This window comes from Macrotis lagotis, chromosome 2 (genome assembly GCF_037893015.1).
Source record: "Macrotis lagotis isolate mMagLag1 chromosome 2, bilby.v1.9.chrom.fasta, whole genome shotgun sequence".
Lineage (NCBI taxonomy): Eukaryota > Metazoa > Chordata > Mammalia > Peramelemorphia > Peramelidae > Macrotis > Macrotis lagotis.
The window spans coordinates 316,057,712-316,129,800 of record NC_133659.1 but is presented as its reverse complement, the minus strand read 5'-3'; the positions used below and the strand labels follow the sequence as shown (position 1 = coordinate 316,129,800).

The 72,089-nt window shown below is 37.0% G+C and overlaps 1 long non-coding RNA gene across 1 annotated transcript; it reads right to left on the bottom strand.

Moving 5' to 3' along the window:
* Positions 1-35,763: 35,763 nt before the first annotated feature.
* LOC141511776 (uncharacterized) lies at positions 35,764-57,539 on the bottom strand. The gene is made up of 3 exons (XR_012475400.1): positions 57,203-57,539; positions 41,019-41,225; positions 35,764-36,459 (listed from the first exon to the last, which is right to left on the bottom strand). It is a non-coding gene; the product is annotated as an uncharacterized LOC141511776 (long non-coding RNA).
* Between the last annotated feature and the right edge of the window lie 14,550 nt (positions 57,540-72,089).

The window sequence follows — 72,089 nt, the reverse complement described above, 5'->3', positions numbered from 1 at the left end:
TGTTAGGAACAATATTTTCTTTTCTTTTCTGGAGTAGGTGAAGAGCAAATCAAAAAACTTTGCACAAACAAATGAGTCAGTGGTGATAGGATTCCAGACCATAGTTGGGGAGATACCATTCTACTGGGATTCTACTAAATTCCCTCAAATTTATCATGGAGGAACCTCTCCTTATGGCCATCTAGAGTGTGTATTCATTATCCTAATGGAATTACTCCCTCCAAGGTGATTTCCATTGTTCACCTTCCCCTTTCAATTCTAAAACTCCTTAGCCTGCTACCCTTAATAATTGGTGACTTTGTGTTTTTAGGATATTTCCATCCCTAAATCCTTCCAGGTTTGGTACTGGGTTAGAGACTAGAACAGTAATTTCTTTGGTATAGGCATCTCTCTGGTATAGAAATCCCCACTCACAAGGAAGGGGTGCACCTCCTCTGCACTTTAGAGTCTTGGAGGGTTTCTGGGACACTGAGAGATGAGTGACATGCCCAGGGTGACATAGTCTGGATGTGTCTGAGGTGATATTTGAACCCAGATCTTCCTGGTGTCCAGGCTGGCTCTCATCACCACATCATATTGCCTCTCTCTAGTTTGGAACATACACTACAAATTAGAGGAAAAAACCATAATCTAATGAATTCTCATTTGGCCTTGGGGCTATGTTGATTGGAGGCTGTTTATCAGCTTCAAATGCTTCCTCTGATGTGATTAGCTTTATGGTTCAGGAGTAGGCTACAATTTTAATTAGTCGACTTTTTAAAAAAGTCAGAAGAGCTCTTTTTTTGTATTGAAATATTTGGAATCTTGTGATGGTTTTTTCCTCTTTCCTTTCTCTCAATTCCAACCAGCTATTCCATTTTCTCAACTCTACTGCTAAAGAGACCACCTTAATAGAGGTGCCCATTACAACTCACCTGGCCTCTTGGGGGATGTCTATTAAGATTTTGTTTCCTCTTTCTCTGTCTTCCAATTCAACCTTGATATTGCACATATCTAGCATGCTTTTGCATAGAATCTCAGCAGGGGATAGTGACAGAGGAGCTCTACTGTGACTTCAGCGATCATATTTCAAGTCCTGACTGCTACCAACCAGGTTTAATTATTTGCATAAGTAATTAAACATCTTTGGGTCTCAGTTTCCTTATCTGTAATATGAGTACCAGATGACCATTAAGGTTCATTCGAGTTTTAATAGTCTATGAATTGACAGATGTGTGACTCCATATGGTCTCATTACTCCACTGATTGAACATTTTTAGTGGCTCCCCATGGTCTAATGAGTTCAATTCAATTCAGTGTACCTGCTAGGTTACAAACACTGACAGATTCTTAGAACAGAAAGACAAAAACCAAGTTGTCTCCCCTGAGAAATGCTTCTTGATAAAACAGAGATTTTGTTGGCCTCCGAGTTGGGAAGACGAGTTTAAAATCAATCTCAGAAACTTACTCCTTAAGTGACTCTAATAAGTCATTTAGCCGCTCTCTACCTCAGTTTCTCCAAGTGTAAAATATAAACCATTATAGCATCTCAGGAATTTTGTGAGGATAAAATTGCATTTGTGAAGCACTTACCTATACCCAGTCCCTAGGGACTCTCTCCCTCTCTCTCTCTCTCTCTCTCTGTCCTTCATTGTCCTTCACCTACCCTCACACTGTAAGGCTGAGGTTTCTCCAAAGTTCCAGCAGTTGCTACCACTGACTACTCTCAATTTCCTAGGGTACCCATCTTGGTGACTTCTAACACTGTGACTCAAGAGCCCCTTCTTGTTTCTCACTCTTAAATCAGCTAAATCACCTTAACCAAGAAGAGCTATGAACACTATTTGTCTACCTTTCTTATTTTTTAAAAGTATTTATTTTTTTTCCATCCATTTGTACATGTATATTTCCAAGTTACAAAGTTTCCTTCCACCCTCCCTTCCCGCCCACATCCCCTCAGTTGGGAGCAGTCAGGTTAGCATTATACATACATATTTTGTTAAACAGATTTACAAATTAGTAATTTTTGGCATAAGGAATTAGGATTAAGGGAAAGAGATACATAAGAGATAATTTTTACAAAGTTTTCATCAGATCTGGTAGGGGTGATCTTTTTTTTTCTGTGTTTTGTTTTGTTTTGTTTTTCTTTCTCTGGTTGAGGATAATATAGTCCATAATCTGTCAAAAATGGTTGTCCAAGCTCTCTGGACTGCCAAGTGGAGTTGCTTCCATCAAGATTGCTCAGCTCATAATGTTGATGTATAAATTATTCTCTTGGCTCTCTACTCCCTTAACTCAGCATCAGATCCTGTAAGCCATTCCATGCTCCTCTAGAGTCCAACCATTTATTGTTTCTTATGGAACAATAATATTTCACAGTATTAATGTACCATAACTTGTTTAACCATTCCCTAATTGATGGGCACCCCCTCAATTTCCAATTCTTTGCCACTACAAAAAGGGCTGCTATGAATATTTTGGAACATGTAGGACTTTTTCCATTTTTTACAATTTCTTTTGGATAGAGTCCTAGAATTGGAATTGCTGGGTCAAAGGGTATAACAGTTTTATTGCTTTTTGGGTATAGTTCCCTCTTCCTCTTCAGAAAGGTTGGATCCATTCAGAACTCCACCAGCAATGCATCAATGTCCCACAACCTCTCCAACATTGGTCATCTCCTCTTTTTCTCATCTGGGCTAATCTAATAGGTGTGAGATGATACCTGATTGTTGTTTTAATTTACATTTCTCCAATCAATAGTGATTTAGAGTATTTTTTCTTATGCTTATATATAGCTTTAATTTCTTCATTTGAAAACTCTGTTCATATCCTTTGACTATTTATCAATTGGGGAATGACTTGTGACCTTTTAGATTTGATGCAATTCTCTATATATTTTAGAAATGAGACCTTTATCAGAACTCCTGGCTGTGAAGATTGTTTCCCAGCTTTCTGCTTTTCTTCTAATTTTGACAACATTGATTTTATTAATGCAAAAACTTTTAAATTTAATATAGTAAAATCATTTATTTTGCAGTTTATAATGTACTATACTTCTTGTTTGGTCATAAATTTATTCCTTTTCCATAGATCAGATAGTTAGAATACTTTTTTGTCTATTAATCTATATCTCAGTTTTGCTCTTTGTGTCTAAATCCTGTACCGATTTTGACCTTATTTTGGTATAGGGTGTGAGATGTGGATCTATGTCTAGTTTTTGCCATTTTCCAGTTTTCCCAACAATTTTTGTCAAATAGTGAGTTCTTATCCCAGAGGCTGATGTCTTTGGGTTTGTCAAATAGTGGATTGCTTTAGTCATTTACTGAGTTTTCTTTTGAACCTGTCCTAATCCACTAATCCATTACTGTATTTCTTAACCAGTACCAGGCAGTTTTGATGACTGCTGCTTTATAGTGTATAGTTTTAGACCTGGCAGAGCTAGGCCACCTTCCTTTATATTGTTTTTCATCATTTCCCTTGCTATTCTTGCCCTTTTGTTGCTCCAGATGAATTTTGTTACTATTTTTTCCTAGCTTGGTAAAGTATTTATTTGATAGTTTGATTGGTATGACACTGAATAAGTAATTTAATTTGAGTAGAATTGCGCTTTTTATTATATTAACTTGACCTAACCATGAGCATTTGATGTTTTTCCAATTATTTAAACTGACTTTATTTGGGTGAGGAGAATGTTATCTACTTAATGTTATCATTTATGTTAACTTAATGTTATCTATTTAAATGGGATTTCTCATTCTATCTTTTGTTCTTGTGCTTTGTTGTTCATATATAGACATGCTGATGATTTATGTGGGTTTATTTTATATCCTGCTACTTTGCTGAATTTGTTAATCCTTTCAAGGAGTGTTTTTTAGATGATTTTCTTGGGTTCTCTAGGTATACCATCATATCATCTGCAAAGAGTGAAAGTTTTGCTTCCTCATTGCTAATTCTGATTCCTTCCATTTCTTTTTCCTTCTCTTATTGCTACTGTTAGCATTTCTAATACAATATTGAATAGTAATGGTGATAGTGGGCATCCTTGTTTCACCCCTGAATTTATTGGAAATGTTCTGAGTTTATTCCCATTAAATATGATATTTGTTGATAGTTTTAGATAGATACTATTTATTATTCTAAGTAAAACTCCATTTATTCCTATACTTGCTAGTACTTTTAATAAGAATGGATGTTGTATTTTATCAAAGGCTTTTTCAGCATCTATTGAGATAATCGTATGATTTCTGTTGGCTTTATTGTTGACATGTTTAATTATTTTGAGTGTTTTCCTAATGTTGAACCATCCCTGCCTGCCTGGTATAAATCCTACTTGATCATGGTATATTATATTAGTAATAACTCACTGAAGTCTCATTGCTAAAATTTTATTTAAGATTTTTGCATCAATTTTTATTAAGGAGATCAGTCTATAATTTTCTTTGCTTTGGTTCTTTCTAGCACCATATTGGTGTTGTCTACCTATCTTATTAATAGGAAAAATGATTATTAATAACTAGTGATTTGGGGAGAGCTAGTTCCCTTCTTTCTCTAAAATCTAAAAAGTTCAGTGCCTTGAGATACATTACTGATAATGAGATTGGATTATTTTTTTTTCTTTTTTTAGTTTTTTTTGCAAGGCAAATGGGGTTAAGTGGCTTGCCCCAGGTCACACAGCTAGGTCATTATTAAGTGTCTGAGACCAGATTTGATCCCAGGTACTCCTGACTCCAGGTCGGTGTTCTATCCACTGTGCCACCTAGCCGCCCCGGATTAACTTTCTTCACAATCTTGTTCAGACCCCATCCAGGAGTAGAGCATTGTGTTCTACTCCAGTTTGGCTGAGAATAAATTCTTTGAAAAGATTGCCCAAGACAGGGTGTGTGTCGGGGAGTGAGGGGTGATCTTGGTATAAAGATAGTTTCTTTTTAACTCAATGTTACTTGCAGTCCCTAATTATAATGACCATTCTCTCATTATTTGTTAACTAATCAGAGTTGTTTGCCACCCTTGGGAAGTCTTCTTCCAAAGGGCATAAAAACTATCAGTCTACTGCCATGATTGCCTTTGGCATTGGAGAGTGTCCTTTCATTGAAGATATTGGCTAAAATGAATTATCTAGAAATGATGTCTCTTGAACTTTTATAATTTTACTTTTCCATCAAGGAGCTTCTACTCTACTTGTCTTCTACTTTTATTTAAGTTAAACTTTGTCTGATGTTCAAAGCCCTCTACAATCTATTGCTACCATGCCTTTATAGCCTATTTCTCATTACTAAGAAAAAAGAACACTGAATTAGAGTCACACCACCTGGGGAAAATCCTACCTCTGTCATTTATGACTTGTGTGAGCTTAGAAAAATGATTTGACCTTTCTGGGTCTGAGTATCTTCCTTTATAAAATGAAGTGTTTGGAGCTGAGGGGATCTGAGATCTCATCTAGATTGAAATCTATGACTCTTTGACTTATCCTACAATCCTACTGCTTACTGTAAGTAGCATCTGCCTTACTAATACCCAATCCCTAGGGGCTCTCTCTCTCCTCCCCTCTCCCCTCTCCTCTCCTCTCCTCCTCCTCTTCTTCTTCCTTCTTCTTCTTCTTCTTCCTTCTTTTTCTTCTTCTTCTTCTTCTTCTTCTTCTTCTTCTTCTTCTTCTTCTTCTTCTTCTTCTTCTTCTTCTCTCTCTCTCTCTCTCTCTTTCATTGTCCTTTCATCTACCCTTATACTGCAGGGTTGAGGTTTCTCCAATGTTCCAGCAGTTGCTACCATTGATTGCTCTCAATTTTCTCAGGGAACTCTTCTTGGTGACTTCCTACTAACACTGTTGTCAAGAGCCCCTTCCTGTGTATTTGCCAATACTGAATTAGCTAAATCACCTTAACCAAAACATTTATTAAAAATGAAAAGTAAACATTTATTATGTGCAGTAATGTTCCCCCCAATAAACCTGGCTTACATTCTCATACCAATGCACATAGAACTTAAGGGAAAATAGGAACTCATTTAAAGTCCCAGGGTGGTAATAATAGAAATAAGAAACAGAAAACATATACATACATATATATACATCCACAAACACGCACACATGTCTATATAATAACTAACATTTCTAAATAAAATGAAAGTGACTGAAACAAACGCTAAGCCATAAAATTTATTAATAAGCATGTCTAATAATTGGGTCAGTGGGTTCCTCAGCAGGCCCGAAGACTCTAATTATAGGAAGAGACAATTTTTATGTATTAAAAACAATTAATTGAAAGAAACCAATTAATTACAAGAAAACAATTAACAGGATACAAAGCAGTGTATATAAAATTAAGTAATCCAATTTCTCATTGACAGATAGGGATTTCCAAATTAGGAAGGAGCTGAGTGAGTTTTAGAAGGCTGGAGAGGGAAGAGAGAAGTTTGGTGATTTTTTCCTAGAAATCCGGTGTTTTAAAGGAAGAAAACATAAAGGAGGATGATACATGATGGCCGCATAAGGTGGAGTCAGTGTCCACAAAACAAAATCTTATCACTTCTTTCAATAGCTCTCACTGCATTTCAGACACTATTCTAAGTGTTTCCTAATTATAATTTTATTTGATGACTAAGGGAGAGAAATGCTATTATTCACTTCATTTTATAGCTGAGGAATTCCTGGTTCACAGAGGTTAGTTGACTTTCCCAGGATCTCAGAGTGGTGATTTGAGGCTGGATTTGAACTCAGGTCTTCTTGATTCTAGGTTCAGGGAATATATGTGACTAGACCACTCACAAATCTGGATGTAGACCCTGGCATCTTTCTTTCTCAGGAGCAGCCATAAAAAAGTTTTTTTCTGATATGTATATTTTTTTTATAGATTAGATGGTTTAACTCAACTGGTCTGTTTCTCTGATCCTCTATATTTGAATGTTTCCTTCCTTGCTGAGATGGATATGTATGTGTATATGTAACTTCCACCTTCAGGCTCTGATACTGCTTTGAACTGAAGTAATTTTATGTTTTGTTTTTAGGAAATAAGGCAGTGACCCTTATCCTAGGTTTAGCAAAAGTATTTCCAAGTCTGATCCTTTATAGGATTCCTCTTGGAGTATATTGCATCTGAGTGTGAGTGTGGGATGGGTTGGAGGCTGGACACATTCAGACCAGTACTTTAGGAAGATCCCTTTGGCATCTGAGTGGAAGATGGTCTGAAGTAGGAAGAGACATAAGGCAGGGAGATCAACCACAAGACTTTTCCAGTAATCCCAGTTAGAGATGATGAAAGCCTAAACCAGAGTAGTGATTGTATGAGTAGAGAGGACATATTTGAGAAATATTATGGAAGTAGAAATGACAAGATTTGGCAACAGAATGACTCTGAGTGGATTTGGGGGAGGGTTGCAATAGTCCAGATGAAAATTAATTAGAGCCCGAACTGGAAAGGTGGTGACAGTTTAAGTAGACAGAAGGGGAAGGATATGACATGTTGGAGAGGTAGCGTAAATAGGACTTGGCAAGGAACTGGATATGGGGAGTGAAGAATTGAGGGGGACTCCAAGATTGCAAATTTGAATAACTGGATGGATGACAGATCCATCATTGTTCACTCATGTCTGACTCTTCGACTCCATTTGGGGTTTTCTTGGCAGAGATACTGGAGTGGTTTCTCATTGCCTTTTCCAGTTCATTTTTATAGATGAGGAAACTGAAGCAGACAGGGTTAAGTGACTTGCCCAGGGTCACCCAGCTGGTAAGTGTCTGAGGCCCGCTATGAATTCAAGAAGACGGAAGATGAGTCTTCTGATTCTAGTTCCAGTTTGCTCTGCCTTATGGTGCCACCTCGGTGCCTATGTGCTTATATGCAAAGTTGTAACAAGTCATTTCAATGCTTCTAGTGGGATGCAACTAGTCTGTTTTGTGCCTAGTATGGTGCCTGGCTCATCCTAAGTTCTCAATAAATGTTTATTGATTACTTGATTGAATCATAAAAATAAGTACAAAGTAAGTAGCATAAAATGGACTAGGAAATCAGTGTTGGGGAGACTCTTTGGACACTAAGAAGTCTCTGCTAAGGCTGTGAAGTTGGGAGGGAATTTACTGTCAATGATGCTGCCTAGGGAGGAAGCATGCTATGTCTTAGTTTGCTATTTGAATTATTTGTTCTTATTATTTATGTGTTAACCCTACCCTTATTATTTCTCTTTGGAAGAATATAAATGACCCCTGAATTTGAATACCTTGAAACAAAGCTTTGATTATTATTAGGAAAATAGTTCCTAAATCAACCCCCCCCCAATGGATGATCTGTCCTGATAGTGAGTTCCCCAATGAACAGAATTATCCTAGCAGAATTAATGTTTTTTATGCATTCTGTAGACACAATTCATGCATCAAAGGTTAGATATAATGACCTTTAAGTTTCTTTCCCATTGAAACATTACAAAAATTCTCTCATGAGGTAAAGTGAGACAAGGGTCAGATTGTTTTTGTCTCTTTGAGTAGGTTGATCACATTCCCAGATCACCGCAGACCATTGGGAAAAACAGGGAACAGTTTGGACAGCCAAAGAGAGATCATCATGGGTCAAGTCTCAATTTTTCCATTTACTTCCTATGTGAACTTGAACAAGTCTTTGCCTTTTCTCAGAACCCTGGATTCTTTATCTAGAAAAGGAAAGGTTATAGTAAGAAAACCTCTGATATCACTTTTATGTCTAAATTGATGGTCCTTATCATTCTAGACTTTCAAACTCAGACAGGTCACTTCTCTGCCCAAAATTCAGTCCCCTTATCTATAAAATGAGGGGGCGGGGTAGATTTGAAGATCTCTGAAGTCCATCCCCTTAGGAAGGGGATATCTATGATATCATGTATCCCATTCATTGCTTGAAGTGGTGGTGGTAAATAACAGCTCACATTTATATAACTTTAAGGTGTGTAAAACACTATAATTATTATCCCATTTTATCCTCCCAATCATCCTGTTTTACACATGGAGAAACTGAGGCCTCTAGGAGATTAAGGTGACTTACCTAAGGATCAAAAAACTGGCAAGTGTCTAAGACAAGATACAGACTCATGACTTCAAGTCTAGGACTCTATCCACTCTACCATCTGGCAGCCTCTGACAGTGAGAAGTATAATTTCCAGATTCTCCAAATGAGTTTTAATCAATCCGTAGGCATTTATTATGAATTTATAAATGAAGGTAACCAGTCGACTTGGGTGTGAATTCCGGGAACTGGAAGTAAATGAGGCTGTCTCTCACTTCACCAAACTAAGTCTCTCCTGAAAATATCTTAATACCTCTTCCCATTTGCCTATCAATATTTCATAAATGCTAAGTTTAAAGGAATGCAGGTTGTTTCTCTGTTGTTGTTCCTTTTGGAGGCATCAATCCTTGCTGTGGGGGCACCTTCAGCATAGCCTAAAGCAGCTATAAATTTCCCAGGATTTAACTTTGAAGATTTTAGAAATGCTAATGGTGCCATGCCTATGAATTAATGGTTAGTTTCAAGGCAAGGAGACTTCCCTGAAGAGTAAATAGAAGCATCAGTTAAGGCAAGGTAACTTTTACAGTAAGAGCCTAGTGGTGGATGAGGCTTCCTGTATTGCTTATCTCAAATATCTCCCTGGTCCCAGTTTTCATCTGGATGATTCCTTTAAATTTCCAAGATAAAGTCATCTTTAGGACAGACACTCTAGGCTAAAGAGAAGCGCAGGTTGTTTTGTTGTTTACAAAAACCAAAGTCACCTTCCATTTGAACCTCTGGGGACTGATGCCTTCAGACCCATCCTAGCTGGCGTTCATATAATAGGAACACACAGAGGCTTTTCTCTGCGACCATGATGGACCATTTTCTAACTTGACAGGACTCATCAGAACTACTTTTCCTTGCCCAAAGACCCTTGGATAACTCAGGGTCACCTCCTGGCTCTGAGGAGGCTCCAGCAAAGGACCTTGAGCCATTTCTTGGCAAAGATACAGGAGTGTTTTGCCATTTCCTTCTCTAGTTAATTTGACAGATGAGGAATTGAGGCAAAAAAAGTTAAGTAACTTGCTCAGTATCATCTGGTAAGGGTCTGAGGCTGGATTTGATCTCATGAACATGAGTCTATCTGATTCCAAGCTTAGTGCTCTCTATACTTTGCCACCAAACTGCATCCAGTAGTGACATGTACCTTGGGGAGATATCGCAATCCCATTATCCGTCTCAGCTCTATATCAAAACTCTTTTGATTAGGGATAGTGTGGTGCCTCGTACCATCTTGTTATAGTCACCAAATTTGAAGGGTCCCAGTCCCATTTGGGTGGGTCTTTTATGCACTTAGAAATGAAGAACCACATTAATTTGCCCAGTCTTGCCCTGTCCCTGAGTCAATCAATGTCCATTTTGTTGCTTTATAGGGGGAAAAAGTAACATGTTGGAAGAGGATAGGAGTGACTGGGAGTGACTTGGTAAGTAGAGATTATCATTACCCACATTTTAGAGTTGAAGAAACCGAGACAGAGAGAGCTTAAATAATTTGCCCAGAGGCATACAACTTGTAAGTCTCTGGATCTGGATTTGAACTCAGGTCCTCCTGACCCCAAGCCCAGTACTTTCTTTGCTTTACTACCTGCTATAGCCTCTCTGCGACTCAGTTTCCTTATGTGTTTCTACACGTCAGTGGAGTCTCCTAGATCTAAAGTTATGATCCTTTGGAGTCCCTGGGCCAGGGAAGATCTCTTCACCAGAGGACCCAGATTCAAATCTCTATTCTTTTTACTGGTGGTATAGCTTTGGGTGAATTAATTCCCTCTATTTGGGTCTTAGTGTCCTCATCTGGAAAATGAAGAGGCTCTATCAGATGACCTCTAAAGACCTTTATATCTCTAGATTTATGGTCCCATGAATTACCCCCTTTATGTCTAAGTAGATGGTTGCTGTGACTTCAAACCAACATCATCTCCCAGCTGACCCTTTGATGACTGATGTCTTCAGACCCTCCCTAGCCGGTTTTTATATATCGGAAACAAACACACAAGTGTGTCTCTGGGACCATGAGGGACACATTTCTAGCTTGGCAGGACCAGTCAGAACTCCTTTTCCTTGCCTACAGACCCTTGGATAACTCAGGGTCACCTCCCTGCCCTGAGGAAGCTCCAGCAAAGGACCTTGGCAGAGGTTATGGACAGACAATGTCAGCTGATGATTACCTACTATCCGCTGCTAGTCCCCTACCATTTCCAATGTCAGCCTGACAGTGGATCTTCCATCATCGCCGCCACCTTCATCCTCCTTATCCTTGAATTTTGTTTTACTTCCATCCATCTGTATTTCCCTGTTGCCTTTTTACTTGCCTTTCTGGCTTCAGAATTTTGGTTTTTCTACGATGGGAAAAACATTCATCTGCATAGTCCTGGGTATTGCATAATGGACTGGCAGTGCCTCTGAGACCCATTCACCTCTGAATTCTTCATCATTTTTTTTCACAATTACATTATCCTCAACTAAGTTTCCCATCTCTTTCCTCTCTCTTCTCTCATTACTCTATATGACTCACGCGTTAGTATTCCCATCTCCTGCTTCTCTGTGGCTGCCCATTCTTCCTCATAGATGCCCAGCTTCTATTTTTGTTTCTGTACAAGCGGCTATGAACAGTATGTAAACACAGTTATTAATCATCAGAGCCGACCCTCCGCAGAATAATGAAGCTGGCCAGGTTTTTTCCTGGAAGCATCTTAAGCTCTTTTCTCCTCATTTGTGATCTTTTCCACCCTCATCTTAAGCACCCAAAGCTTTATCCTGTCTCTTCAGCCAAATCACTCCAAATCAATTTGAAAAATATTACATAGGTACATGTCCTCTCTTCCGTTGAATGTCAGCTTCTTGAGGGCAGGGATTCTCCAGGTACAGCACAATAAGCCATTTAATAAATGCTTGCTAATTGAGATAGAGGGAACAGCTCAGCATACTTCATTGGAGGCATTGAGGTGACTCAGGAGATAATGCCCTTGATCTGGAGGCAAGGAGACTTGAGTTCAAATTCAGCCTTCATCTTTGTCGGTCTCAGTTTCCTCATTTGTAAAAAGGGGATGACAATAACTCCTACTGCCCAGGCTAGTTGTGAGAATAAAGTGCTTTATAAACCTTAATGTACGATATAATGTTAATTATGATGATGCTCATCAACATCATTGTTAATAATTCCCAGAGCCATACCTATATAAATTTGAACCCAAAGGTAACATTTTCATTTGACGAGAAGATTGCCATATTGACAAGGAAGTCAGAAATTTCCTAGGAGAAGGATCATTCCTGTAGAGCCATGAGATAGTGTGAGGCAGACACATACTTTCTATTTTAAGGACTTTTTTCTTGCTCACTTAGATTTCAAACTGTTGTTTCTACCCTGGTGAATTTTTTATTGAGCAAATGTTTTAGGGTCCTCTAAATTTGGCACCTTGGAACAAAGCCCTGTTTGTCCCCAACCCTGGTTATAGCACTGCTCACAATCAGATAGAATGTTGGAGTAAATCGAACAGTAGACCAGGAAAACCTGTGTTCGAATCCTGCCTTATTATTTGTGAGACTGGGGGCTAGTAATTTCATTTCCATGAGACACAGATTTCTTCTTTCTAAAAAAGGGATACACAGTTATACCTGTCTGACAGGACTGTGATCAGAGTTATAAGGAATAAAATATGGAAAATTACATGTCAATATTAGCTATTAGTATTTCATCTTTCTTGCTAAAACTCTTTCAAAACTGACCCTTCCCTCTTTTTGGCATTTTTGACAATTTGCTGAGTATCAGACAATGTAAATGAATAAATGGAAAACTTAAATGTTAATGACTATCATTAACTCTAATGGAGTAGAGACCCACTTAGAGTTATTAAATAAATAGTTATTTCAGTCGTGTCCAACTCTTCATGACCCCATTTGGAGTTTTTTGGCAAAGAAACTGGATTGATTTACCATTTCCTTCTCCAGCTCATTTGACAGATGAAGAAAAATGAGTCGAGCAAAGGCAAAGTGACTTGCTCAGGGTCACACAATAAATATCCAAGACTTGAACTCAGGTTTTCCTGATTTCAAAGTGAAATTACTATCCTTTGAACCATGTGACTGCTTTAAATAAAGACTATGAAAAATAGTAATGAGGCTAGATCAATTGTTTAGAATTAGAGGTTTGGTTATCAAAAGGTATCACCAAAACTTTTTGTCCTGTGAACAGAGGGAACCATTTTGGCAATAGCAATTAGGCTAGGCAGGTGGGGAGAACTTCTGGAAGGGTTCAAGAAATGAGGTTTAAGTCAGCAACTTGAATCATTGGAAAGAACTCTGACTTTGATATCAGAGAATCTGAGCTCACATGCTATATCTGAGCTTTGTACTCAAATGACCATGGGTAAATCATTTAATCTCAAACAGGTTTCAGTTTCTTCATCTGTAAAACAAAGGAACTGGATGAAATGACATCAAAGGAACCTTCCAGCTTACTGTCGATGATCCTGTGACTTGCACTAGGCCGATGGGGGGAGGAAGGTGAAATGTATAACACCCAGCTCTCTGTAAAGAATGACATATTTTTTAGTTTTTTTCTGCATCATTCACATTTTCTATATCATTTAAGTCTAGAACATCAATAGAACAATCAATCAAGCTCTGACAGGTAGTGTTTGCTGATCTCTAAGGCATAAATATTATAATGAACATTTAACATTTGGGTTTGAGAGTCCAGTTGACTCCAGTATAACCCTTTAACTCCATTGGGAATGGTAATGGAAGAGGGGAGGAGAGATTAATGTATGAAAGCATTATAGATTTAGAAGTTCCAATGAACCTTAGAGATAACTTCAACCCCTAACATGGCAATGGATGACATAACTTCAAGGAAGTTATATGGCTTTCTGAAAGTTTCACAAGTAGTCAGTCAATAAATGTTTATTATGTTCTTACTATGAATAAGGTAGTAGGTTAAGCATTCAGCATACAAATAAAGCCTGAAACAATTCTTGCTCTCAAGATGCTCAGATGCATGGGGAGACAGAATGTAAAAAAACATGCAAATAAATCTAAACAAAGAAGATAACGATAATCTGCAAGGAAAAGAATAATCCTCTATGGAACTGGGAAGGGATATTGCAGAATATTCAATTTAGGGCCAGCCCTCCATCTTCTGTGGCATATAATTGCCTATTAAATTAGTGTATTTGCTGAGTTGGAATGAAGTCTTCATTTAATCAACATCAGTGCTTTTCCTTCAGTTAATGGTCATCTCCTGACTCTGCAATTTTGTATAAGCTATCCCTCTTATTTGGAATATAATCTCTTTTCACTTCTCTGAGAATCCTTAAATTCCTTCAAGGCTTAGCTCAGGTGCCAATGCCTATAAATGCGTTAGATGATCCCCTGATTGTTAGGGCTGGTTCTCTCTTTATCTTAGAATAATCTTGTTTTTTACTTTTTGGTTTCCATCTTGGATTCTCCTAGTAAAAAAGTAAGTTCCTTGAAGACAGGAAGCTACCACAGTATCTTGTACCTAGTACACATTTAAATACTGTTGAATTTTCTTTTTCTGGAACATTTTTTTATCTCTTTTTCCCCAACACCTGACTTTTTTTTTATCCTTCATTCTCAAAGAAGACCATGACATCAGGGAGGTGATGTCATGACAGGCACATGAATTGGATTTGAGTGAGGGGTTGCTGGGCTAAGTCACCAGCCTCACTTTCTCCTCCAGAATTATCTGGAGGAGAGTGGCCAGATATGAATCAGGATGACTGGAGATGGTCCTGGATGCGAGGCAATCAGGGTTAAGTGACTTGCTCAAGGTCACATAACTAATAAGTATCAAGTGACTGAGTCTGGATTGGAGCTCTCATCCTCCTGACTCCAAGGTCAGTGCTCTAATCACCTAGCTGTCCCAACACCTAACACAATGGATAGAGATAGACCTTGAAAGTTTGTTGATCATAGGAATTCCTTGATGAGGAAAGTTCCTTTTCCAGTATAGGTTTGCACTTTCTTACAATTTAGATTCTTAGAAATCTAAGGCACCCGAGAGTATAAATGACTAGCCAAGGACTACCAAACAGTACATTTCAGAGTTTGGACTTGTACTCGGTCTTGAATCAGGTTTTTCTGATTTTAAGTAATGTTGTTTTATACATATTAGGCATTTAATTCATATTTGTTGATTCTGTGATATCCATGTGTAGAAAAATAGGGTATTCTAAGGTGGCACAGGGAATAGTGCTCTAGCATTAAGACCTGGGTGAATTCTTATTTATTTATTTTTTGAATTACAAATATTTTATTTATTTTGAGTTTTATAATTTTCCCCCTACTCTTACTTCCCTCCCCCCCCATCCCCCACAGAAGGCAGTCTGATAGTCTTTATATTGTTTCCATGGTACACATTGATCCAAATGGAATGTGATGAGAGAGAAATCACATCCTTAAGGAAGAAACATAAAGTATAAGAGACAGCAAGATCAGACAAAAAGTTATCAGGTTTTTTTTCTAAATTAAAAGTAATAGTCCTTGGTCCTGTTCAAACTCTACAGGTCTTTCTCTGGATACAGATGCATTCTCCATTACAGACAGTCCCAAATTGTCCCTGATTGTTGCACTGATGGAATGAGCGAGTCCTTCAAAGTTGATCATCACCCCCATGTTGCTGTTAGGGTTTTTCTGCTTCTGCTCATCTCACGACCTGAGTGACTTCTTTAAAATTCTAATTTATCCTCTGTATCTTTAGGTTCTTTTTAAAAAAAAATTATGACTTTCAGGTAGTTTAGTAATGCTTAAATTATCTTTCAATCTTTATTATTTTTCTAATGAGATGTTTTACATTTTCTTCTATTTGGCCACTTTAAAGACCTCCTACTGAAGCTACCAACCTCCACCCTGATGTCACAGATTTCTCTGTGACTTCTTAGGTAGCTTTAGACTAGAAAAATGTCTTGTTCTGACCTTTTGTTGGTTCTTCTGCTTGAGGAGTTATTTTAAAATTGTTTGGAGGGATATGTTGGGAGAGTTCAGCTGAATTGCTATCTCTCATCTTCCATCTTGCTTTACTTCTTAATTTCATATATGCACTATGTGGGTCTACTTTTCATCACTGTAGATTATAATCTCTTTTTCTCATTCTAGATGTTTCTGACATATTACTAATAAAATAATAAATATAATAAAATATCAAAAAATAATAAAATACTTTTTGCCATTCCAAATGCTTCTGACCTTGCCTCTGTGACTGCACTGGCTAGTCCTCATGTATTCATTCTCTTCTCATCTCCATTTTTTAGAATCTCTAGTTTCTTTCAAAGCTACATTCAAGCTCCATATGAGACTTTCCTGAATTCCCCCAGATATTAGTGCCTAATTTGCCACCATGAAATTATTTACCTATCTCTTTTTATATATTCTAATATAAAATAAGCATATATCTGCTTTCCTAATAGAATGGAAACTCCTTAAGGCTAGGGACTATTTATATTTTATTCTTGCAGCCCTAGCTCCTAGCACAGAAACTGTTACCAGGAATACTTTCTGAGTGATTGATAAATTTAGTGGGACTAAAGCAGAATACCTGACTGCAGGCTTATTTCTTTCTCTAGATTCTCTCTCTCTCTCTCTCTCTCTCTCTCTCTCTCTCTCTCTCTCTCTCTCTCTCTCTCTCTCGCTCTCACTCTCGCTCTCGCTCTCTCTCTCTCTTGCTCTCGCTCTCTCTCGCTCTCCCTTCCTCCCTCCTTCCCTCCTTCCCTCCCTCTCTCTCTACTGGGCCACCTTGCTGCCCCTTCTCTCCAAATTTCTAGCAATGACTTTTTAAAACATATGGTTGGGGTGGAGAAAGGACTGCAGAAGGCTTATTACCAACTCTGTAATAATTTTTAATATGTTTCTTTAGATTAATTCACATTTACTACCATAATTTTACAGATTAAAAAGATGTCTAGAATAAGGGTTAGCAATATTGAATAGAGGTTGGGACTGCTGGTAAATTATAGAAAATGATCTCTACTTCCCTGACCCTACTTCTATCATATGGCTTGTTTGGATATTGGAAATGAAAAAGTCTGGGTAGTAATTTCAAAGCATTAGAGAATAGTTTATGGAACAATTACTTTGGCTATTATATAAGAACTCTTAATAAATGACTAAGCAAAACAAACTTCCAGGACACTACCACCTCTCACTGCAGCAATGCCTCATGGAGAGAGCTATCCATAATTTGGTATTTTGGGCTTTTGTGTTTGTAGTCGTGTATTTTGAACATTATGAAGATGTCCTTATAAAGATAGTGATTTTTGGTTTAAATGTTCTATCTTCTTTAAAAATTTTTTTTTTTAACTTAAGGCAATGGGGTCTAAGGTCATATTTGAACTCAGATCCTTCTGACTCCAGGGCTGGTACTCTATCACCTGTGCCATCCAGCTGCCCCTGTTCTATCTTCTTAAAGAAAAAAAACCCAAAACTTTGAATTCAGTCACATAGGAACTTTGTATTTCATTTATCATAGGAAACTAAGGCCTCTAGAAGCTTAATGACACAAATTTCTCTCTCTCTCTCTCTCTCTCTCTCTCTCTCTCTCTCTCTCTCTCCTTTTCACTTCTCTCACTCCCCTTATCTATCAGTCTAGATGTCTATATACCTAACTATACCTAGGCATGCATGTAAATGTTTGTATGTGTGTATGGGTATGTATGTATCTATCTAAGTATGAATTTATCTACTTGTCTGTATCTACATAAGCCTCCAGTCATCTATCTGCCTAGCTATGCAGTTCTATATTCTATGAAGCCAAGTACCTAGCTGTGTATGTAAACATATACAAAACTGTTTATTTCCCTATGGATGTATATATATTACATCTTTGTATGTGTCTGTCTGTCTGGCCATCTATCTCCTCTTTCTTTTTTTTTTCTTTTTCTCTCTTTCTACTATCTACCTATCTACTTGCCTCATTTTTCTATCTCTGTCAGTTTTATGGCTACTTGACACATGGTTGATTGAATCTAGAACCCCAGAACCCAGGATGGTTAGACAATTGGGTCTTTTCCATTGCCTTTTTTTAGCAAAGTCAGTAGAATTGTGCATATGCATGGTTTTCTGGAATGATCTGACTTGAGAGAAGCAGGAGAGTAGAATAGACTAGAAGGAGCCCTGGAGTCAGGAAGAACTCACTCTTGTTGGGAACTCCTGGCCTGTCCTCTATCAAAGCAGTTTGCATCTAATATATAACTTGAAGAGGAGTCTGAGGGCACTGAATGATTGAGTGAACAAATAAATAAATAAATAAATAAATAAGCAAATAATGTTGCCCTTCATTCTTGACAAGGACCAAAATGACATCACTATGTTGGAGTCAAGTGTGTCTGCTTGTGGCTCATCAGAATAATACAGCCTCAGAAGGATCGACCATGCATCAGGCACAAATATTCCATGTGAACATTTGAAGTGGCAATGTCTCTAAAATTCTGCATCTCATGCTTCTTTTGAACTGCTGCACTGAATAAAGAAATGAATAATAAATAACATATTCTAAGCATTTGGTTAAGTGACAGGGATACAAAACCAAACTACTCTTAAACTTCAATTCTAAATGAAATTTCAAATATATAGGGGAATGATTACTGTTTGGAAAGTTATAGGAATGATGAGTAGATTCTAGCAAGGATAGATGAATATGCCCCTTCCATTAGCTCTGGTGTCATAAATAAATCCATTCGGGAGCTCTGGGAAGCCCAAGGTAAGAATTCTGGATTGGAAAGTGTTAAGTTCTGAAGGAATGACCTCTAGTGATAGTAGCAAGTAAAAAAGATGATAGAGAGCAAAATGAAGCATGATTGAATGGTTGGTTTGCTATGTCTTGTTATTCCAACATTTCAGTCATGTCCAGCTCTTCATGACCCCATTTGGGGTTTTCTTGGCAAAAGATGTTGGAGAGCTTTGCCATTTCCTTCTCCAGTTAATTTTACAGATGAAGAAATGGAGGCATACAGTATAGTAAGTGACTTACCCAGGGTCAGGTCTTCCTGACTCCAGTCCAGGTGTTCTATCCACAGGACTATCTAACTGCCATGATATAATAGCCCCTGAGACATTAAGTGACTTGCCCAGGGTGGCAAAGCCAGTATGCAGTAGAAGCAAAATTTGAACTCAGTTTTTCCTGATTCTGAAGCCAATTCTCTCTTTACTATGAACATGCTGGCAATACAGTCATGCCTTTAGTATAGGGAGCTCCTGATATGTAACTTCCCTTCACTGATCCAGATTGGCAAACACACTATAACTTTCAGTCTTAAAGAACTACTTGGGGGGACACTTCACTATTAAATGACTTATCCGGGATCATATCATATCATATCATCAACATTTTAGTCTTTCTAGTTCAAGGCCAATCATTTGCCAACTATACCATGTTGCCCTTCTCTGGAAAGACCATTGTCTTGTAAAGTGAAACTCCATTCTTTTGTCTCCTGTATCCACTCTGAACAGTAGCTTCATTTCCATCCAAGCTATGTTATCCTCATATTTATTTATGTTTTTCCTCCTCTATATTCAATTTATTGGTGGGGTGAGTGTGTAGTGATAGGGGAGGAAGAACCAGAATAGCTTTTCCTATTTGATGACCAAAGTAATGCTCTTTCCCTGATGTATACTAAGAAACTAAAGTGTCTTCATAAACTAGAGAAAAACCAAGATGGAATCACATAATTAGTCCCTTGACATCTATAAGGGAGAAATGAGTATAGCCTCTGAGTGTAGAAATTTATGTTAAGTAGATCTTCTGACTTCAAAGAACAAGTCACTTTCTGTGCTGTTAGGTGATATTAAAATAGTGAATGACTTGAAGTCTCCATGGGCTGGCTCCAACAGATTTCATGGTATCCTCAGTCATGAATTAGAAGTAGCCACAGGTTGGACAAACCAGATGAACAATATTTCTGCCTATGCAGAGCATTCTTTGAACCTCACGGCTGTCTTGGGAGATATGAACCAAATAGATTATTATCATTCCCCCTTTCATAGATGAGGAAATGGAGATACCAGAAAGCAATCTTCCTGTTCCTCCATGCTGTCTCCATCATAATTTGTTTTGAATGTGTCATCTGTCCACAAGTGTTAAAGTATGGCATGGCAGCTAGCTGGTGTGGTAGAATGGGTAGAGCACTGAACTTGAAAGTTGATCCCTACTTTGAACACTTACTAGTTATATGTCTTTGGACAAGCCATTTATCCTCCCTCAGACTTAGTTTCCAAATCTCTAAAGTGCACTTAATAATACCTTTACTACTGTTGTAAGAATAAAATGAGGTGTTAGATGTAAAGAATTCTATAAATCTCAAAGTATTATATAGACATTTGCTATTATTCTATGTAGGAACTGTATAAAGACATGCAAATGTTTATATTGAATTAAATGTGTATGACTTTCTTTTCTTCTCTCTCTTGGATGATAGTGCTCTGGTCTTAGAGTCACAGGACCTGGGTTCCAATTCTACCTTTGATGCTTTAGAAGCTGTGTGACCTTGGTCAAATCATGTAAAATATCTAGATCTCAGTTTCCACATCTATAAAATAAAGGGGTTAAAGTAGTTGACCTCTGAGGTCTCTAATGGCTTTAGAGCTAAGATCCTATCCATGACTTCTCTCTCTTGCAGATCTCATTAGTTTCATGGATTGTTATCATTATTTCATACACAACTATCAGTTGGTTAGTCATCAAGTATTTTTTAAGTGCCTGTGCTCAGTGATGCCAATACAATGAAAGACAAATGGCAGGCTCAGGCTCAACACTCATTTATCTAAACTTAATTGATCTCCCTTATATCTGTCCAACACCATCCATTGTCTGCTGCAAATCTTCTAATCATCCCATTTCAATCTCAATTTATCCAACAGTGGAACTCAATATTGTTCCTTCTTTCCATTCTTAACTTTTACCACCTCCAAACTTCATATCTATCAAAAGTATCACTATTTTCTCTGTCATCAAAGACCACAACATTGGTGGTCATCCTTGTTCTTTTCCTCATGCTCATCCCCCTATCAATTGCCTAATCCTGTTGGTTTAACTTTCATAGTACTAATATTTGTATATATTTCCACAGTGTCATCAAGTCTTAATCACCTCTTACTTGTATTATTTTAATAGTCTTCTTACTAGCCTTTCTGCTTCCAGTCTCTCCTCTCTTCAATATATCCTTTTCATAGATTGCCAATATAATTTTTTATTATTAAATTCTATTTTTAATTTGTGTAATAATACAAGCATGTTCATAATATGGTACATTAAGAAGGATGATTAAACATGAAACTGCAAATCAACTATGCACAATTGGCTATTCTTTTCAAATATATAGCAAAATTATCATGTAAATTTCTTTTGTCTTCCCCCTCCCCCTGCCCTAGAGATGGCTATATTAGAAAAAAATTATATATCCATATCTATATCTATAAATATACAAACACCCATAATTTTTCTATACATTCTTTTATTTATTAAACCTTTATCTGGATATGATAACATTTTTCTTCATATATCCCTTAAGAGTTAATTTGGGTATTTGTAGTCGTCAAAATAAGTTTTTGTTCAAAGCCATTTTTTTTTGCAAGGCAATAGGATTTAATGACTTGCCCCAAGGTCACACAGCTAGTTAATATTAAGTAGCTGAGGTCACATTTGAACTCAGGTCCTCCTGATTCCAGTGGTCAGTGTTCTATCCATCTAATAGCCCCCCAAAGTGAATAGTAAAACAATACAAGGTACTGTACACAATGTTCTCTTGATTTTGCTTATTTTATTCATCATTATTTCATCCAAATCTTACCATTTTATTAAACCATTGAGTTCATCATTTATTTTTTAATTTTTTTTTTTAGGTCTTTGCCAGGCAATGGGGTTAAGTGGCTTGCCCAAGGCCACACAGCTAGGTAATTATTAAGTGTCTGAGACTGGATTTGAATCCAGGTACTCCTGACTCCAGGGCTAGTGCTTTATCCACTGTGCCACCTAGCTGCCCCGAGTTCATCATTTCTTATAGCCCAATTAGTTTTCTAATACTTAATTTTAAGACAAATCTTTGATGGCATCATTACAACAGTTTCCTTGATCTAGTGACTTGAGGATAAAATAAAAACATTCTATCTTGCCAGTCAATGACCTCTAATACCTGATTCCTGATGATCTCTCCAATCTTGTTTTGTTTTATTCCCATCTTAAATTCTACATTCTAGTCAGGCTAGATAGATGAGTTGTTCCCCAACTTGGATATTACATTTTTTAAAACTTGTACTAATTCATATCCTTCATCCCCAGGATGTACTCCACCCCCATTTCCATCCTTTCAAATTCTTTTCCTTCAAAATTCAGCTTAGTCATCAATCTGTAAAGCCTTCTTTGGACACCTTCCTCATCCTCAGTGTCAGTGCCCTTTCTCATCCTTATCTGTGGATATGTTTTTGGAAGGCTGGAACTGTTCCATTACAGACTTGATATTCCCAAGTATGCCCAAACATCATAGGTGTTCTGTTGAATTGAATTGAATTGCATATTCTTGATATTGTCTTTTTTCATACAAGTCATCGTTGATTTTTCACTACTACCCTCTCACGACTTCTATGACTTTCGATTGCCCCATGGGTCATGTGCAATACTAATTTTGGGAGTGGATGTTGTATTTATTACTTCTCAGCTATGTAACATGATTAGAAAGATACTGGTATTCAAAGCCTGGGTATTATTGACTTTAGAATGATAAGATCATGAGAGTTTTATAATTGAAGGAATGGAGATGAAGTGATGGCAATCTTTGGATCACTTAATTTATTGTTATTTTTGTTTACTTCAGTCATACCTGACTCTCCATAATCCCATTTGGAGTATCCTTTGCAGAGATACTGGAGAGGCTTGTCATTTCCTTTTCCAGCTTGCTTATAGATTAGAAAAACTGGGGCAAATAGGATTAAGTGACTTGCCCAGGGTCACCAGGGCTGAAACCAGATTTGAACTCAGGTCTTCCCGACTCCAGGTGCTCTATCTATAGACCCTGGTCTATCTAACTTCCCTGAATCATTTAAAGCAATATACACTTTCCAATGAGTGATCCAATTTGGTCTTTGTCTCCTATACAGATTAGAGGTCTTTACATATTGTCTACTTACAGTATCTGTCCCATTCTCTCTCTCTCTCTCTCTCCAAGACATAGATACATACATACACACACATGTGTATAATTATATAAAAGTAAGCATAAGTATATATAATTGTATGTATAATTATATGTATTTATTTCTATGTATACAATGTATTATTGTATGTATAATTATATAAATGTATTTCTATGTACACAATATATATGCATATATATAAATACAAATCTATTAATTGAATTTGTTGAGATCTGTATGCTTATTTATCCACACAAATGTAGATACATTAGTTTTTGTTTATGTATGTATGTGTGTATGTATTTACAGTGTAATAATTCTCACATGGCTAATATTTTCCTCTATATCATTTCTATCTCTACACCTATTATATCAATATCTATTTACAAATTTCTATACATATTTCTATTTTCATGTTCACATTGATATATTTGTAGTGTGTTTGCATATATATTTTATGTCATATTTGCATATGAATATATCCATGGTGAAGGGCCTGTAGAATGTGACAAACTAAAATCTAACCTTGGAGCCAAGCTGGGCCAGACTTTGTGGGCTGTGTGACTTTGGACAAGTCAACCTATTAGTTTTCTAGGCCAGAGGTCAAGAATTGGATTAAATCAAAGGGGAGGCTAGGTGGAGAAGTGGATAAAGCACCTTCCCTGGAGTCAGGAGTACCTGGGTTCAAATCTGGTCTCAGACACTTGATAATTCCTTAGTTGTGTGGCCTTGGGCAATCCACTTAACTCCATTTGCCTTGCAAAAAAAAAAACCCAAAAAAGAATTGGATTAAATCAGTCTGGAAACAGATTAAAATATAATTCAGAAATATTTCATGAAACCAAAATAATAAAACATAGATAGGATTACATTTGAGAATTATGTTAATAGGAGATCCACAGCAATCCTTACATATGAATTAGTGACTCCTGTTTTGGCTCAAGTTTGAAATCACTACTCATCTTTTTCCTGAAAACTATAAGTCTTGGACAAAGTTCTGCCCTACATTAATGGACAGAGTTTTTTCTCATCTGATCATCTGGAAGTTTCTTAAGGCAATGCTGATATTCTTGGTGGACAGATTCAATGTTTTTCTTTGTATCACCAGAACTTAGACTAATATCTCATGAACAGAAAGTGCTAAATAAGTGATTGTGTGACCTTTCCATATCTTGTCAACAATGAATAAATAGCCTCAGACAATAATGACCTAGCTGTGTGGCCTTGGGCAAGCCACTTAACCCCATTTGCTTTGCAAAAACCTAAAAAACACACACATACAAAAAAATGAATAAATATATATTATATATAATATAATAAATTTATATTTGAATGAACAAATATATACATGTATAGATCTCTATATAAAATTTATTGAAAAATTCAATAGATATCATCTAACTGTATTTCATCATTAGTATAATGCTTATCTCTCATCTTGGTTTTTTCATTGTGGATGGTTCAACCATTGTCTTTTAAATTACTATGGATCATATTGAGCCACTATTGACGTGTTGATGAAATATGTATTTGTATATATTGGTGTTGTATATTGTACATTGTATAAGTTATATATTGGTGTTATTACCATTGATGTATATATAAATATAAATTGATATATAACAATAATTTTATATAAATATAATTTATATATTTATATTATATCTATATATTATATGTAGATAAATATAATTATATAAGTGAATAATAATTATATATAAATATAAATTTATATAAAAATATAAATCAATTATAAAAACACTAATAATAGCTGGCATTTACTAATATATTGTGCCTCAAAGTTTACAAGTGATTTATCTCATTTGGTCCTCACAATGACCATATAAGGCATAAGCCAAATATTCCCTTTATTATATCCTCCACTTTACAGATGAAGAAACTGAGGCTGAGAGAGGTTAAATAATATGTTCAAGTCAAAACAGCCAGCTCATGTCAAAGGCAGAATTTTTCTTCTTTCAAATTCCATTACTATATTCACTATACCATGCCATATCTACTATAGTTTGACCCCTACATAAGAGCATTTGATGACCCTCACCATGAATAGGGAATCCTTCTGTTTCAGCTCTGAGCAGATTACAGTTCATGACGTTTCTCTTAAGTTATAATTTATCTCCCCAAAGTACATTTAAATTGATGTCAAGATTTAGTGGATCATTGAACAAAGTTATCTTTGTAGTCATATCTATCATATAATTGTGTAGAAGGTTGACATTTGAATAGCCTGTTCCTTGTTTGAGGAGTATCTTGTCATATGGAGTGCAATGTCCTTTTTTTTTTTGGCAAGGCAATGGGTTTATGTGACTTGCCCAAGGTCACACAGCTAGGTCATTGTTAAGTGTCTGAGGCCGGATTTGAACTCAGGTCTACCTGACTCCAAGGTCGGTGCTCTATCCACTGTGCCACCTAGCCACCCCTGAGTGCAATGCTTTTTAAAAAACCATGGAATGAATAGGAAAAAAAATCCATTTAAAACAACTACAGAATGTCTAAAATGCTTGGAAGTCAACCTATGAAGACATACATGGGAATTATATGAATTCTATAAATGACTACATGAATACTACTGTGGGCTACAAGATACTCCTATGGAAATAAAGTCCTAAATTATTGGAGAATATCAATCATTTCTGTGTAACTAACCAATATAATGAAAATGACAGTACCAACTAAATTATTTTACTTCTTCAGTGATATAGCAAACTCCCAAAGACTTCTTTTATAAGTTAGAAAATGCAATAATGAAATTCATCTGAAGGACTCAAAGGTTAAGAATCTCAAGGAAATAATGAAAAACAAATTGTCAGGAAGAGGGCCCTGCAGTCCTGGATCTCACTGTCCTACAAAGCAATAATCATCAAAACAGTTTGATACTGGTTAAGAAATAGAGAGATCAATCAGTGGAACTGATTAACAATACGGCATGTAGAAACAAAGAAATGCAGTAGTGTACTGGTCAATAAATTCAAAGGCCTTCAGCCTTTCGGGTAAGAATGCAATATTCAATAAAAATTACTGAGAAAATTAGAAAGTAGTTTGGCAGAAAATTTGTATAGGACTATCTCAGCCTGTCTACCAAAATAAGCTCCAGATAGACACTTAAACCTAAAAGTCACATCCTAAACAAATTAAAAGATAAAGAAAGAAATTGCTTTTCAGATATATTGGTAGAGGAAGAGTTTATGACCAAATGAAGGATTTTAGAGAGAATCACAGTTAAAATGAACAATTTTGATTAGATAAAATTAAAATTTTGCCCAGAAAAATTCTGTGTCGCTAAAATGAGAAGGAAAAGTGATAATTTTAGTGGAGGATGGAAGGTCTTCCTTTGCAGTTAGTTTTTCTGATGTTTCTTTTCCAAGATACATGAAGAATTAATTCAGTTTTATAAGAACAAGGGGCAGCTTAGGTGGTGTGCAGCAAATAGAGCACCAGCCCTGCAGTCAGGAGGACCTGAGTTCAAATCCAGCTTCAGACACTTAATATTTATCTAGCTGTGTGATCTTAGGCAAGTCATTTAACCCCAACTGCATGGCAAATACAACAACCCCCAAAAAACAATTTAATAAGAACAAGAATCAATTCACATTTGATAAAAAAGGAATGTTTTCAAAGAAAGAATCCCAGTTATCAATAAATTTTTGAAAAATATCCCAGATCACTGATAATTACAGAATTGCAAATTAAATAAATTTTGAGACTTTTATTTCATAGCTAAGATTGAAACAAAATTGACAAAATTGGAAAATGGCAAATATTAGAAAGGGATATAGGAAAATAGAGACATTAATACATGGTTAGTGGAGCTGTGATTTGGTGTAGCTATTCTGGAAAGCAATTTGGAACTTTCATCAAAGAGCCAATTAATTGATACTACAACTTGTCTTGTAGTTCTATTTACCATAGTGATCAACAAAGAAAGAAAAGCATCCACATGTTTAAAAATATTTAGAATCTCTCTCTCTCTCTCTCTCTCAAACACACACACACACACACACACACACACACATACACATACACACACGCAAAAATATACAGACACACACACAAAGAATTGGGGACTAAGGGGTTACTCATCAGTTGGGATTGACAAGTAACCATATAAGAAACCATTGTGCTGAGATTTAGGGGATAGTTTCAGAGAAGCCTGGGAAGATTTGTGTGAACTGACATTTGGTGAAGTAAACAAAACCAGTATAATATTTTTGAGAAAAAATATAAAGATAAATAACTTTAATAGAAAATAACTCAGACCATTACAATGGACAAACATGATTCCCCAAAATAAAAAAAAAAATGAAGATTCCTACCTACCTGCTTACAAAGAAGCGATGGACTCAGGGTGCAGAATGACATGATTCATTTTGGACATGGAACTTGTTTTCCCTGAATATGCATTTTTGTTGTAAGTATTGTATTGTTTCTTTTTTCTAATCTGGTGAAAAGGGGGAGAGGAAAAAACATTAAAAAAAAGTAAAAATTCTTTATTTCAAGAAATGAACCAAGACAGGATAACAAAAAGTAGACAAAATAGAATCTTGTATTTGCTACACTTTTCCATCATTTTTGTGACTTAAAAGTTATGATCTATTCCAGAAGATATTCTTGATAAGCACGTCTACTTCCTTCTTAGCTTTTCCATTGTAGAGAATCTTGACCTGTGCATAAATCAGTCTCAAAGATTTAAAAGTGGTGAGAAAATCAGCTTATCAATCTTAGTATTGATGGTATATCACATTTGTGTAGAATTTTAAGGTTCACAAAAGCTTTTTCTTAATAACAACATCATCAGTTAGCAAGTGCAAGTATTTTGTGCTCCTCATTTTACAAATAAGAAAATTAGGGCTATTAAAGTTTAAGGGAATCTTCCAAGATCACATAGTAAAACTAAATGTTTGATGTCAGAATTTGAATGTAGGTCTTCTAATGGTATGATGTCCTGCTTTGAGTAGGAATGGTTGTGGGGATGATAAGATTGATGCATATGATTTATCTTGATTTTTGTAATCATCCTCTTCTTTGAAATGCCTTTAATATCAAGCCATGAGTGCTCATTGTCTTAAGTTCCATTTTTATACTCTAACTGTGGGGACATAGTTTCTTGCATTTAGCAAATGATTAATAAACATTCCCTGAACCGAGTATATAGCAGGTACTAAGGTAATAGAGTTTTGATGGAGAAAGTTCCAATTTGTCACTGATGAAAATTGATCACCAAGGAAATGATAGCAACTCTGTCTCATTTTGTATCTCTTTATTGCTCTTTTTCTGGTATATACATATTTATAGTGATGCAATGATAGATCACATGTATGTTTGTGTACATTTCTATTATATCATACACATATTTTAGATAAGCTGCTTCTTTTTCTCAATACGGTCTGTGGAAAGTCTCCGTAAAATTCCTTAATAATAATTATAGTTGGCATTTTTATAGCAATTTGAAGTTTTCAGAATATTTTACATAAATTATTTCATTTGATCTTCATAGCAACTCTGGGAAATAAAAATATCCTTCCTGCTTTTACAGATGATGAAACTGAGGCAAAGAAGGTCTAAGTAATTTGCACTTGCAATGTTTATTTTCGGTGTCTCTTATTGGTCTATTAATTTTTAGTAGCATGGATTATTATGTGAGTTAATGCTGTTTTCAGTCTAAGATGACTGCTGTCTATATATTGTTTATACATAATTATTTATATGCTGCTTCCCACTTTAGATAGAACAATGCTTTTTTTAACTTACTTTTTTTACTTACTTTGCATTCCTAGTGCTTAATAGGTGTAGCATAAACTCAGTAAATACTTGGATTTATATTCCTATACAATGATCAACTGATAAAAATCTATTGATTTAGGGGTGGCTAGGTGGCGCAGTGGATAGAACACTGGCCCTGGAGTCAGGAGTCCCTGAGTTCAAATCTGGCCTCAGACACTTCGTAATTGCCTAGCTGTGTGGCCTTGGGCAAGCCCCTTAACCCCATTGCCTTGCAAAAAACCTAAAAAAAATACAAATAAAATTAAATCTATTGATTTGTCATGTTAGGCATAGATCCTTGGATGCTGTGACCTAGCCATCTACCTCCTAAATGAATGTATCGAATAAAGCATAATGGTGATCTAGAAACATTGGTGACAGCATGGGGAAACAGATTAAAATTAGCGTTAATATAATCATCAACTGGGTTTTGTTCCATATGGCATACAATTAAGCTAAACCCCATCTGTTTCTTCATAAACAACATTTTTAGATGGGTTCACATTCCTGATCACCATCTATGGAAAACATTTTATGACTTTTAAAAAAATTTACCTTTAACTGTCACTATGTTTCTGACACAAATATTTTTGATTAAAAAAAAGCCCTGCTGTTAAAGTCAATTGTATTTAACTGAAGACTTGTTCCCGACTTTGACCTTCTTAATATGTCTTGTAACCTAATTTATAATTCTTGCCGAAAGAAAACCAATTTTGTTGGGATGGAGAGGAGACACCAGGAGGAGCCGTGCCACTGGGACCTTTTTACTGGACAAAGAAAAAGTTGTTGCCAACAATGTCAGCAGCAGATTTCCATTTCTTTGACCTGAGGAACCTGTTTGAGCAGGATGTTACCTTGCTGGGTGACGAGGACAAGACAAATGGCGTTTCCTACTTGTCTAGCAGGTGTGCTTGCCATTGGTTTGGCTTGAAATGCATTGACAGAATAGCAATGGGGACCATTTGTCTTTATCTTTGTAACACCTGACAAGAGGCATGATTACTTCTGTAAGGGTATCAAAATAAAGAAAAAATGTCCTGTCCGAGGGCCCAGTTATTTATCACCTTCTGAAATGCTGACCCAGGCAAGCAAGATAGAAATTCCTCATCAAATTGCCTCCCAGAATCATTATTTTCCTCCCCTAGACGATATGTGAAGAGCACTGATTTCACCGGCACCCCCCCCCCACTTCTTGTCTGTATGTTGGGGGGATAATTTTCTCGAGAGTCCAGGCGTCTCTTCCTAAGCCCATAGCTTCTGCATAGATTATTCTACATGTTAGAATGAAAATCTCTGCCCTGTTCCCTTCTTGGACTGGAAATAAGGACTGTCACTAGTCAGCAAGCTTATTAACCAATATTGAACGCACAGAGAAAATTAGATTTAGTTTGTAGGCAAGTGTTAGAATGTCTCCAGGCAAATTGGATGGAGCCAACTTTCCCAAGCCCTTTATTTATTTCCTGGTTTTTTATTTTCTAATTAGACAGGCTTTCCATTTCTTTATAAACTCTCTACCTCAATTATTGCAGGTCTAGTGAATCCTTAACATAATGGAACCATCCTAATTCAGACTAATGCTATTATTGAGAAGTATAATCCAGTCCTTGGTCCATAGACTTCAAGTTGACAAGAATGCCATTAAGCACCTGGGCCTTAGATGATGAATTTGCAGCTCAGATTTCCTACTTACACAAAACAGGCAACTCCTATACTTATCTGTTCTTTCAATAAACTAAATGAAAAATAGTGTGTGTGTGTGGGGCAAAGAGCATTAGATGTTTGCATGGTAGCTACTATTTTCCAGGAGATTCCATGTGGCATGAAGTTTTCTGTTCTTTCTTTGTTGGCATGACCATTAGGACAATATGGTATTTCTCTCATAATTTTCCCTAGGATTGATGGTCTTCATCAGAAATTGACTGCTTCATTTACTTTTCCATTTTGACTTTTGTCAATTGCTATATCTGTACTAAGAAGATCTCAACAGTCAAAAAGAATCCATTAAGGCACAATTTAAGGGACAAATAGGTAGCAATGGATAGAGCACTGGAATCAGGAGGACCTGAGTTCAAACATGACCTCAGATACTTAGTAATTGCCTAGTTGTGTGACCTTAACCCCATTGCCTTAAATACTTTTTTTTTTTAGTTTTTGCAAGGCAATGGGGTTAAATGGCTTGCCCAAGGCCACACAGCTAGGTAATTATTAAGTATCTGAGGCTGGATTTGAACTCAGGTACTCCTGACTCTAGGATCAGTGCTCTGTGCACTGTGCCACCTAGCTGCCCCAATATTTTTTTTAAAAAAGACACAATTTAATAGGAATATGTTTGTGCAGTGGCTTGGAATCAGGAAGACTCATTCATGAGTTCAAATCCAACCCCACATACTTACTAAGTGTGTGATTCTGGGCAAATCATTTAACCCTGTTTGTCTTGCTTTCCTCATTTGTAAAAATGAGTTGGAGAAGGAAATGGCAAGTCATTCCAGCCTCTTTGCTAAGAAAACTCCACATGGGATCACAAAGAATCAAATGTGACTGCAATGACTAGACAACAACAAAGTATAAAGTCTTAGAGTTGGGTACAGTAAAATCAGGGTCACACAACTGGTAAGTATCTGAGATTGGATTTGAACTCATGAATATGAGTCTTCCTGATTCCACTAGATTTCTGTCTCCCCCAATGTGTATGTGTATGTGTATGTGTATGTGTATGTGTATGTGTATGTGTATGTGTATGCGTATATGTATGTGTATGTGTACATGCATGTGTATGTGTATGTGTATGTGTATATGTATATGTATGTGTATGCTTCTCAACCCTGTGAGAATTTAAGCTCCTTGAAGGCAGTGCTACTTCTCTGGCACATCCTAGACATTTAATATTTACTAAATGATAGAGGGAAATGGTCATACTTATCAATGAGATAGATCACAGTTCCATTGAAGCTTTGAAGCAAGATCAAGCCAGTTTTTTTTACTACATATACACATACACATGATCATAACATACATATACATATACATGTACATGTACACATACACACATATATACATATACATATACATACACATACACATACACATACACATACACATACACATACACATACACATACATATACATATACATATACATATGGTGAGGCACTAGTAGTTGGAAGCAGTGAGAAGGATGTGACAGGATCAGGAAGAGCCTTATGTAGGAGGTGATACTTGAGCTAAAATTTAAAGAAAGCTCGGATTTCTAAAAATTGGAGTGATTGAACTTACCCATTTCTTTTCATCCTGTGTGGTTCTTTTCTTTGTCCCAATGAATGAGTTGAAGGTCTACTGCCAGGTCTTTTAATATTTTATGGATAACAATACCAAAAGGTGGTTTGTCCATTTCTTGTCTCCTTCATTCATACTACATGACCAACCTATCTTTTTGTTCTTGTCACAGGCATGCTTGACCATGATCTTGTCTTTTCAACCACTTCTCATGATTAGTCCTCATTAATAATATTCCAAAGCCCACTTATACTCATTGTTTGTCTTTTTATTTATCTCTGATTCATCTTCTTCTGGGATCATGGTTTTACAATATGTACTGAGAGATAATATCACTTGGAGAAGAATGAAGTTGCATGGCCTAAAAGATAGCATATTGGACTTGGAGTCAAGGACTTGGGTTCAAATCCCTCCTTGAATATAAATATTAGTTGGGACAAGTCAACTAATCTTTCTGACCCTCAGTTTCATTGGTAGTAAAAACAAAAAAGATTGTTGGACTACTGGCCTCTAAGGTCCCTTCCGGGTTTAAATATAGAATCCTGTGCAGTGGATAGAGCACCGGCCTTGGAGTCAGGAGTACCTGAGTTCAAATCTGGCCTCAGACACTTAATAATTACCTAGCTGTGTGGCCTTGGGCAAGCCATGTAACCCTATTGCCTTGCAAAAAAAAAAACAACCTAAAAAATTAAAAATAAATATAAGGTCCTAAGAAACATTATCTTAGATCAAATTAATAGAAGCATGAGATTCAAAGAAGAGAAGCAATTGCCCTTTTGTATTCTGCCCTGCTTCAGACATATCTGGAATTTGGTATTCAGCTCTTTTAGGAAGGTCATTGATACACTAGAATATTCCCAGAAAACAAGAAGAACCAGGAGAGTGAGTAAAATGGAGCATAACCCATACTAGACTTGTTTAATCTGGAGAAAGTATACTTAGAAAGGAATAATTTTTAGAAGAGCCATTATATGGGAGATAGATTAGATTTATTCTCCTTGGTCATGGTTGGCAGAATTTGTAAAAATGGGTCAGAGTTTCATAGAAGTAGTTTTTAAGATTCAGTATTTAGAACTGGTTGGGACCTTAGAAGCCACAGAATCCAGCTTTCTCATTTTGCAGATTAGGAAATAATTTGAGAGGTTAAGCGATTCAGCCTCAAGGTTGCCATTCTCCAAGGCTAGTCAGGAAAAATTCAGTAATTAGAGCTTTTTCACATCGGACTGCTTTAGAAGGAAGTGGATGCTCATCTCTGGTGGTCTTCAGGTAGAAATTGATTGTCCTCCGAAAAATTAAAGGGAGAATTCTTGTTCAGCTATCAATTGGACTAGATCTCCAATGCCTTTTCCAGGTCTGTGATTTTGTGAAAAAGATAGGATGAGTGGTGTTTGGAAGAATTTTCCTTTAAAACTTTTTTATACAAAGGAAATTCAGAAAAACACTGATGAAGTAGAATTCTTATGAATAAATAAAATAAGGTAATATACCCACATATATGTTTAATATAAAGTTATGCACAAGACTGTTTATATTATAAGGCTGTTTTATTTGTCCAATTCCCTACCTTACTAAGGAGAATGTATTGACTATAAATATACTTTGTTTGATGAAGAATACTTGTGTTTTGACTCAGGATTTTCATTATGTGCATCTCTTCTCATTATCCAGGATTATAAACTAGCCATAGCAGTTGAAGTTATTTGGGCTTTGCTATTTATTCTTGGATAAACTCTCAAAGATTTAGAATATGATTTCTCTCTCTCTTTTTCTTCTTTCAATGCTCCTGGTACCCGTAATTCTATTAGTTTCAGGTTGACGTCTAACAGTGAAGACATCAAGCCCTCTAAAATGGAGTAGAGGGTCTTTATGAGTCACAATGTCTGAAAATGTCATCGCTATGCAGTCAATCTAGTGATGAGCCTCTCAGAATTTAGTTAGAGTGGTTGTGAGACAGGGGATATACAGTTTGTCGCTAGGATCATACTGAAGACTTTTCAGTTAGTGGGGTGTGCTAGAACCTTTGGTCTATGGAAACAACCTTCAAGAACATGGGCTTGTCTCCATGCTACTTTAAAGCATCAAAGAAAATCAATATAACGTAAGTTCCTTGAGATCAAGGACTTTTTTATTTTCATTTTTACTTATAAATTATCTGGCATATAAAGATATGGACTGTTCTGTGATTTCATTGGTATCTGAAGCTACTGAGTGAGGAAACCCTCTTTACCAATGCAGGTTGGTACCTTCTCTTTAATGCATATCTTAGAGAATTGCCTGGGTACTGAGAAACTAAATGACTTGCCAGGATCATAGAGCCAGTTCATGATGGAGATGAAATCTGGTCTCAGATATCTCTGGTTTCAAGTCTTCTATCCACAATACCAGGGGTTATTAAACTACAGTTCCAATCCAATCAATACTTATTAAGGCTTTATAATATATCAGATACTGTGCTAAGTACTACAGATACAATTAATAAAATAAAAGACAGTCCCTGAAGTTAAGCTCAAATTGCTTATAATCTCATGGATTAGGAGTGGAGTGAACTAAAAGTCTGCCCTCTGTACCTTCCAATTGGAGGAGAGAGAAGTCTGAAGGAGGTGGTGTCAAACAAGGATTGAGTTAGCAGCTAAGCGATGAGAGATGATGCTCTTAATCTTGGAGGTGCATCCTGTTTGTGGAGTTGAAGCCAGTCAGGGCAGCAGGTACAGAGTAGAGTAGAGTAAAACAAGTCTGTGAAATGAACTAATACTATCATGTATTAGTAAGTGCTTTATAAATATTATCTCTTTCGGTCCTTATAATGACCCTGGGAGGAGGTAGTATTATCGATTAGTCCCATTTTACAGATGAGGATGGAGGCAAACAGGTTCAATGTCTTGTCCAGAGTCATAAGGTAGAATATATCTGAGGCCAGATTTGAAGTCAGGTCTTCTTGACTTAAGGACCAGGGCTGTATTCATGACACTAAATAGCTGAACATTTGCAATCCTATATATTTTGTCAGGTACCTTTGAAATCAGCATTCTGAGGAGTCTAAGGGGGTGTAGGATGCAAAAATTATAAAAATTCCTGTGCCACATTATGATGATGTTTATCTTTTGTTCTTGAAGAAGACCATGACATCAGGGAGGTGATGCCCCGACAAGCAAATGAATTGGATTTGAGGGAGGGGGTGCTATGCTAAGTCATCAGCCTCATTTTCTCCTCTGGAGTCATCTGGGTCCAGTGGCCACATGTGAATCAGGATCATTGGAGATGGCTCTGGAAGCAAGTCAGTCAGGGTTAAGTGACTTGACCAAGGTCATACAACTAATGAGTGGCAAGTATTTGAAACCAGACTGGGACTTAGGTCCTCCTGACTTCAGGGGTGATGCTCTATCCACTGTACTAATAGCTGATAAAAAGTAGGTCTGAATGAATGCTTATAGATCAATTGAATACGAACAACTCTAGGTCCCCAACGTTTATTTATTAAGCATTTTCTAAGTCTCAGAAAGCTTTACAGATATATTACCTATCTACAAGGTGCTCGGTTCTACTGGAAGAGAAAACATGGCAACAACCAGGTAAAATCAAGCTATATAAAGAGGAAATGGAAGACACTTTGAGAAGCAAAGGCATTGAAAGGTTTTTTGGAATAGGTGGGATCTGAGCCAAGCCTGGATGAGACTTAGGAAAACTGAGAGGAAGAATTGAGAGGAAAGAGGATTACAGATGCGGAAGTCATGTTTAAGGAGCTTAAAGTGGGCCAATGTGACTGGAACATAGAAATGGAAAGAATGAAGGGTACCAAAGTCAGAAGGGTAAGAAGTGCCCAAGCCTTAAGGAGCTGCAAATGAGAAACAGTGTGAGTAGTCCTACAGGAGACATTGAGTGGGAAGGTGACAGATTAATCAGAAAAATTATCTTGATAGCTGATTAAAAACTGTACTGGAGTGAAAGATACTCCAGGACCGGAGACTGGTGATGGATAACACATCTTGGTTGCCTTTTTTCTTAGGGATTCCTTCGTTTTAACTTTTTAAAAATGAAGCGGAACCAACATTTGTTGTTGTTTTTGTCTTGAATGGCCTTGAACAAGAGCTAGACTAAAGGAAGATAGAATCTAGAGGGTGAAACACTGAGAGAGAGAAGCCAATTCTAAGACGATAACATTCATGTGAGGAAAGGGAAAATTCTGTCGTCCTCTCCCTCAAGAACATTGGAGAAGGAACCTGATCTCGATGCTGACTCTTCCTTGTGCTTCAATGTAAAATCACAAAACTTCTCTGACCTTCAGTTTCCTTTTCTGTAAAACAAGGAGAGGGGGATTGGACAAAATTAACCAATCAATTGGTACTTTTGAAATAGCCACCTTACTATGCTATGTTGTCCATGTTACTGAGATAAAAACAAAACGTCTGCTGTCAAGGAAATTCCATTCTACTCGGAGAGATAACATGTACAAAGATGAAATATAAGGATAGGGACACTGTTGGGATCTATGGAATCATTGGAATAAGAAATCTTCAGTTGAGGAAAATTCTCCTACAAAGGGAGGCAAGAACAAGTATTTTTTTGAGCACCTACAATGTGCCAGATATTACTGGACCCTTGACACGTCTTCCACAGTCCCTTTGGGCTCTGTATTTATGATCTTATGATTCAGGTTAGTGAAGATTTTTTGCCCCTAATCCTTCAATAGTATTAGGAAAAAAAAGATAACAGACAATTGTCCCAGAACTCATGTGAACTGCTAGCCCCAACTTGTACTTTTAAACATCCTTGGCCGGGTTGGCTTGTCCCTTCACTCTGACATCACCCACATGAAGCAAATTGTCTGGGAACATAACTATTATATTATCAGCCTTAATAGTTCTGTCCCCAAGGGTAATCTCTCAAACAAATGGGTTTCTAAATCAATAAACACCTTAGCTGGCTGTCTCTGAATTTACTTATTCATGAGATTGTTATCTCTCTGTAAATTCCCAGGAAGACTCTTTATTGCTTAATCCCACCATATTGGTTAGAATGTTTATCAGTTTTAAAATTAGGTCTTATTAAATTTTCTTTGTATCTTTGTAACTCTCTCAGGGATTTTCCTGTTTGGGAGGAGGGGAGGCTTAGAAAGTTATACTTATCTTTCCTATTACACACAGGAATGGCTCCTAATACCTTTATAAGTTGTCAAATATTGGATTGCCGACTTAAAATATATTCCTTTTCAATATTAATTGGGAAAAATACTCTCCATGTTTTCAAATAGGGTCCATTCATTTTATCTGCCTGTTTTCCTAATTGGACTCTGATGGACCCTTGGCTGTGTGGAGTTGGTTGGACATTGTAGGTTTTTAAGGACAGAGATGCTTGTCTTCCTATTATTCATTGGGAGGGTCAATCCTTTCATTCTTTTGTCTGGACAGTGGATCATAAGGAGCTTCCCTGGGAGCACATGATGTATTCCTGGTGACCATAGAATTATATTAGCAAGCAACAAGGCCTAAAACTAAATTACAGATACTCGGGCTTCACCACCTGATCTCAATGGAAGATGCCTGCTCAAGATGGCCAGGACCTCAGAAATAATGTTCTGCTGTGGGCTCATTTGAATAATCTCTTTACTCATTAAACACAGCCGCAAGGCAAGCAACGGCAGAGTTCAAAAAGCAAGCCAAGGGAATATATTAGTAATAGAATTATGGTTTAAGCCTTTGGGCTTGTTTCCCCAATATTTCTGTAGTCCATTAATTACTACAAGAATGATTTTGTCACTTACCTAAAAAAAAAGGTTAGAGGAATATTTTGACTAAGAAGCATAAGTAAAATGTATTTTTAAAGTCCTAGGTAAGCTACAATTAAATCTGAAGATCAACTCTGATAATGGTCCAACAATTTTTGTTTTTCCCCCTAACCAATCTCTAGAGACCTGGGATTAGAATGACCTATCTTTTTATTCTTGCTTTGTAAAATACTATCTTATCTCTTTTTATGAGCAATGAATGATTCATAGTACCACAGAATGGGACATTTTGGGGATGGATTCTGCTTTATTTCATTTTATTTCTTTTCTTTTTCTTATTCTTTTCTTTACTTTATTCTTTTTCTTTTCTCTTTCCTTTTCCTTTTTTCTTTTCCCTTTTGCTTTCCTTCTTTTTTCTTTTTTCTCTTCTTTTGATGAGCATCCATTGAATAGTGGGTTACCTGAAAGGCAGTGTGCTAGATGTTAAGAATGTAGAAAGGGAAAAGGAAAAGTCTCATGTGTTCAAATAGTTTACATTCCACCCAGAGCTTATAGTCTCACTGCCTTTAGTTTCTCTCCCCTCCACTATGCATTCTGTGCAGTGACCCAAAAATTTTAAGACAATTTTGTCCATGTAATTCCTGGGCTAAGAATCTCTCTCTCAAATGTTTAGGCTAAAGTAGAACCTATTCCACTTGTTATACCGACAGTAATCAATTATAATTCTTAAGGGAACATAGCTCAATAAAACTGTGCATTTCTAGGGCTCTTTCAGGCTTGAAAGGCTCTTACAAATGTGATCTCATTTTATACTCACAACAACCGGGAAGGTAGGTGTTGCCAGTGCCTGGAATGAGCTTTCTCCTTATTTCTCCTTCATTGAATCTCTAGGTTTTTTCAAGGCTTAGCTCAAATAATACCTCCTTCTTGCCTCCCTTTCCCATTAATGATTTTTCCTTCCTCAAATTCATCCTTGATTTACCTTTCAGTTTTCATATTGTAGTTCTTGGGAGAAGGTAAACTGCTTGAAGACAGGGACCATAACTCTAGGAATGGAAACAGCCTCAAGGATCATTTTCTCTGATCATAGGTTTTGAACTAGAAGAGATTGTAGAGGCCAAGTCCCAATTCCTCATTATATTGATGAAGAAAGTGAAGTAAATGATTTGCCCAGTCACACAGTTAAGAAGTATCTAAGGTAGGATTTGAACTCAGTTTCTCCTGACTCTGAGTACCCAATTCATTATATAATAACACTATTTTGGGGGTTCTTTATAGCCTGTCACCTTGTACATAGTAAACCCTTAATTAATTTTCATTTTTACTGAATTGGATTGAATTCTAATTACTGATGTCTTCAGATTCATTCTTCCTCCATCAATTTTGTTGTGAGAGTAGAATAAATTTAAAGAAGAAAATTTCAAAGGGGAAAAAAGAAAATGTACAAATAGAAGGGAACATTTCATGCTTCTTTTGTAATGAACTCTCTTCTGTTATTCTCATCTTTTTCTGACCTATTGGGAGGGAGGGGAGAGGAGGGGAGGAAGATGTTTTACCTAGGTGTATCCCACAGTCTCTTTAGTGTCTAAAATTCTAAATTCCACTTAAACCTACTCACCTGTGAACATCGATTTCCCTGCTCCCTATCCACCTGTAACACATACACTAAGGAGAGATATAACTATAGGAGTATATGGCTCATTTATTTACATTTTGATGCAACTCCAAATCAATTTATGAGAACTGGTTTAGCTCTTGGAATGTCATTTCACTCCTTGCATATACATTTAATATGGATGTTGCTTCATTGTCTGTGAAGATGTAATTTCCTTTCTTATATCTTTTAATTTGATCTACTTTTGCTTTTGCTTTGTCTGAAATAAGGATTGCTATCTCTGCTTTTTTTTAATACTTAAACTGAGGCATAACATATTACGCTCCAGCCTTTTATCTTTTATGTATATTTCTTCTTCAAACCACTCTGCTATCTTCTTCCATTTTATGAAAGAGTTTATTTTATTCACATTCACAATTATATTTACCAGCTCTGTATCTCCCTCCTCCTTTTTTTCTTCCTGTTTGTTTTTTTACCACTACTTTCCCCTTAGTCCTTTTCACTAATGTTTTGCTTTTTAGTACTTCCTCCCTTTTATCAACTTACTTCCCTTTTCTTTTCCCTTTCCCCATTTATTTCCTTTTTTTAAACTTTTACTTTCCCTTTCTATTACTCCCTTCTTTCCTTTTCTTTTACCTCTTCCCCTCCCCTCCCCCGTCCTTCTAGGGTAGAATAAATTCCTAAACCCAACTGGAAATGTATATTATCCCTTTTTTGAACCAAATCATTGAGAGTAAGATTTACTCAGTGCTGACAACCCTCCCTTCATTCCCTTTCCTATATTAGGTCCTAAGTGATCATTCATCCTCTTATGCCTTGCTTTCTTCTAGAATAATCTCTTTTTTCATGTCCTAATTATTTTATAGCTTTCTTAAACCCACTCCCTCTCTCAAAGTATACTCCTTTCAACTGTTCTTAGAGAAGTACATTTCTCAGAAGCATCATTACAACTTAATCACTTTATACTCACACCCTCGTTTCAAGTACACTTTCTCCAAAGTCCTAACAAATACAACCTTCAAGAGTTAAAAACAGATCACATCACAGTCAATTTACAAAACATTAAATCTCCCCTGGAGGCCATTCTAGTAAGTTGTACAAAATCTCATCAAAGTGTATCATCCTTGTTCAATGCTATCTTATTTAAGGGAGAAAACATTCTTTTCTGGATTAAAGTATAAGGAGTACACATTCTATTCCTCACAAAAACTAAGAAATCAACCCAGGAAGATAGTTTCAAAGAATTATACTTTTTTTGATCAAAGATGACATTATTGCATCATCTACATATAACTAAGGGAGGAGAAAAGGGGTTATCTTTCAGAGAGAAATAATATAGCTTGGAAACTTAGAGTTTCTGGGATATGGGTAAGCAATCTAAGGTCTATGAAAGGCATAAGGATGGATGACACATTTATAAAGGGACAAGTTATAGAGATCAAAGAAGGCAGTCCTCTTTGATTAAACAACCTGTACAAGGAAGAACCTTAAAGGGGAGAAAATAAATAATAACCTTTGGAACCTTTGTTTTCTTCTTCTGGAAATATCTGATATGCTTCTGTATTTCTGGATTCTAGACTCTTCCATGTAAAATTCAGTTTGCTTGTACATAAGTGAGATATGATGAAATCTGGGGAGACCCTGAAGCAGGATTCCTCCATTCAATAGATAATAACTTGTCCAATTTCCCTTTGTGTAGGAGTGGGGCAGGATCAGATGTCTGAGAAGCAGAAATAGAGCAGAGCACAAAAAAGGCATGAATTTCTATTCAAAATTCAGAGGTAAATTCTAGAGAATAATTTAATTTCACTCAAAACAAAGGCTTGAAAACAGGACAATTGAGTTGAAAAAGTGGTAGACTCACTTTATCCCAAGGTCTGCTTTAGCTGGGCTCAAAATCTGTCCTAACACTTTTTGGGAGATTCCTTTATGCATTGTTGTTCGAATGGAGTCTACTGCCTTTCCAAGCCCCCAAATTGTCTAATCCACTGTCATAGCACCATAACTATAAACCTTAAAAATATAGGATTAAAATAAAATGACAGAAATTATAGATTAGACATGAAATTTTGTCTAGGATTTAGATGAGGCTCATCATGATGGTGGTGACCACTTTCCTATACTTTTAGAATTTCAATAACATTATAGACCACATATTACAATACCCAATTTTGAAAATGGGGAAACTGTGGCACAGAATGTTTGGGCGTCTTTTTATGTTCTCAAAGCTAGAAAGTCACAGACCCAAGATTGGGATTTAGGTCTTTCTGACTTCAAATCCAACAATCTTTCCATAAAAAGGCAGAGTCTAATACATAAGTACCAATTAGATCTTTATTGAAAAGCTTCCTGATTCTATGTGACATGCTACATTGTGTAACTTAGATGATCCTTGAGCATGAAATTAGAAGTTGTCAGAATGGCTTTTTAAGATGAGGTTCTTTCTGGAACCATAGGGATGACCTTGACTCTCAACCTTTGTTGTATTAAGGACTGGTGGTCTGCTGAGGCCTATAGATCTTTTCTCCCAATTATATTTTTAATATGATTAGTTTATCATATTTTTAAATGTACAAAATGAAATACCTAGGATCATCAAAGGAATTCAATTTTATTGAAATACAATTATCCAAAATTCTTTTGAAAGAGTTTATAGATCTCAGGTTGATTACTCTGTCTTAGACCAATGTTTTTTTCCATAGACCAAAAAATCTTTCCAATTTAGAACATATCCTGAATTTACTGTGGCAAGGTGAGAAGGAAAAACTTTAAAGGAGAAACAATATTTTGACCACCTGCCAAGCCTATTCTGCTTTATGCTTCCCACTCAATCTTTCTAATCTGTTGTCAATTAGGACACCAGATAATGTAGCTGGTTAGAAAATATCTAAAATAAGAGTAAATAAACATTGAAAAAGTCTCTTGGGGAAGTCTTTTATTGACCTTGTGCAGCATCCATTATCTAATTTGAATTTCTCCTCAATCCTGAGAAAGTTTTATTATCCCTGGTTTATACAGAAGACTTTGAGAATCTGTGTTTTTTTTTTTTTTAATTTTTGCAAGGCAATGGGCTTAAGTAACTTGCCCAAGGCCACACAGCTAGGTAATTATTAAGTGTCTGAGGCCGGATTTGAACTCAGGTCCTCCTGACTCCAGGGCCAGTGCTCTATTCACTGTGCCACCTAGCTGCCCAAAAACTTTAAGAATCAGAGAGGATACTTATAGTCAGTTACCTCGAGTTTCACAGTTACTAAGTGAGAAAAGTAGAATTCAAATCTAGGTCCTTACTGATTCCAAGTGCCAGGGGACATGGAAAGCCCTCAATACAGTGCTTGGAATACTTAATAAGTGCTTAATAATTGCTTATTCCTTTCATTTCTTTTCCCTTTCCTCTTTAAGGGTCTTTTGTAGAAACCTATACTGTCCATAATTATACTTTAGGTACCTGCAAATGGCAGATACCTTGGTCCTTTTCAGGTTTCTGTTTTTCCTTCAACCTAAATGAAACTTAGGAGGCAGTTAAGTGGTGCCATGGATAGAGTATTGGGCTTGGAATCAGGATCTATCTCTGCTTTAGACACTTAGTGATTGTGTGATCCTGGACAAGTCACTTAACATTCTTTGTCTCAGTTTCCTCATCTGTAAAATGAACTGGGGAAGGAAAAAGTAAACCACTCCAGATTTTTTGGTACAGAAAACCCCAAATAGGGTCACAAAGAGTCAGATACAACTGAACCAGTGAAACTTCTCTATAACACGAATCATCCCCCATTTTCTTTTGCAAAGATGATTTAAAATGTAAACTTGGGAATCTTTATAGTATTATGATGGCTACGGTTTTATGGACAATTCAGTCAATGAATGAGTCAAACATGAGCATCAACTATATGCAAGCCTTGTGTTAAACCTGGCTGAGCTTGCAAAAAAAAGACATTCTCAGAGGAATTCATATTGAATGGGGGAGATAACAATAATTAACTAGGTGTCTACAAGATATATGCAGTGGAAGCGACAGACACCTCAATGGGAAATTACTAAAGGTGGAGAGGAGTGGGAAAGGAGAAGGTAGTGTTTGACTTGACCCTTTGAGGAAGCCACAAAGCTGAGGAAGAAGCTGCCAGGCTTGGTGACACCAGTAGTTTTTGCTTTCTTTTTTCTCTTTACCAATTTCAAGTCTTTTCATGTTCTCATTTCAGGTCAAAGTATTTTCACTCATGTCAATTAGCTATCAATCAGTAGGTTTGATGCTTTACCTGTTTGTGATTAGGTAGCTCATCTAACATTCTTATCCTCACTTTTCTTTTATACTATGGGAGTGATGTAAAGACTAGCAAACTGCCTTCTGCAGGGAAGCAAGATTGGGGGAAAAATTGTAAAACTCAAAATAAATAAAACCTTTCTAAATTAAAAAATAAAGCATGAAGATTGCCTGGGAGGTCCCTGAATTTGTGAGGTGGTCAATATGACCTTAGGATATCACTTTATTTCCTTGGGACTCAGTTTCTTCATTTGTAAAAGGAGGGAGTTGTCCTAGATGACTTTTGAGGTCCCTTCTAAGCAGTAAATCTGTGATGCTAGGATTTACAAGGGACTATTTTCTCAAAAGATACAGTGCCTGAGTACAGATTCAAAATGGTTTTTTCTAACTAGTAAATTTCAACATCTCTGATAAACGAACAAAAAAGGCTTGCAACCGAGAACAATGATTAGAATAGAGGCAAAACAGTTTCAAGGTAAATTTTCCACATTAAGAACTATTCCCCGCTTTTCTTCAGGGAGGAACAACAGAAGCCCACAGCTATTTTAAAAGATTAGAAAGGGGAAAAAAAATTAATGGTGCCTAAGACTTCCGTTCTTGGTTATGATTGGGCATCTCTTTTCTCCCTTAATTATACTTGTTCAGGAGTCTCGTTTAACAAACAATGAGCTACAAAGCTTTCAAAGTAGCAACATAAAACCTTCGGAGTACTTTCCAATATGTTGTTCTCTAGGCACCGTGAGGCAGGCGGCAGATACTGTGGAACATTCTGAAAATGAGATGAAACACAACCTTTCACACTCATTAAACAAATCTTGTACTGTTTTTGGTTAACTATCTTACCACGAGCTTTCTGCCTGTTCTGTAGCCGTATGATTTAAGGCCATCTATGATGCGAAAAATTGCTAGACTACCAATCACAGCAGAGGAAGAGGCGAATGTGCCAGCGATGTTGCACAGGGGGATTAAATACATTAAAATCTATGAGATGCTCTCATTGTGGGACTTAATTGAACTATTTTTCAGTGGTTTGTATTTTGTCACCTTTATTTATATTTAATGTGACTGGAAATTGCAAGCTTGGGGATCGGTTCTTGGGGGCTAATCATTCTGTTGTGCTTGGGACCCAAGTGTGAAGACCTTCCCCAACATCATATGTACGCACTCTAGTCAGGTCAGTACAAACTTATTGAGTTTCCAAGGTTGAAGATGAGTTTGTGTGCCAGTCTGTTCTTTCAGACAAGGGAAAGAAAATTACACCTAGAGGCAACAAGGGAAGTCAACAGTAATTCATAGCTAGGGAGTCAAATGAAATCTTGCAAGAGGTCAAGTCAACTTTCACCAGGAGGTGTCACTGTTGTCAACTCACATTAGTAGAGATAGCTAGAGTATCAGTGGTCATTGCTGGTGTCATCTGACAATGGCAGGAGAGAAATTTCTAGATTTTTTTCAATGACAGACTGGACATGTTACCATATTACCTCTACGCTAAATATGATTATTATGTTATGAATGCAATTTTTAGCAAGTCAATGTAAAAATTTTTGTAAGAGTGGCAAAAAGAGTGAAGGGAGCAGAACCAAGAAAGAACAGTGTATTCATTAACAACATTGTGAGTTGATCAACCTTGATGGATGAAACTGCACTCAGCAGTTCAGAGAGCTAGGACAACCCTAGGAGACTGATTAGGGATGATGCTATTTCCATCCAGAGGAAGAAAAACAAAACAAAACAACAACAACAAAAAAAACCCCCTTCAGAATCTGAATGAATACTACATTTACTTTAAAAATTTTTTTTTCATGTATTTCTTTCCTGTCTCATGATTTTCTACCCCCTTAATCCTAATTCCTCATACCAAAAATGACTAATCTGTAAACATGTTGGACACAAATGTGTATGCACAATATTCACCTAACTGTTCACTGCTGAGGAGAGTGAGGTAGGAAGGGAGGGTGGAAGGAAATTATGTAATTCAAAAATATGCCTATCGATAAATACTGGAAAACTTTCATAACGTGGAATTGGAAAAATAACATAAAATATCAATTTAAAAAGGTAGCAAAAAAGAGGTAGCAAAAGTCCTATGTTTTACTTGAATTTAATATTTTTATTTTTTATGTTTTGTCTATAACTTATAGTCTTAGAGAGTTGCTTAAAGTCAGAAAATTTTAGGTGCCTTGTCTAAGATCCTGCAAATCAATTAAGTTCTGTGGAGGAGTTTTGGAGATCAGCTGGCTTCTGAGGTGGATAACCTGAATTCATATTCCAGTTGTACCACTCACAACCTGTATAACTTTAATTAAATCATTTCTTTCTTGGTTTAATTTTTTTAATGAATCCTGGCATCATAGATGTGGAGGTGGAAGGATTCACAGCCATTACCCAGTCCAATCTTCTCATTTTACATGAGAAAACTGATGCACAAGGCATTTAGGTGACTGGCCCAAAGTCACACTGTTAATAATTGTTGTGTTGCTTTCCCAATCATTACATGAATTGGGAGTCTGTGTCCCTGAGCAGGGTTGCTGAATTTTACCTCAGGATTCTTGGGGTAGCCCTGAGGATTTAAGGACTGGTATTCTACTGTTATATCTCCCAACCTTTTCCCAATATTCATCCTCCTGTGACTTTCAGTTTATATCAGTCAGTTTGGCTTAATCAGGTTTTGAAAAAATAAGTATTTTAATAAACAGTAATTAAGGGATATTTAATAAACAGGTATCTTAATAAACAGGTATAAAATGAGGTACTTTGAACTTAGTAAAGAACAATATACTACAAGAATCTGTGATGCCCTCTTTTATAATTATCTACAGAGTCTAAGGCTAAGGGGACTCAATCTTGAGTACATATGGGATAGGCATAAACCCCATCCTGTGATCCCCTTCATGGGGATGTGTACAGAATCTCTGTTAGGTATGGGATAATTTAACTACTGACATCCATATAGAGCCTTGAGTCTGCCCCTTTTTACCATATCTAATCTATTCTTGACTCCTTATGACAATGCCTTTAACCACTGCTATCCTGTGTTTGAGGAGAGGGCATTGAAGAAAGATTCAGAGCCTATGGGCATCCTAAATTCTCAAGGTCCTCCTCTGGCCAGTGGGTGGGTGGGTGGATGGGGATAGAGACCAAAATGTTCTCCAAGTCATTCCTTTAATGAATCATTAACTTCTCAGATAATTGAAAATCTTGATGCCGAACTAGCTGCCAAACCAGTCATGTGTGGCTAAGTCTCTTAACCAATCTGAAGAGACTTTCTGTTGAATCTGGTTATTGAGGACTTATTTCCATCTCTGATTAATTCATTTGACCGAGAGGTGTTTTGGTCTGATAAAGGTAGCAGGGGAATAGTAGCTTGAGGGATAATTTAAGTGGTGATTTTGGTTTATTTATTTATTCATTCTGCTCCTTCTCTTCCACCCACATCATGGATGAGATTTAGGACTTCTGCCTCCAAAACTCATGTTATTTTTTCTAGTTGTTTCAAGGAGTTTACTTTTTCCCCAGGGTAGGTATTTCACAAAAAAACAGACCAGTCCCTTCATATTCACTCTTATAAGTTACTGTGACCTCTAAAATCCTTACTTGGAGACCATTCTGAGCTTGGCTAGGTTGGTTCTCAGACTGAGGGACATAAACCATCAGCATTATGTTCAAATGCTGTCCAAGACATTAAGATCTGGGAGATCCTCTGGAATCACCCCAGAATCATTTCCATGCAATGAGTTATTGCTATAGGCCTTTAGGGAGGATTAAAGTACAGCAACATAAGCATAAGGCATTTGATTGTTATGACTGATCAATATTGACCCTTTCCCATTTCTCCTTATAAATGAAACTCCCTTATACCTCTAAGCAATTGCATGAGGAGCCCTTAGTAACCAGTGAAGATTTTGTCATGAGATTTTTCTCTGATGATATTTCAAAAACCTAGGCTGTTCCTGAAATCAAATGAATGCAGAGGCAAATATGAAGAAGTAGTATCTTTTTAAAATATATTTGGATTTTCCAATATAATTGTTATCTCCTTGAGGAAAGGACCAATTTCTTAATATCAACTTCATTTCTTTATTTCTTAATATCAGTGGAATTTCTTTACTTCTTAATATCAACTTAATACTTAATCAACCTTAGCACTTACATCAACTGATTGACATTGCCTCATTTCCTGAGACATTATTTTTCCATGCCAGAAATTGATAATCTTGAGAGATTTGCCTTTTCCTTCCCTCATCAAACAAATCCTACATTTTCTTCAAATTCTGGCCTTATTTTTATGTCTTATAAGATATTTTCCCTCACTCCTCCTTTGCTAAATTTCAGTAGCAATTGCAGGCAAGATCATAGTCTTGAATTTACTTTGGTGTCATTTCCCAGTAGTATTATTCATTTATCCTTTCTCACCTAGATTCTAAACTTCTCTTGGGTTTATTATTGTCATATAAGATTTGTTTATTGTTTATTATTATAGTATATTATTTATTATTCTCTTAGGAATATTTTTGATTTTTCACTTTTAAACTTCAACACAAGTTGGTACTAATTCAGCCCTTGGGCTGTTTATCCACACTCTTTCTACATGACCAATTTACCTCTATTTCTGATCAACAAATTCAGAGAAGCATGAAATTAAGATTTCAAGGGATCTTGAAGGTCATTGTCTAACCTCATTCACCTTGCTAATGAGATTCAGAGAAATGAAGTGATTCCAAAGATCACATAAGCAGTAAGAAGCAGATATGGAATTTGAATCCAGATACTTTGGTAAGTAATCCAGTGCTTTCTCTAATACATCCATCTCTTCACATTTGTGTGTCTTTACCCTATTTCTGATTTTATTGGTCTATAGAAATGCTAATGAGAACATTTTTAGGGAAAGAAAGCATCAAACAATATAAATATGATTTGGGGGATTTTAAAAATCTATTAATCCTCTATGGATATCTATTTTCTCATGTTGGTATGTAAAATTAATAAAATAATTGATGATTAATCAATTGTTAATTGGTCACTTACTATAGGTAAGGCATCTATTAGAGAAATTCATGGCATAGTTCATGATCCCTGTCAATAAGGAACTCTGTATTTTGTTGGGGAAGGAAAATTACAATACATGGAATAATTAGATTACCAATATGTGAACACTTATTCACTTATTCAGTTTTTATTATTTGCACAATCTTATGAAATTGTTTGAGATAGGAGGAGACATAACCATCAAACATAATTTCTTCCCTCCAACAGCTTATAATCAAATAGAGGAAATGAAAGTGTAAATTGGGTGCTTTGAATACCTCAAAGCACCATATGAATATGCTGTTAAATTTCCAAGAAATGAGAGACCAACATGGGCTAGATTCTTGGGGAAGTTTTGCCTGTCTCCTCCCTCTTAACTCCAAGTGAAATAATGCCATTGAGAATTGGAAGGTTCAAAAACATTTGGATAAAGAAGTAAAAATGCTATAGCCAAAGAAACTTCTGCAGGGGTCCTTGGAAACTCTGTGCAAATGGAAAACAGATTTCACTAAAATAATAGCTGTCAAATTGGAAATCCATTGTTTCCAATTACTGCCACTTCATAGACTTTAACTGCCTAATTTAGCCAAAGCATGAGGGGAAAATATTTTGTGCTTGAAAATGTAAATTAAAACTTTTTTTTTTAAAAAAACAACAGCAATATCAACCTATTATGGAACTTGGCAGAATCCTGACCCTGTTTCCAATGGTCCATTACCCTGGCCCAGAGCTTTGGAGCTTATCAGAGCTGCAAGATATTAATTGCTTCAGGCACCCTACTCTGATAAGGGTTATTGTTTTCTGAGATGTGCCAACCTAGGGTACTTGCCAGCAATTCATGAGTAGTCAAGGGACATCTTAATAGCATGGTGGGACAGAGCTTTCCTTTGGCATTACTACCATAGGTTGATGGACCCATGATCTCATCAATCCAAATGCTGCCTCTGCTGATGCCACCTTACCCCCATTCGTGGTTTTCCTCCTGATTCAATTCTCATCATAGTCTCTGAAAGGGATTCTTAACCTGAATCGCAGGAATTACTTTTTCTCTTTTATGAAAATTGACTTCTTTTGTAATCTGATGGATTTTTAAAAATATACTTAGAAACATTCTGAGCAGATCTAAAGATTTCACTAGAATGTCAAAGAATTCTATGACACAAAAATTATCTAATGGATCTTCCATAGAAAGTTTATTCAATAGGCTAAGCATCTAATGCATCTAATGCTGGGAAATTTACCATATTTTTCTGATGCCTTTCATCAAGGCAAAATTCTACAGCATCTCTTCAACAACCTTGTATTAAGTACCTATTATGTATAAAAAAGAATGATAATTATGACCAAATTTTGTATAGCACTTAAGGTTTGCAAACATTTTCTGGTGTTTCAATTATGTCTGACTCACTGTGACCTGTTTGAAGTTTTCTTAGCAAAGATAACAGAATAGTTTGCTATTTTTATAAAGAAGGAAAGAAAGAAAAATAGGAAGATGAATAGATAGGTAGATAGATAATAGATAACTAGTCAGAGCAATAGGTAGGTAGATAAATAAACAGAGATGGATGATAGATGGATGATAGATATTTAGATAGATGGATAGATATACATATAATATTCTTATTTGATCTTTACAACAATCCTGGGAAGTAGGTATTATTATAGAGGAGAAATCAAAGACTGATATAGAGCAAATGACTTGCCTATCAAGTATCTGAGGTGGGATTTAAACTTATATCATCTCCCCCCCGCCCCAAAATTTTTTAATTATTTATTTTTAAATTTTTCTTTAATTTATTTATACATTACTAAAATATTCTTGTTTAAGAGTAAACATAATACACCTTCTCCCAATATAAAATCTCATGAGAAATAAAGTGAAAGAAAGAGGAAAAAAATGTGTTTCAGTCTGTGTGCTAAAACTATCAGCTTTCTCTTGGGTGAATCACATTCTTTATCAAGTGGCCATCATAGAAGTTACTTCCACAGTTGCTGTTGCTGATTATAATTCCTTCTATCCATTCCTCCCTACTACCATCTATTATATTTTTCTCTCTCTTTTCTCTTCTAAAATGTGCTGAGGGGCAACCAAGTGGTGCAGCAGAAAGAACACCAGCCCTAGGGCCAAGAGGCCCCAAGCCTTCATCCCACCCTAGAGACCCAGCACCCACCCATCCCTGTGGTCCCGGATAAAAATGTGTTCTATCTGGCTATCCTCTCCTATGATCTACCTTCTCCTCTATCACCCACTTCCCCCCTCCACTCCCCTGTCTGCCTTCTCTCCTTTTTCTTCTAGATTTCTATACCCTATTGACTGTGTATGCTGTTTCCTCTCTGAGTCATTTCTGATGAGAATGAAGGCTCCCTCATTCCCTTTCACCTCCCCTCTTCTATACCATTGCAAAAGCTATTTCTTGACTCTTTTACATGAAATATCTTAGTCCATTCTATCTTCCCTTTCTCTTACTCCCAGTACATTTGCCTTTCACCCATTGACTCCATTTTTATAATATATTATACCTTCAAATTCAGCTCTCTCCTGTGCCTCATCTATAAAAGCTCCTTTCCTTCCTATTCTATTAAATGAGAAGGTTCATAACAGTATCATCAGTATCATCTTTCTTTGCAGGAATACACACAGTTCATCATCATTACGTCCCTCATAATTTACCCTTCCCGTCCACCCTCTCTATGCTTCACCTGAGTCTTGTACTTGAACATCAAACTTTCTGTTCAGCTCTAGTCATTTCAACAGGAACATTTGAAATTCCCCTGGTTCATTGAAAGTCCATTTTTTCCCCTGCTAGAGGATGTTCAGTTTTGCTGGGTAGTTGATTCTTGGTTGCATTCTAAGCTCTTTTGCCTCCTGGAATATTATTCCAAGCCCCATGAGCCCTTAATGTAGTTGCTGCTAAGTCCTGACTGCACCTCCATGATATTTGAATTATGTCCTTCTGGATGCTTATAATATTTTCCCTTTGACTTGGAAGTTCTGGAACTTGGGTATAGTATTTCGGGGGAATGGTTGATTTCTTTTTTTTTTTTTTTGATTTCTTTTCAGAGGAGATTGATGGATTCTCTCCAATTTCTATTTTACCCTCTGCTTCTAGGATATCAGGGCAATTTTCCTGCAGAAATTCTTTAAAAATGAGGTCAAGACTCTTTTCCTGATCATGACTTTTAGGTAGCCCAATAATTTTTAAATTTTCTCTCCTGGATCTTTTTTCCAGGTCAGTTTTTTTTTAATGAGATATTTCACATTTTCTTCTAGTTTTTCATTTTTCTGGTGTTGAATTATTGTGTCTTGATTTCTCACAAAGTCATCAGCTTCCTTTAGCTCCATTCTGCATTTGAAGGCTTTATTTTCCTCAGAGAGTTTCCTTATCTCCTTTTCCATCTGGTCAATTCTGCTTTTTAAAGCATTCTTCTCCTCAATAACTTTTTGACCTGTTTTATCTATTTGACCTAAACTGGTTTTAAATGTTATTTTTTTCAGTGTTTTTTGGATCACCTTAACTAAGCTGCTGACTTCAAATTCACGTTTTTCTTGAATCTTATTTCTTTTCCCAATTGTTTCTTCTACTTCCCTTACTTGATTTTCAAAATCTTTTTTGAGGCCTATCATTGCCCTAGTCCAACTTCTATATTTCTTTGAGTTAGATGCAGAAGTTTGGACTTTCTCATCTTCAGAGTGTGTGTTTTGGTCCTCCATGGGACCAAATAATTGTCTATGATCAGGTTCCCCCCCCCCCACCCTGTTTACTCATTTCCCCAGCCTATGACTGGTTTTGGGGTGCTTCCTGAGCTTTTGAGTATTATTGGGATACCCCTGCAAGGACCACAGTTCCTTCAAGGTCCTATGGGAGACTCTGACTGCTCTCCTGGTCTGTGAATAACCACAAGTTCACCCATCTGCCCAGGGGCTGTGAGGAAGGTCCCTGCTCCATGGGGGCCCAGACTGTCACAGGTGTGGGAATATGATCAAAGTCCCAGAATCCTGTCCCAGGGACAGAGGACCGACCTTGGTGGTCTCCCTCCACTCCCTTACCTTTGGTGGGTTGAGCACTCAGGGAACAGCTGCTGGGCAGCTCCCTGCTGGGAGGTTCTACAGGCTTGCTTCTGTTTCCTAGGATCTGGGCTGTGCTGAGAGCCATGCTGAGGGCCGTGCTGAGGGCCATGCTGAGGAGTGCCATGCTGGCCTGTGCTTCATGCTCACTCTGGCAGAGGTCTCCCTGTTGATCTTCCAAGTTGTTCTTGGTGCTCCTTGGGGTGGCAGGTCAGGAAACTGGTTCTGTTGACAGGAGTCAGCACTTCCAGGGACCCAGGCACTCTGGGGCTGTTCCCAGAAGGCTAAAGCTCCTTTGCTAGGCTGTCCCCTCCAACCCCATGGAACAGAGCATTCCCACTATTTTTCAGGTTACCTTGGTCTGGAGAATTGCCTCACTGGGTCTTTCTGTGAAAATTTAGTTAGTCATAATTTTAAGGTTTTTGAAATAATTTGGGGTCCTAAGAAAGGCTGTCCTCCTGCCACCATCTTGGCTCTACCCCTCCCCCCCAGTTAATATCATCTTGACTCAAAGTCCAATGATTTCATTGCCTCAAATAATAATAACTAGTATTTTGTTGTATATTAAAATTTTAAAAGTGATTTGTACATTATCGTGTTTGATCTCCACCACAATCTTGCGGGAATAGATGTTATTATCTGAATTCTGTCGATGAGGAAACTGAGGGCTATGTCATCTGGTTGGTCTTTTTGTCTAAAATCTTTCTCCATTCCAATCTATCCTTCAACAAACTGCCAAGTGATTTTTCTAATGCATGTATCCATTCCCCCTCAATAAATTCTAATGACTCTTGTTGCTTTTAGAATAAAATATAAAGCCCTCTTTTAGATATTTGAAGCTCTTTATAACCTGAGGAAATCGGTGACTTGCTTAGGGTTATACAGCTTATATGTCTGAGGCTGGATTTTAATTCAGGTCCTCCAGACTTCAGGGTAAGGGCTCTATTCACTATAATACCTAGCTTCCTTAATCCTTTTCTCTCTTGCCAGGTTTTTATTCTCTTCTTCCCTGAACTCTGTGGTTCATCTACATGGCCCTACACCTATACTCCATACACTAGAGTATATGACTTTCATTCTCCTATCTCTACAGCTTTTTGCTAGCTATTTCCTATGCCTGGAATGCTTTCTCTCCTACTTTTTGGTTTCTCTAATTTTCTTGAATCTTTCCTTCTACAGGAGGCTTCTCATTCCTAGTGCCATCCATCTGAGAGTACCTCCCATCAATCCTATATATAACTTGAATATTCATTGTTATTGGCATATTGTCTCCCCACTACAGCATATTATCTCCTTACACTACAGTGTAAGCTCCTTGAGGTCAGGGACCTTGTTTTTGCCTTTTTCACTATCCCACAGTATTTCTTGATTGACTGAGCTATTAATTGACAGCTACTAAATGTAAAGAGACAGAATTTGATTGAATGAAAGGACAAATGATTGTTTGAATGCAAGACAATACCTTGTTCTAAATGTGGATGAATTATAAGGCTAAGGAAGATATGTTTCCTAGCCTTTGAGAACAAACCTTCTATTAGGGATACCAGGATAGCAGTGCCATTCCCACCACAACTGGCTTGTTCTTCTTTCTGAGTATGCATTTTCATGGCAAGGACTTCTTGCAAATAAGTCATCATTAGCTAATGCTAATCTACTTGGGAAAGAACCTCTTCCATGAAACTTTCCTGAAATAAGTGACAATTGGACCATGGCTCTTATATTTTTATCCAATTAGTCCTCATACAACCCCTAGCAGTACACTCTAACCCTAATGTCCAAATATCAATTTGCATCTTAGTTCATTACAAGTGAAGAATATGAAATGCCCTCTCTCCCTTTCAGCTCTCTAATGTACTATCTTCCCCATTAGATTATAAGCCACTTGAGGATAGTAACTGTCCAGTGCTTAGCATGGTTGCTTGTGATCAACCAATCAATAAATATTAATTAAGTGCCTACTATGTTCCAACCAGTGTGCTCAGTTCTAGGAGTACAAATAGATGGACCTGCCTATGGATCCTTGTCTTTTGAAAACTCCTACAAACCAAAGGGAATTAAGAGAGACTAATATGTAGTAGATTGCACAACTTAATCAAAGAGAAAACATAAGTATTAGTTTGTTCCATTTGAAGCAAATCTCTAAGGATAGCCTTAAAAATGAAGAAATAGAGATACATAGATTGATGGCTAGATGGCTAGATGGATGAATGGATGAGAGAGATGTTTTAAGTCAAGGACTTATGTGCTAAAAAGGGACATGCATCATGGTGATATATCTGTAGAGTCAGGAAGATTAGGGTGCAGAACCGATCTAAGAAATTTATGGGGTCATTGAATTTGAGCTGGAATGAACTATTTGGTACATTCTCTTCTTTTTACAGTTAGTAATCTAAGATCTAGATAGGTTAAATGACTTGTCCAGGGTCACATTGATTGCAAATGTCAAGGATGATATTTGAATCTTTTATCTAGATCTAGAGCACTTTCCGCTGTTTGTATACTACTTTCTTCCATCTGCACTACCATGGGCTAAGTAAGTCCCTTAGCCTCTCTGCATAACTGATTGTTTAGGTAAGTCACTTGGTTTCTCTGAGTCTCAATTTCTCCATCTACAAAAGTTGAGATAATGTAATATGCAGAAGCTCCTTGACAGGGTATTGGGCTCCAAACGAATTAATGATGTAAAGTGTTGACTAAATAAATGTCACTGGCTATGATTATAAATTCTTAGCCAGGTGGGCTTACTAAGGTTTTCTTTGTTTGCTGATGCCCTTGAAAGAACTGATCTGGACTGGGCCAGACTCTTTCTGGGGACACTTAAGATCAGTGATTTGTAGATAACAAAATCCTTGATAATCTTTTATCTGATTCGACTTCCCTTTGCACATAAGAATGACATATGTTATCTTGGGATGAGCAGGATGTTCTATCTGAAATAGCCCCTGTCCTCTTAGCATTAACCCTCTACTGACGGAATCCAAGTCTAATCTTATGTTTCTGGGCTGACAGCTGAGAATGGGGTTGCTTCAATTATTAATAATTTAAATAGGATCGTAGAATTATAAGACAATAAATTTAAAGATAGATAATAATGTAGGGGCCATCTAGTCAAACTCTTTCATTTTAAATATGAGAAAACTTTCATTTAAATATGAGAAAACTGAGCCGAAAGGAACTTGTAGTATCATAGATATAAACCTAGAGGGATCTTGGAGTTCAAGAATTTCCACTATAATTAACCTGACATGTGTCATCAAGTCTGTGCTTGAGGATGCCAAATAGGGAAGAATTCTCTGCTTCTCAATATACCTCTTAGCATTTAATGGATACCTTTTAATTGTTTTTTTGCTGATATCAAACCTACATCAGTCTTGGTGCAGATTCCATTGATTCACTGCTTCCAGTTTTCCCTTCTGGGGCTAAGCTGAAGACATTTAGTCCCTTTTCCACTTGATATGGCAGCAATCACCTGTCCTCTAAATCTTCTGCTCCAAGAAGCTCATCTTTGATTCTCTCCCCCTCCCCACACAATCCCATCTCCTTTCTTCCTATCAGCATTTTGGTGGTTTATATCTCTGAGAATTCATCATGGACTATTGGGTGTTATCATTGAGCTATAATATAAGCTCATCAAAGGCAGGAACCTTGCTTTAGCAAAACTTTAGGTGTCCCCTAGGGTCTGGGGAAGTGCTCAGGGCAAGACTAAATCCTGAATAATTAATGATGGTATATCCTTTATGGACCTAGATTATTACTTCATTTGTATAAGGAACACTCTTTCCTCTGCAGGTAAATACTTCCTTGCAATTCATTATCTTAAACCATTGTGCAGGGGTGTGGAGGTGACTCCTTAAGGTTGTATAGTCAGTATGTGTCAAATACAATGCCTGAACCAAGTTTTTTCTTATTCTGAGAATGGGTGTCTAGGCACAATATCAAGTAATTCAATACAATTCAACAAAAGGTAGTGTATTCTAATATAATATTGTATTATATCACATGTCATTGTTAGGTTATAGTGCATCATATTATGTCCTGTTACATTGTATATCATGATATATCATATCATATGATGGCTTATTATAGTATATCATATCATGTATAACAAAGTTTATTGTAATACAACTTAGCATAACAATATAATAGCATAGCATTATAGAATTTAATATAGTATATAATATAGTAATATATAATATAAAATATATAACATTATATTAAACATCATATTATGGAGTCTTCTCTCTGAAGTAGAGACCTATCTCTTAAATTCCAATATTCTTAAGGTGGCATTATACAATCTATGAATCTTAGAAGACTAAATTTTTCAAGAATTGGAGTTAAGGCTTACCTAAAAGGCCATGGAGAGGGAAATGGTGGATATATGTAGGCTGAAACTTATTCAAAATGATGAATCCAAGGGAGAAGGTTAAGATTTCAACAAAGAAATGTAGGTGCAAAATAAGAGGTCAGATTGGTCAGACTGGTCTTGTAGTGAGGGTGAAGGATAATATGACAGACAATGCCACTGATATCTTGTCAGCTTGAGGAAGGTTGGCATCCTTATGGGCAAACTGATTGATAACTGAGCTCTCGTGCAGCAAAGTAGTCCTTTGACTCCTCCCTAATAGATTCTCTATTACCAAACAAAAGCAGTTATTCCCAATCTTCTTTTGTTTCTTGACCCCTCTTTTGCCTCCCCTTTGTCACAACCATCTGGGAAAAGAATTTCATTTCACACTCAGCTGGCCAGTTAGGAAGTGCAGAGTATATAGAGTGATGGTTCTGGAGTCAGGAAGAAAGATGTTGAAATCCAGCCTCAGATTTCATACTAGTTGTATGACCTTAACCTCTCTTTATTTTAATTTCCTCAACTGTAAAATGGATATAATACTAGCCCCTAACCTCCAGAGTTGTTGTGAGGATCAAATGGCACAGTGCTTAGCACATAATAAATATTTTATATAAATATTGGATATTGTTGTTGTTAAAACTTTGATTCCCTCTATTGGGTCCTTAGACTTAGCATTGCTGAGTTTTTCCCCATATCAAGCTGTGACCCAACTCTGCCATTTTGAATCTCTTAGATTATATTCAATTCACCGTGCTCCACAGTCTAACCTCTCCCTCCAATGTGATAATCCAGTTCCCCACTGACTGCATTCTCCTGGATAATCTCTCCTCTTTGAGTCATTGTGATGTAATTTACTCTTTATTCTCTTTATACAGTCTTCTCAGACTCTTTTCCTGGATCATCCTAAGACTCTCTAACTGTAGGTGTTCTCTAAGGGTTTTTCTCTTTTCTCTATACAATCTCTTTGTGACCTTTCAGTTTCTATAGGTTCCATTGTCATCTCTGTGTAGATGATTCCCATATCTGAATCAGTTCCTAATTTTCTTCTGCCTGGATCCTGTCCCATATAAATCAATTGTCTTCTCTATTGAACATTTAGAACTGGATATCACTTGGGTGACTAAAAGTAATGTCCAAAAACAGAACTCATTATATTTCTCCTCAAATGCACAGATCTTCTGAATTTCTATATTTTATTGGAGGCACCATGATGTTCTAGTCACCTAGGTTTAAAACCTCAGATTCACCCTCAGTTCTTTACCTCATTCCAAATACGTAGTTGACAAACTTGTTGATTCTACCTCCACTTCATCTTTGGCCTCTCTGCATCAACTGTCTACCTTTTCATACATGAACAATGAGTTAAAGTAATTCTTCTAAAGCAGAAATCTAATTATCTCATTCTTTTGCTCAATAAACTCTAGTGGCTCCCTATTACCTTTGGAGTAAAATTTATATCCTGTTTGGCATAAAATCTCTTTACAACATGACTCCAATTTACCTTTCCAATTTTATTAAACCTTATTCCCTGTCACCCATTCTGATTTGTTCAGTTATGTCTTATTGATATTATTCACATAGGATATGCCATCTCTCATTTTTATAACCTTGAACAGGCTGTCCTCTATGCCTGGAATGGTTTTTTTTTATTATTTATCATCTTAGATTTCTTAGTTTTCTTTAAAATCCCAGTTCAGGGCCACCTTTCAGGATCCATTTCTCTCTTCATATTTTACCAGTTTTTTTTTTAATTTTTGCAAGGCAGTGGGGTTAAGTGGCTTGCCCAAGGCCACACAGCTAGGTCATTATTAAATGTCTGAGACTAGATTTTGAACCCAGGTCCTCCTGACTCCAGGGCCGGTGCTTTATCCAGTACGCCACCTAGCCGCCCCTACATTTTACCAGTTTTGCCTTTTTAGATTTAACTCTACCACTTGCATCCTTCTTTCCTGTCCCTATTCCTTTGGAAAAGCTCATAACCATCATGATCCTGAGCTCTATACCTACTTCCTCTCTCTCCTCTTCCCGCTTTTAAAGTTTTCTTTAGTGTACTATCTTCCCCAATCATATTGTAAGCTCTTTCAGGGCAGAGGCTGTTTTCTTTTTTACTTATTTTTATCTACACTGTTTAACACAATACCTAGACTTTGTTATTTAGTCCTTTGTTCAATTGTGTCTGTCACTTGGTGATCCCATATGGGATTTCCTTGGTAAATATGCTGAAATGACTTTCCATTTTCTTCTCCAGCTCATTTTGCAGATGAGGAAACTGAGGCAAACAGTATTAAGTGACTTGCCCAGAGTCACACAGGTAGTAAGGGACTGAGGCCAGATTGGAACCCAGGAAGATGAGTCTTCTTGACTTCTGGCCTAGTACTTCATCCACTGTGTCACCTAGCTGCTTGATACACAGAAGGCATTTAATAAATATTAATTGTGTTGAATTGTATTCATCTATCTGCTAGTACCCCATCCAATTACTTTTATTTTATATATATTTTGAAATGTTTTATAGTATTACAGAATATGAGAGTTGGAAGGGATCTCTGCAGCCAACTAATCTAATCTAACCCATATCCAAAAAGAATTGCCACTATAGTCTACTGGACAAGTGGTTATCCAAACTCTGCTCGAAAACAACCCCTAATGGAAGTAGAATGAAATTTCTCTCCAAGTAATCATTCTAGTTAGAGACCACTTTCATTATTTGGAAGGTTTTCCTCATATTAAGGCTAAATTGTCCTCTTTGCAACTGGGACTAAAGAGCAAATCTAAATCTTCCAACACTATTCACATATTTGAAAACAGTTGTCATGTGCCCTTAAGTCTTCTTTTTAAGCCAACTTCCCACTTCCTTCAATGAGTTCTAATAGAGGTGTTGTGGTTCATCCTTCATTTTCTTTTTGTCTTTTGTTGTGGTGAGTCAATGGGGTCAAATGACTTGCCCAAGGTCACACAGCTAGTATGTATCGAGTGTCTGAGGTTGAATTTGAACCGAGGACCTCCTAACTCCAGGGTCAGTGCTCTATGCACTGTACTACCTAGATGCCCCTCACCCTTCATCTTCAACAAGGATCAATGACATCATGAAGGGATGTCTTCACTTGTACATGGATTGATTAAGTGAGGCAGAGTTGTGCAGTTTTCAGCCTCACTTTCTCCTCCAAAGTCATCTATCTATCTATCTATCTATCTATCTATCTATCTATCTATCTATCTATCTACATATGTGTATGTATATATGTATATATACACATATATGTATACATATATATATATATATATTTCTTGGATTGTGGTGTCCAGAACTTCCATGTGATGTCAGATAAAGGGCAAAGTACAGTAGGATCATCATCTCCCTATTTCTGATAGTTATACTTAAATCAGTCCAATAGACCATTAGCTTCTCTGTCCAAATTATAGGGATTCTCTGGCAAGACTTTTTCTACTGAGGGATCTGAGAAAATAGGTTCCATTTTGCCCAAATCAAATACTAGTATTGGAGAAGCCCTTTAAGTCCAATTTTTAGTGAGTTAGGAAAAACAAAAAACTTCAGTTTTATTTCTGTTTCTTAAATACATCCACAGAACAAATACAGTAAAGTACAAAATTATTTAAAAAGTCATTTTTAATTCCACAAGAGATGGGCTCATGGGGGCAGCTAAGTGATATAGTGGATTGAGGGGCAGATCCAGAGTTAGGAAAACTTTTCTTCTTGATTTCATATCTGACCTCAGACACTTATTAGCTGTATGACCCTGGGCAAGTCACTTAACTCTATTTGCTTCAGTTCCTCATCTATAAAATGAGCTGGAGAAGAAAATGGCAAATCATTTTAGTATCTTTGCCAAGAAAAACCCAAATGGAACCCTGAAAAAGTCAGATAGGGTGGAACAACAACGACAACAACATGGGCTTATTTTCTTTCATAGTTAGGAATTAATGAATTCTACCATACTTTTTGGCATTCAAACTTTAGCTGTGGAGTTCAGGAGAGTATTAGAGCTAATCTGAAAAGCTGTAATTCATTTTAAGGTCTTATTCACTCAGTCCTGATAAAGGTTTGCAACAATTTCCTTTTCCTAGTAGAATGGAAATTAGGTGTGACTTGTGGGGGCATGAAGGCAGCTTTTTCACAGGAACCAAATTTGCTTTTGCTTTAGTTTGCCACATAAATCCCATCATTTTAGAGGAGCGGATGTCATTTCTCAAACAAAGCAAAACAAACAAAAACTAAAACAAAAAAAAAATCTCATCTGAAGTCCAGTAGTTGAAAAAATGCCAAGTTTCAGATTCAGTCGTAAAATGAGAAAACGCCTCAATATTGCAGCCACTGCCGAGAGTTGGACTCGAAAATTATCTTTGGGTTACTGGAGCTCTAGGTTGGACCATTTTCTATTTGGAGATCTTCTTTGTTCTAAACCTCAGTGTCAGAAGTAAAGGGGGAAAAAGGAAAGAAAAGAATTCTGGTCTCTGCTCTGAATTCTTTTGTTGTTTTTAGGGGGAAGTGATTATTTATTAAAACTTACATGATTTTATAATTATAGTCATTCATTCAATCTTGGGCAAATCAGTGTGAGCAAGATGGGGAAGAATATTAACATGTCAAGATGCTCCAACGTTTGTTTTGCAATTATTGCTTGAGTAGCATACTAGATGACAGTCATCATTCCCTTCTGGAACAAATTCCTCCCTATGTTAGACATTCTTCCCAGTCAGGAAAGGAGAAAGCCAATATTGCCTAGGAAGAAGAGAGTTATAAACTAACAAACAAACACATAAAAAAAATCATAGGTTGATTTTTTATATATATCTATAAAAGAAAATCCATAAGTGCCAAAATGTTTCCCAAAGTCATTTTTCCTGGCTGGCATCATGTGTTATGCTTCTGGCTGGGTGCTTGCAGAAATTAAGTTTACAAATTCTGTAAGGTACTTCATCCCTCCTGGAACCTAATGGCAGCAATTTTTCATGGAAGTCAGCAAAAATCCAGTCAGAGATGGGAAAGCGTTGCCATTATTTTCATCTCTATTGTTTCTATTCAATCTGCTGTCCAATGGTGGCTAAATCATTTACTATTTACATTTAATTTTTAATTCTATGGTATTCAAAAATGAATTGTATGATCTTAAAACCTTGCACCCTAATGTCTCAACAGTGGAACAATAGGAGGGATATGTTTCAGCAAAAATGATTACTCGTGTCTCTAATAGAATTGTAATAACTCAATACTGTTTTATAAATTTTTGATTCACTCTGCATTTTTTATTTGACAGCTTGCCAACTTCTAGTTTTTATCTGATCATCTTCACATCAATAAAACATGAGGCTTGGTTCTTTTGAAAAAAAAACAAGGCTGATACTTTTTGCTCATAGAATGATTTGCTTTTGCCAGCAAAATTGTGATTCAGACTTAATAATATATTTCTTTTGGTTGATTGCACTTAGCCAAAACCCCAAATGTGGACAAACCAAAAATTTTTCATTGACCTGCCACTCTGGAATCAGTTAGTCTTTTCTAATTAATACAATGATCAAAAAAAGTACCTGAACTATATCATTGCTTATCCTATATAGCTGATTAAAAGGTGGGTAAATCATAAATTTCAAAGACTCTCAGGTTTGTCTTTTTGAATTTTCTTAACTGAAAAACCGCAATCATCTAAGCTGATGCAATAAAATAAAGCTATTTCTGGTTGTAATTTTGCTACACCTCTAGAAGTACCCATTTTTCAGATTAACCAGCTCAGTGGTAGCCCTGTTTATAGTCTTCTTCCAACAGCTCATGTTAATGACAAAGATTGCAGGAAACCAGAACTCAGCCTCCAATAATCCACCTGGTTTGAAATGTTGCTGCTAAGGAAAATGGAATGCTTGGAGTTAGATCTGATATTCAACAAAATATCTTTATCCACTCTCTGGTTTCCATATGTATAACTGAAGGGGATATTTAATTTTTTTTGTCCTAAATCCATGATTAAATATGGACAAATTTGGTATTCTCTTATCTAAGGCATAGCTTTATGAAACACCTTCAGGGCAGTTGAAGCCACTCTGAACCAAGATCTCCTTATTCATGAGATCCATTACTATCATATTGTTTGAAGATTTATATTGTTTTTAAGATTTAGGTGTTATATTTTTTTATCATATTGTTTTAAGATTTAGGTGTTAATGATAATTGTTAATAATAAAAGTCTGTGGGAAGCTTGGAGGTACAGTTGATAGTGCACTGACTCTGGGGTCAGGAGGACCTGAATTCAAATTCGGCCTCAGACCCTTACTTGGTGTGTGATCCTGGGCAAGTCACTTAACCCCAATTGCCCAAAAGCAACAACAACATGACAAAACAGTTTGGTAGTTTGGATAAAGCCTTGGAGCTTGGAAGGTTTGGTTCAAAGCCTAGTTCTGATGTTTGCTAGAGACAGGTGATTGTGGGGACATTGCCACTAAATTATCACCGCTCCAGGGGACCAAGACTCACAGTTATCACTGAGTTACTCCAAAACAGTATGGCAAAATGTACGTTTTATTCAAAGTCAGATGACCTTGGTTAAAACCTGGCCTCTTGCTTTGTGCATGATCTTGAGCAAGTCACAATCTCTTTGGGACTCAGTTTCCTTACCTGTAAAATGAGGGTGTTAGATTTGGTGAAATCTAAAGTTCTTTCTTTCTCTAGATCCATGATCCTAGGATTTCATGAGCTATATTGGGAAAAGGAGTTTCCACATGCCAGTGGAAGCATTATTTTAGATCATAATAACATCAATCATTATTATATCAATATAAAAATGTAGTTTCGTGTGAATTTTCTTATTTGATCTTTACAAGAAATCTGTAAAGAATGAATGAAATTCTTTAGATTTCAATGCTCCCCTCCCCATTATTTGGTAATGGATCTGTGGTTTTGTTCATGTAGAGTTCCCAGATAAGGAAATGCCTACCAATTCAGATTGCCACCAGCCTTGGAAAGTTACAGTCTTAGAAAGCTACCTGGGCTACTGAGAGTTTCATTCTTTTTATCATGGTCACACAACCAGCATTGGAAGTAGACGAATTTGAAGCTACATCTTTTTATCTCAGAGGCTGTCTCTCTACCAACTATGCCACACCTTATTTCCCCATCTATTTTTTTTAGGTTTTTGCAAGGCAAATGGGGTTAAGTGACTTGTCCAAGGCCACCCAGCTAGGCAATTATTAAGTGTCCGAGGTCAGATTTGAACCCAGGTACTCCTGACTCCAGGGCCGGTGCTTTATCCATTGTGCCACCTAACCACCCCCCCATTTTTTTTTTAATAGAGAAGTAAAGAAGTTAACTTATTTGTCCAAGGGTACATGTCAGAGATAGGTTCTGAAATCAGGTCTACTCCTAACATCATACTCTTTCATGCTTATTCTGATTCTTGGTGGTTCAGTCATTTTAAGTCATATTTGTAACCCCATTTGGGGTTTTCTTGGCAAAGAAAAGCTCATTTTCCAGATGAGAATCTAAAGCAAACAGGGATTAGTGACTTGTACAGGGTGACACTGCTATCAAGTGTTTGAGACCAGATTTGAACTCAGGAAGAGGAGTTCTCCTGTATTCAGGCCTAGTGTTCCATCAAAACCTAGCTGCCCCTCAGCTATTTCTTATGGATAAGTTAGTGTCCTCTTGGAATGAGGAGTAATTTCCTCATTTTCCTTTCAGTCTATTTTCTCTACTCACCCCTACCCCCCACCTTCCACATTCATTTAATAAAGCAGAGAAACAGAAAAGAAATCAATAAACAAGTATTTATCAACTGTTTACTATGAGAAGGCCTCAGGAAAACAAAGAAAAAGAAAAACAACCCTGCTCTCAAACAAGTTAGATCTTAAAAGAGTAGACAACCTGTAAATAATTCAGTACATCCAGGGTAGATAGAAGGGGACCCCAGGGGGAAGGTCCTAGGAGTAAGGGGGTGGGAGTGTACTCACCAAGGTGGCATTTGAGAAAAACCTTGAAGGAAGATAGGTTTTGGATAAAGAAATAGATAAGGAGAGATTCCAGGAATGGGGGATAGTTTAGAGCTAGAAGATAAACTCTTGCATGTGAAAAATGGGGAGGACAGGATGGCTAGACCAGGAATAGGTAGGTGCTCAGTACCTACTTAATATATATATATTCTGGTTTTTTGGGGTTTTGTTTTATTTTTTGTTTTTGCAAGGCAATGAGGTTAACTAACTTGCCCAAGGTCACATAGCTAGGTAATTTTTTATTTTTTAGATTTTTCAAGGCAATGGGGTTCAGTGGCTTGCCCAAGGCCACACAGCTAGGTAATTATTAAGTGTCTGAGGTTGGATTTGAACCCAGGTACTCCTGACTCCGAGGCCGGTGCTCTATACGCTGCGCCACCTAGCTGCCCCCCTCATAGCTAGGTAATTCTTAAGTGTCTGAGGACGGATTTGAATTTAGGTCGCCCTGACTCCAGGGCTGGTGGTCTAACCACTGCACCACCTAGCTGCCCCTAATATATATATGTTTTCTCTATCTCATTTTTGTATTTGTGTTAACAGGACTGAGCTGTTTAATTAGGCATAGAAAGGGTTTAAATGTTTATTTTTCATTCACTCACCATAGGTTTACTAAGTTCCTACTATGTGTCAGATGCTCTGTGAAGGAAGGGGACTAAATGCCATGAATGAAAGAGTCCCTGCTCTTCTAATGGGGAGGAGGAAAGACAACATGTACATAAGAAAGAAGCAGAGAATAAATGCAGTCCATTCATCCATTTATTCTTTCAATAGAATCCTGTAAAGATGGGGCTAAGAGTAGAATATTGGACTTGATTGTTTTCCCTCTCTCTCAGGAGTCTGTAGTGAGCTCAGGTAGATTTTTATTTTGCTCTCCTGAATATGCTATGTGCAAGAGACCACAAAGCAGGAAATAAATTTGATTCATGTCCATTTGGCCTGGTAGGGAAAGATTTCTTGGCATTGTCCCACCAATTCCAAAGAGGGAGGCTGGAGGTTTTGTGAAAACGCCTCTGGCTCCGCCTGTACAGTGCCCTGAACAATCACCAAGAGCTCCAATGTCTCTTGGGTACATGGGAACGTTGGCCTCCTTTTTTTCCCCCAAATTAATCCTGCTAAATTTGTACAGGTCCATCACCTCATCATCACTGGGGAAGCTCAGGACAAAGGGAGATTCTGATGTTCCCAGCTGGGAGCTCTGCCCTCGGCAAATACAGTTGATATAAATAAATGGTTTCTCGCCTGCCTACATTCATGCCCATCTGTTTGGAGGGCATGGTGCCTAATCAAAAGTTGCCTAGACTCTTGCCCTGGGCACTGGTGCCAAGGAGTGGAGGGTTCACATGGCATCTTGCCTAATGCTGCCAGAGGCCTCTCTGCTTGAGTAGATGCTCATCGTAGACCAGCACCAAGGCCCTGGCACCCTACGCTGCCTTCTCCTTGATCACACCTGTTGACCACACTCTGCCAAAAACAGTAGAAGAGGATAGAAAGAAGGGAAACTGTGTTTACTGCTTCTCTGGCCTCCTGGTGTCTAGAGATCTCATGAAGACAGGTGTGCAATTAAAGAGTAGAAAATCCACGCTTCTGCATGGGATTTAGAGCCCAGATTGGCCCCAGTTTGTTTGGGTACAACACAGGGATAGAATGAAAGATGTTCCCAGCTGACAACCCCCCACCCCCACCCCCTCCTTGGAAAATAGGCAGGATAAAGGATGTGGGACTTCATATGACACCAGAGGCACAATAGACTATAGAGAAAAACCAAGTATAGTATGGCTCATTCCGTTCTGAATCTCGGTATTTTCCTTGCTTCATAAAACACTGTTAATAATGAGGTATGCTGGGAAAAAAGTCATAGCATAGGAAAAGCATAAAAGCATTGGGCTTTTTGTTTGTTTGTTTTGTTTTGTATTCATTCCCTGTACACTCTGTTTGCCTTGGATGAGTCTGAGGGATGGAATGAAATCATGGTGGTGGAGGGAGTTGTTGGAGCACAGTTGTTTTTATGTTGAAACAGGTGAATCAACGAACTCCTTGGGGTCTTAGACTTTCCTTTCTACAGCTACAGGAAAGCTTATATATATATATATATATGACTATAGCTCTGGAACTAGAGTCAGGAAGACTCATTTTCCTGAATTTGAATCTGTCCTCAGATACTTGCCAGCTGTGTGTGACCCTGGACAAGTCACTTAATGTTGTTGACCTCAGTTTCCTCATCTGTCAAATGAGCTGGAGAAGGAAATGACAAACCACTCCAGTATCTGTCAAAAAAATTCCACATGAGTTCATGAAGAATTGGTTATAGCTCAACAACAGCAATAACAACTAAGAATTCCCCATGTCAATGAAATCACAGAATCAGTCCCTGCCCTCTACTTAAGCTTTCTAGAAAACAATGTGAAGCCAGCTCAGGACCAGCATTGGACTTAGCTGGTTGTTGGGTTTCAGGGAAAGAAAGGCACAGGGACTTCTAATCTATTAGAGGATCTTGGGAGTCTGAAATCTTTTTCCTAATCTTTTCACCAAAACTGGGAGAAAGGAAGGTAAGAAGTCTACAGTTTCACTGAAATGGACTCACTCCTCTCAAGAAATGGAAAATCCAAGGTCATCCTGTTCTCTGACGCCAGAGGAAAGAGCCCAAGTACCATACTGGTACCCAGAGTATCCTGAAAGACCAGATGAAGACTCTAACAGGTTAGGGAGAGACTCACATCATAGAAGAGGATGGTTAGACCAAGAACTGTTCATAATAAGATGGTGTGGATTGGCAGTGGTTTTCGTTATCAGAGGAAAAATTCCAATGGAGGAGATTGTGGACCCCTTGAAGTATTTTTGATTGTTGTTAAGCTGAACTAGCTTATCAACACATGGGCAAATTACTTGTGAAAAAGAATTTTTCAACTTTTTCTTGTCCAGAAAATAAATGATATAACTTGAATGGAAAGCTATCAGCATCTACTTCTTTTTTTAAAATTTTAGGCAATGGGGTTAAGTGACTTGCCCAAGGTCACATAGCTAGGTAATTATTAAGTATCTGAGGCCCGATTTGGATTCAGGTATTCCTGACTCCAGGGCTGGTGCTCTATCCACTGTGCCACCTAGCTGCCCCTCAGCATCTACTTCTAAGTGTAATAACCATGACTGTACTTCAGTGCCTTTATGGAAAGAGGCTAGACATGAATTCAAATTACCTGGGTTTAAATCCTACCACAGCTACCTGTGCAACATTGGGCAAGTCTCTGTTTCTTCCCCTATAAAATGATGGGTTTTTTTTATTAGATGATCCCTTCAACTCTTTTTCTCCCCACCTCCTTCACTCTTTCATTCTCTCAACTTCCTTTCCATCTCTTCTCTCTCTCTCTCTCTCTCTCTCTCTCTCTCTCTCTCTCTCTCTCTCTCTCTCTGTTTCTCTCTGGCTCTGTCTCCTTTTGTCTCTCTGTTTCTGTCTCTTTTCCCCTCTTTCACTCCCAATCTCCCCCTCTCTTCTTCTCTTCTTTCCTGTTCTCTCCCTCTTTCCTCTTTCATTCTCCTCCTTCTTCCCTCTCTCCATCCTTCCCTACTTCTTCCTTCCCTTTTTATGGCCTATAGAAGCAATTTTCTTGTTAATCACTATATAGTAAATATATACTATATCTATATCTATCATCTATATCTATCTATCTATCTATCTATCTATCTATCTATCATCTATCTATCTATATCTATCTATCTATCTCGCATAGACCATTATATTGAGGGACAGTTTAGTATAATAGACCGGGCATTGGACTTGCAGTCAGAAAGATGTAGTTTCAAATCCCATTTAGATACCATCTATCTCTCAGGGAAGTCACTTTCCTGTCTGGATCTCAGTTTGCCCATCTCTAAAATGAGGGAATTGGATTCAACGGCCTCTCCTGTTCTTTCCATTTCTAAATCTCTCATCCTAGGAAACAGATTCCAAGAAGGGTTTAGGAGTGGAGGAGCTTCTGTTTTAGATCAGAGTTCTGTAACATGCAATCAGGGGTCAAAGAGGATAGTGAAAATCAGATTAAAGTATATTTGGGAAATCTTTAGCAAAAAATAAACATACACAAGAACATAGAGAATGTTAATAGGAGATGTTTTAAGTCAATATGAAGCCTCACAGAGATCCTTATATATGGTTTAATGGCCCTTAATCTATTTGAATTTGACATCTTTCCTTTAAATAATAATAGCATTTCAAGAATGGAGATGAGAGTGAAATTTTGATGTTGATTTGCCTTACCTGATGCCTAATACTTAATAAATGCTGATTGGTAAAAAGCTGCTAAAGATATTGTCCATTAGTCAGTATAAAATGAGATTTTGCCCATTACCTCTAGATATTTTCAATAATTGGCTACAGAATTACAGATTTTAAGCTGAAAAGTTTAGGATTAGATTTTTAACCATACCCCTGGAAGTTCCTCTGCTTCAGATTAAAACTGCTTTTCCCTTCAAGGCTCACCTGTCACTGCATTAATTCTTCCATTTCCTATTCATACTGAAATGAACCCAATCTTCATGTTTTGTACCTCTTCTACCTTACCTTAAACAGGGCTTATTTACTTAGTAAATCCAAACAGTATTTTTTTCAGAGTTGATCATAAGTATATATATTATCAGCCATCATCTTCTCCCACTGTGCTCTCCCTTCCCACCAGTCTCCTTAGCTTCTACTGAGGCAAGAGAAAATAGTACTGATTCAATCCCCCACCCCCTTCTCCATTCACTCTGCTCTGATTCATTTGATATTTTCACCTTCTACCACATCATGGAGTGACTCTTTAAGGGAACTATAGCTACAGGAAAAGACAGAAGAGTGAGTGATCTATCTTCCCCCAAAAAGAAGTTGATAAGTTAAATGACTCAGGACAAGACCTGGGTGGTATCAACACACAGCAGAAGGGAGAAACTGAAAACACCTACTGAGACAATGAATGGATGGCTGGAGGGATGAGCTAAAATGTCTTTTAATGCTGTTTCCTACATTTTATTTGTTAAAAGTTAAATGATTCCCAGAGAAGGAAAACAGTGGAGAAATCAGAATATAATCATACTGGAAGGATTACGTGCCATACTCTGTTATAAAAGGTAAGTATAGTGGAAAGGACATTGGCTCTGAAATCAAAGGTTGTTCAGTAGTTTTCCAGTCATGTCCAACTCTTCATGAACTATTTTTTCTTGGCAAAAATATTGTAATGGTTTGTCCTTTCCTTCTCTGGTTCAGTTTCCTTCTCTAACCTAGGGTCACACAGAGAATAATTGTCTGAGGCTGGATTTGAACACAAGGAAATGAGTCTTCCTGATTCCAAGTCCAGGGCCTTATTGCCATGACACCTCTCTCCGTATAAGCTTCCTTTTCCTCTCCACTTCTGTAGGTTAAGGTCTGGCCTCTCTAAAGGATATGTCTCCCCTTTTTGGGGTATGACTATCTATACCTGTGATCTCACTAATATTCAACATTGCTTCCATGTTCATATTCTTGATTCAACTATTTTTGGCCCAGGAGTCAAAATAACTAGTTGGACCTGCTGTTAAGAATGAATCAGTTGGTTTACATCCAATGCTATGAGTACAATGATTGATTTGATGTCTCCAAGATGGATCACCTGGCACAAATTTTAATTAGCAAAGTCATTTCTTTCTCATTCATTGAACCCAACCTTAGACATTTACTGCTTGTGTGATCTTGGACAAATTACAATAAGCTCCCTGGGCCTCAGTTTCCTCATATGTAAAAAGAAGCTGGAAGAGATGATTTCTGAGCTTCTTTCAGACCCAGAACTAGAAGTCTATGATCCTATTAAATAAAGAGTTCTCATGAGGCAATGATATAACAGATCATTGTGGCTATGAGTTTGCATAATATACAGACCTTGCCCTCATAGAGCTGCCAGCTTAGTCAAGTTGAGTCAGCAATATATTTACAAATTATCAGAGATTTTGCTAAGTGCATATAAATATATAAACAATGTGAAACAAAATATGATGCAAAGGTGAAGAGGGAAAACTATTATTAACCTACAGGGAATGCTAATGTGATTTTTCCCCCAAGGGCTGGGTCAGAAAATGGTATTTCATTCCAATATTAGTCTAATAAATTATCAACATCACCATCAGTAATAATAAAATGAGAGAAATTCAGAATTTTTTAAAAGAAACAAGTCATTTTTGGCTGAAATGACTTTTGAATTGACTATACTCATTTCTTCATTCAACAATAATTTATTAAATGCTTCCCATTACCAGGTCCTGTGCTAAAATGCAAGTCAAATAAGAGAGTCCTTTCCCTCAGGAGTTTATAGTCTACCATACTGCCCAACTTATTACATTCTTGTTGATTGGTTGATTGATCACCACTGTATTCCTCCACTGTCATGGATCATTGAGAATTGACTGTAGAATTCATCTTCATCCACCTAGCAAAAGACCAGAGTAGAAAATGGCACAGTGAAGTCCGATATCAGTTTTCTATCTATGCTGCTTCTGAACATCGACTTCAATTGCTGATAATAACAACATCTAACAGACATTTACTATATATAATGGCTTGTGGATTATAAATAGCGTTAATAATGGAGTACAAAAAAAACCACTTTGTGGTTTTTGAGTATTTTCCCTACATTATCGCCTTTGACCCTCATATCAGTCCTGTGAGAGAGTAACCATATGGCATAATGGATAACGTACCAGATTTGGATTCAAGAGTACCTGGGTTCCAATGCAACCTCAGACACATACTAACTGTGTGAACCTGTGCCAGTCACCCTGTTTGTCTCATTTTCCTCATCTGCAAAATGAGAAGAAAGAAATGTAAAACCACTCCAATATCTTTGTCAAGAAAAGCTCAAACTGGGTCAGGAAGGGTTGGACATGACTG